General features: G+C 42.5%; 1 protein-coding gene across 2 annotated transcripts; it reads left to right on the forward strand.

The window, feature by feature from the left end:
* Positions 1 to 4,108: 4,108 nt before the first annotated feature.
* Positions 4,109 to 38,805, forward strand: AKR1D1 (aldo-keto reductase family 1 member D1). Of its 2 annotated transcripts, XM_054387137.1 has the most exons (9): positions 4,109 to 4,201; positions 20,183 to 20,350; positions 24,826 to 24,942; positions 29,153 to 29,230; positions 31,414 to 31,536; positions 33,269 to 33,378; positions 33,902 to 34,067; positions 34,851 to 34,933; positions 38,763 to 38,805. In XM_054387137.1, the coding sequence occupies exons 1-9, from the start codon at positions 4,109 to 4,111 to the stop codon at positions 38,803 to 38,805; spliced, it is 981 nt and encodes a 326-aa protein (XP_054243112.1). The 2 variants fall into 2 exon arrangements, with proteins under 2 accessions (XP_054243112.1, XP_054243113.1); XM_054387138.1 differs by lacking the exon at positions 31,414 to 31,536.
* The last annotated feature ends 33,284 nt before the right edge of the window (positions 38,806 to 72,089 follow it).

Genomic DNA, 72,089 nt, shown 5'->3' on the forward strand with positions numbered 1-72,089 from the left:
ATCCAAATTTACAGGACCCAGGAGAATACTGTTCTTAACATCTTCCCTTGTCCAAAGCAACAGCTTGCAACAGGGGGGGGGGGGGGGGGGAAAGAAAGAAAGAAAAAAAAAGAAAAAAAAAGAAGAGGCAACCCCCAAATCACAGAGTCACAGAATCATAGAATGGTAGAGGTTGGAAGGGATCTCTAGAGATGATCTAGTCCAGCTCCCCTGCTAATGCAGGTATGCTTGTGTCAGAGGAAACACGAAACCTAGAAGATGACAAGGCCAGTCCTCCTCAATCAACAACTCCTTCTTATTCCCATCTTTTATCCTCGAAGAACTGGGGAGGCTATATTTAAAGGATGCTATATTTAAAGGCCTCACACATTTTCTCCTGTTCCCAGGACACTCAGCAATTTGAGATAAAATGAGTAAAAGGGTGACCTCTTTACTTTGAAAGATTGCTGACAAATTTTGTTCAGGTAAGGAGGACGTTAAGTACTTTCTTTACATGAGATATCTGCAAGTTTTTAACAGCAAGAAACCTCAGATTTCTGGTCTACTTGTAAAAACTTAGATCAAACTTTTCTCTATATTTTTTGATCCATTTTGTTTGTGTGTGGATAAGGGGGATGGGTGGGGAAGGAAACGAAGTATAAGATGCTACCTTTCAAACCCCTGCTTTTCTCTTGTCTGAAATGACTGTGCCATCAATCCAGGAAATGCAAATGTACCTTATAGCCTTTGAAGGTGTTTTCGGGTGCTTCACAGGCTCTGCTAGAGACTGCAAACTTGTGTCAACAGGATGGCAGCTCTCATTACTTGCTAGTAAGGCCAGGCTGAAACCTCATTGTTTTTGTTTCCTAGAGAAAGAACTGAGATCACATCTGCGTTTTATAAAAGTTCCTGAATAGTTGCTGATCAACAACAACCAGCAGCCAAAGCTTCGCCTCTAGAAACTTGCATTGTTTTGCAGTTGGAGTTGCTAGATACTCTGTCCTCATAAAAAGTCTGCTTAAGTCATTTAAGCTCTGAAACCAAGAACTAAACTCTTCTGAACAGCCAGCTAGCAGAAACTTACGAACAAGAATTATATGCAACAGGCTCCAGGCTACATTTTTCAGCTTCCTTTGTTCTCTAAAGGATACTTCTCTGCAGCTCAAAACACACTAGTATTTGTAGCTTCTATGGAATAAAACTATTTCAGGTTACTAAATCACATGTAAATGGGAAAAATGAAAAAAGGGAGGGAAGGAAAGGCATTTTCTTATCTGTTTTCTGGGATTTAGTATAAGATCTGAAAAGGCTTTAAAACAGTGGGGTAGGGAACTAGAACTGCTATAGGGATTAAAAGGTTGCATGTGTAAAAAGTGTTCACATTGTTTGCTGTTGGTTAAGGCACAGGGGTGGGGAAAAGGACTTGTAAAACCCTCTGCCTCTTTCTTATTTCTCTGACAAGCACACTGGCTGAGTTTTATAAGGACTGGTCTAGCAGTGAATCTAGAAGAGAGGTGACTTTTGCCTGTTACTCCACAGCTGTCTGTCACCCCAGTCCTGCTGAGTGCCAGGGTCTTCTGCCTGTAGCAGGACCAGAGTGCCTGGGGCTGCCTGGTTTGCCTTTCTTTGCTTGACTGTTCCTAGGAGCAAGAGGTTTTCTCCAGCCCAAGCTCCCTTTTCTGTGAATTATGGCAAGTCTGTCAATCCTGCTTTCCCAGTTGTTTTTGAGGGCTATCATGTATCAGCATAGTATACTCCTGGCAGAATGGCTCCTTACACTTGCTCGCTTGCCCAGGACAGACACCACAGACACAGTTGCGCTTTGCTTAGCTTGAGATCACGCGCGGCTCAGGGCACACATTGCTCTGATGCCAAAGCACATGAGCAAGCTGGATATGCTCCGAGTCTGAAGCAAATGAGCAAACTGTGCTGTAAAACTCCCCATAAATTGCTGGATTGATCCCTGTAAAATACTGGATTGGGAGGAATTATGGAAAAGGGGGTTCTAGGGTAGACTTGGAATGTGAGAGATCAGGGGTGGAAATTAGCCACTAAGGCAACAGGGCCTCTATGGAATACTAGTATGGGGCTGGGAACAGGGATATCTGTGAATGCCCTTTGGCACAATAGACTCTTCTCTACTCACCCCATTTCCACCCCTTTCCATGCTTTTGCTCCTCTGTTGGAAATACTGCAGAACAAGGGCTATAGCTCACAGATGCTGCAGTCTATTCCACGTGCTAGCATCAACTTGTCCTCCTACAAACACACGAAGCATGCTTAGGCGTTGTTGGCATGGAGAGAGGAGATAAGAGCTTCTTCTGGAGCAAGAAAATGATAGCCAGTTACATGGGAATAACAGAGAGGCAAGGAGGATGTCATTGGGTCTTCTTCCTCCGAGTCACACGTAAATAACTGCACTGTCAGGTACCCACAGTTTACATTAACATGCAGATGAGATCTAGCAGTACCAGGCTGCCAACAGCAACCACAGCCAGGCTACAGTTTGCCCCAGATACCCCCTTTAAGATACCCAGTCATTTGACTGCCAGTTCTTTGCATTGTGTTGTCCAGGTAAAGCACAGGCTGTTGGGAAAGCCTTGGCCACTCTCAGCCTACCTCCCAAGAAGCATTTTACACCACAGAATGGTACCTTTGCCCAGCAGGATGTTCTTGCTCTCTAGTAATTTTTGGGCAGGGATCAAACAGCCTTGCACTTAGTCATAAGCCACTTGGCACATTCCTGCCAGTAAAAGTGGCAATTTTTCTGTCTTCACTGATACCTTTGCAGGTATCTGAGTTGCAACACTAAAAGCATCTTTGATAGGGTATTCTCCAGGTAGGTCCCAGCCTTAACAGCCACTAACCATTTCTCCATATGCAAATGAGTGCACACCTATTGGTTTCAAGAACCCTGCAAAGATAACTTATCAGGATGGATCAATTAACTCCTCTTGGAATTGCATAACCTGCTGAACTATTACCATCCACAGAAAGCTAAGTGGAGTGTTAGAGAAAATAAAATAATCTGCTAGGCAAAGGACATTGTAGTGGCTGAGGAATAATGTTCTCTGAAGGCTTAATTTCAGGTTGATCTAGAAAGACATGTAAAACCAAATGGGAAGAATTCATCATAGACACAGTTGCAAGGACACAAAGTAGCTGGCTGAGGACAGGGCACTTCTCTGTAGAGTAGGGTAAGGTGTAGCCTTGAGTATTTTATGAGGGTCAGAAAGGGTATCAAGAGCCATGGGTTTAATTTCATAATGGGCATTGTCCCCTTCTGGAATATCAGCAATTTCCACAGCAGAGCAGAACCAGAGTGTGAGGAACTTCAGCCCATTCACTATAATCTGGGACTTCTGCTGAGGCACAGGAATTATTCACCAGTCTCCTGTATGGGACTTTCTTCATTCCTTCTTGCCCCTGCAGCACTGTTTTTTAATCCATGCCTTTGGAAAGAAGTGGAAAGTGTCCCTGGAGGGTACAAAGTGTCCTTGGGAACCCTAAATTTTGAGTTTGGAAAAAAAGAGCTTTGCACATCTGTGGGAGAAGTTCCAAAACCTGCCACCCCAAAGCATGGGAAGCCCTGCTGTTGTTGGGGGAAGAAGGTCAGGGCAGACACCCTGGCAGGCAAGGGCTGGTGCCCTTGTCGGGAGCTTTGGACAAGACAGCACTTAGGGACCTTCCTGGCTGCGGGTAGGATCCCTCCCAGTCTCCCGGCCTGCAGGTGGCCCGCTGGCCCGCCTCCAGTTTCGCATGAGGGAGCCTTTGCCCTGCATGCAGCTTCTGCATCAGGACTCAGTAGGGACTGGCGCGGGTCCCCGGGGGTCTGCAGGGCTGAGGTGGGGCTCAGGGGTCTGGGGGTCCGCAAGGCTGGGGCGGAGCCCGGGGCGGGGCACAGCTGGGCGCGGTGCAGGGCCGCCACCGGCACACGTGGCTCGGCCCCCCAAAAAGGCACTCCCCGCCGGCAGGAGCGGGCAGTTCGTACCTCGGGCTCTGCAAAGGCACTGTCTGTCGATCCGTGAGTGGGTACCGGTACTCAGGGACCGCTGTTGGCTGAGGAGTCGGCGACTCCCGCCCCTACAGAGACAGCCCCGAGGTCGGAGCGGCCCTACCTGCCGCCAGTATGAACCTGACAGCCGAAAACCACCGTGTTCCGCTGAGCGACGGGAACAGCATCCCGCTGTTGGGGCTGGGCACTTACGCCGACCCCAAAAAAGTAAGTCCGAGGACGCCGGGGTGTTCCGCTCCGCTGGCGCGGACAGGTGGCGGCCACCGTCGCTGCAGGTCCACCAGCGAGGGCTACCCGTCTGCTCTCCCCTCCTTTCCTCCCGTCCCGGCTGTTTCTCCTTTCGCTGCTTTCCGTGTGCAAGCTGGGAAGCCCGAGCTCTCCCGCGAGCGGCGTGGGCAGTGCGCGGCACGCAGAGGGAAAGGTGAGGGGAAAGTGCCCCTCGGCCGCCTCGGCGGGGCATTGCCCCGCACCGCGCTTCGCCCAGCTCCGCGCTGATGGGCGCACGGGAAGGGAACGCGGGGGGCTGGGGTTCGAGGCAGTGCAACCCCATGGGGTCGCCGCCGCGGGCAGCGGCAAGGGATGAGACACCCTACCTGGAGTCCTCGGTCCCGAGAAGCCCAGAGTGGGGGGGACGGTGCCGACAGCACGGCCCCGCTACCCTCCTGTGCTGAGCGGTGAGGTGAGGGATTTCGGACCCTTTTGCAGCTGGCCCCGACACTTTCCGAGGAATGTTCCTGAAACAAAGACCCAAATTCCTGCATCCTGATTTTTGCGGCTGACACAGCTGACCGCCAGTGGCCAAACCATTTTCAAATACACTATATCCTTCGGGTTTGCGTGTCCCGAGCAGGCATCCCTTTTAAGTGTCGCTGGTTCCGTTGCAATGCATGCTGAGGAAGCACACCTGATGTTTCTTCTCACCGCGCGTCTGAAAGCTGCTGCCTTTCGCTCTCCTAAACTGCCTGAACTCCCAGTGGTTTATTTTTCCTGTTTGTTTGAAGAGTAGGGAGGAGAAAAGAGAACCCTTTTTGTGTAATAGTATCAGAGTTGAGATACAATGTTGTGCACACGACTTCACATACCACCAGGTATTTTAAAAGAACTTTTTGAAGGAAAACTTTTGATTAAAACAATTTAACAAGCATTAATATGTTTTATACTTATAACATTAACATATATACTATATTACTATAATATATATATAGATCATATTACTAGCAGCATCAAGTAAAATCTTCAATAAATGCTGCTGCAGGGAGTGCATAAGTGGCACACAAAGGATGTAAGAAATCTCCACGGCTGCAGATCTCCCTGGTTAACAATGCTGGTTTACGTGGGGAGAATCTGCAACTTCAGAGGCTGGGTACCGTCCCCCACATCGCCAGAGTTTCTGGAGATATTTTCAGCTAGTGCATTCTTTGAATAACCATTACTGAAACAAAACTGAGCTTTCTAACAGAAGTTCTAATGTAGCAAAGCAGAACATTGCATAATTCAGTGACAAAATAGCTCTCAGTGAACTTCAAGTGTCTCTTTCCAGACTTGTATATCATGCCCCCAACCCTCAGTTGCAATTTTACAGTAGTTTTAAGTTAAAAAAACATGAAGCTAGCAGCAGAAGGGATGCTCCTGCTTTGCTGTACTTACCCATCTGTAGCCCTGCACTGATGCTTTGGCATTAGCCAGGCTCAGGCAGGGAGCTCAGAGCAGCAAGCGACCTGCTGGAGCTGAGAGGGGAGGCAGATAAGATTCCCCTTTCAGAAGCGTTTTTTCAGCAATGTTGTAACCCTGAGAGTTCGCACTGCAGAAATTTAAATGTCCCAACATGAGCACACAGCAGTCCTGCTGTTTGTAACCAAGCCCTGCAAAGTCCTGCTGCCTCCTTTGCCCTCCCACAGGTCAAGGTGGAAGGTATGCATGGAGCTCATTCAGCAAAAATCAATCATTTTTAGGAAGGGTTGGTTTTCAGCTGTATCAGCCCTGAGTAGTGGTTTTCTGCTTGTCACATGTACCTCTTTCATTTTCTGATTACAAAAGTGGAGGGGCACACACATGCACACACACAACAGGACTGTGTAGGCAGGGCATTGATAAAACAACTACAACTGGAGCAAGTAAAGCTGCTGTGTAACTGCCTGTTCCTCCTCTGGTGTTTGTAGGAGTTTGATTTTCTGAGCTGCAGTTCTCTTTCTAGGTGCTAAACATGTTAGCAAGTTACAGGAGGGAGGATGAGGAGCTGAAGAGAGGTAGAGAAAACAGCACTGATAAGGAACTTGCAAAACAGCAGGAGACCAGGTGAAATGCCTATTTATCTGGAGGAGCTGGACTGAAGCTTTATGCTAGGATTAGGGCTGCATGTTCAAGTCAGGGAACTTGTCACAGAGGACAGCTGGGGAAACAGTAGCAGGGTGCTACAGGATTTGTTGCAGAATTGTTTGCAGATACTGGTTGGTGATGGGTTAGGTGTTTAAATAGATCACAGCTTAGTGCTTGCCCGTCTCAAACAAACTGCTTTGCTAATATGAGGACAGGGGACTTCTATCAACAACTTGCAGTGGCAGTTGTGCCTGGCACAACTTCCACCAGGATGCCTGGTGAGGTTTCCTGTTCCTCCTGCCTAGAGAGCTGAAAGGCTTTGTGGCAACTCGGGACCAGTTCAAGGTTTATCTTAAAGACTGAGGCTGTAAACTAGCACTAAGATGTTTCTCTCAAAATGCTTAGCTGAATTGTGGCTGAATTGCTTTAAAAGTAGCATCTGAGCCATCCATTTTCCAGTGGTGGGGGCAGGCAGCTGGTGGCAGCGACAGTGCCAGCCAGCGCACTATTTATGCTCATGAGTCAGATCTTCATAACTTCTAGTCATTTTGTGCTTTGATATAAAATACAGAGTAATTCCTTTGTCAGATTATTCATCTTGTTCTTGGAGGCTGATTTTTTTTCCCTCCAAAGGTTATTCATCCTGGCACCTCCCTGTCAGAGCAGTTTGTCCAAAATAAATCTGTTTTCTCAATATCATGCTGTAACCCAGTAGCTCATAATGAGCCCAGAGTGTTCTTCCTGAAGTGCAGGAATGTGCTTGCTGGTTAAACAAACCAGGCAGCTCTAGTTAGCCAGGAAACAGGGAAATCTGCCCTTTTTACAGTGACTTAGAAGAAATCAGAGGCAAAGGGCCATCTTTCATGTTTTGGGCTTTGTCTGGATAAACTGCGTGGCAGTGCCTTCAGAATTGAAACATGTCAGCAGCTTGTCTTGCTCATCCCAAATAACTTAATTGTTCTCTCAAAGACGATTTTGGCAGATAAGCCATGCTTCTCCAGTTGTGAAACTGAACAACAACAACAGCAGCAAAAATCTATTTAACAAAATTTGATCCCAGGTACAAGTTTACTGACTCAAAGTAAGTCACTCAACTGGACCAGAGCTGGACCACAGTGGAAAAGGTCTATTTGATAATCACATTGATTTTAATTGAGCACTCTTTCCACCTTGGTGTAAGAGAGCTTTTCTTCTGCTGTACACAGGATGACAAGAATTCAGCTAGTTCTTTGAGACTTAAAACACTGGTAGTGTAATTTTGGGGGTTTCTCTTTGCTCTGCTCTCCTAACATAGCAAAAAAATGTGATGAATCCATTTGCTATCAGCTCATCTGCTAACAGAATGAAACGAGTCTTCACTGGTCATAGAATTGGTGATAAATTTGGGTTGTTTATGAAGAACACTTAGAGATATTTTTTGCTGTTTTAATTGGTGTTTCCTACCCTTATTTTTAAGGGAGGGTAGTAACTGTATATCCAAAAAACTTGGTTGGCTTTTTGTTGCAGATTTCAATGTGTTGAAGTTGGTTTATATCCTCTTTCAGACAAGGAAGGAAATGTGTAAGTTGTGTTAGAGTCTTGTCTACCTCAATTAGGCTGTTTCTCCTAGCAAGGATGGACTTGAGCAAAACAGTGAAAGCCTGTCACTTCCCTAATTCTCTCTTCTCTTCCCCAAATATCCCTTCTCCTCATGGGTCTGGAAGGGAACCACAGTGGGGACTATCAAGGCCTTCCAGATGGCTTTAAAATTCGAGGCCAGTTCTGCCTCTGACTGGCTCTGTGGATCCTTTTGGCAAAGCCCTGCGTGTGCAGAAGGGGCCCTGCCAAGGTTCCAGCAGATGTGCCGTGTTCAGCTTTCCCTTCCTGAGGGCCCCCGAGCTGTTGACCCAATTCCCTAGAGTATTAAATAGATTGGAGGGGGAGAGTGGGGGAAGGGACAGGGAGAAGGGAGGAGAGGGCAGCCCCACAGGCAAGGTTGGAGGAGGACAGCTTCCTTGATGAGCCTGTGATGTGGCCCGGTGCCACAGCAGAGAAAAGATCAAACCCCCCACCATGATCTCACTATCTCCCGGCTTTGATGCTCAGTTCTCAGCACCACCCAACAAGTGCTTCTGGTACCCATCTGAAATGGATGGGGCATGAGGATGAACAAGCTCACAGGGGAAGGTGCTAAAAACACTCCTAAATCCTGGAAATTCTATACCTCATTAAAACTGCACTTACGCCTGCTTCACTTCATAACTCATCCCTGTCAACACAGTAAGATCATCAGCCCAGTGCCTTCACATGAATACTTGCTGTCTTCTTGGAAGGTCAAGGGGCCTTGGCCGCAGCTCCTCTCCTGCCTTCCTGTTTTGACCGAAGGAAGAGAGGTCTTGGAGAGAAGGTTGTAGCAACCTCACTATACACAAATGCTGTACATAAGATTTGGCAAAACGCTCAAGAATAGCACTGGGTGAGGGGTTTTGGCAAGCTGTGACTTTGCTAAAATTCAGGTTCTGAGGTAGCCAAATCCATTCGTAAATTGGAAGCAGTTTTGTGGAATAGTTTCAGGCAAAAAAAATGGCAAAGCATTTCATTTTGGGCACTGGCAGTACAAGCTGAGGAATCAAAGGATTATTAAAAAGCAGTTGGAGGTAAGAGTTGCCTTTCCCTGAAGAGCATACCAGTGAAGGAATCCACTCAAGTGGTGGGAAACCAGATTCAGTCCTCCTCTCTGCCTCCAGGGATTAATTTCATATCGCACAGCTCAGGGAAAAAATGCGATCATGGGGGTACATGATAGCTAGAAAGAGGCAGGAAGGAACACGTACAGCCTGGAGTAGGAGGAGCACCCTCCCCATGGGAAAGCGCGCTACCCACTAGCCCCATGGGAAAATGCGCTACCCACCAGCCCCACAGCTTTGGATACTGAAGAACTTGGTATGGCATCCAGCCAGGAGGAAGACTGACCTATTTCCCCAAATCCTTAACTGCCACGAAGTAACTCTTGTGAGCCCCAGACAGTCTGGGGTTTGTTTAAGAAGAAATTGCTGGTTTGAATTGGGGAGAGAAAAGTTCATCCAGGGCTTCCATATCCAATCTGCGTGACCAAGTTAAAAAATATCTGTTTTGGATAAGTAAAAACAGTGTTTTGGCACTCTGGATTACTTTTTACACCCAAGTTAGAAGCTGAACAGAGTAACTTTTCATTGTACAGGCTAACAGTCCCTAGAGCTGTTGTAGGATCCTTTATGCCAAAAAGTTCCTCACACAATGATGTGCATGCACAAATTGTTTTGGTTTATCTCTATGGTACAGGCTGCATCTCTGCTGTAGGCTACCTGTAAGTCAAAAGAGGAAATAAGTGACTTGTCCCGATCATGCAATCTGGACCTCTGAGCTGCAGTAAGCAGGGGATTATACTCAATTTATTTCTGTCTGTTTTTCTCCTGGCCACCACCATCTTTTGAAACACGATCAGCTGGAGATGGCAATGATTCCAGGTGACTTGTAGAGAAAGCCACCTAGCTTGATCCAAAGCTATGAAACGGATAGTTGTATGAAAACTCCCAGGGAAGAGTGACACCTGATATCTCTGGAAACAGAGTTGAAGCTTAAAGTTTTCTCCTTCTTGATTTCTTTCCTACAAATTTCTCCTCTGACTCAGACAACTATCTTCCTCCTGAGGTAAGCCTCCCACTCAGTTTCTAGATTTTTTTTCTTGAAAGAGATAAGAGAGGCAGTGGCAAGAGCAGGAAGTGCGCTGACATGCAAATGTCCTTACAGCCTTAGCTTACATCCCATGACACACTATTAAAATAGAGATATAAAGAAAATACCACAGTTCTTTACATTGTGAACAATTACACATGTGTTTGAACTCAGCAAGTACTGACTCTGAAGTTAACTCTGTAAGGAAGTGATCTTTATGAACCTACATGAAATCACCACAGATGTATGCCAGGGAGATATTTTGCCCCTTTTTTTTTTTCTCCCTAAAAAGGCTGTTGGGGAACCTGACTTGAGCAGAAGTGGGGGGTCTCTTGCTGGGATATTTGCCTATAGAGACTTATATTCATGCCCTTAAGAAGAGTACTTAAGAAGTGAAGAAAGTTCCCAAAACAAAATTGTTCTTTTAAAGTTGTTGGGCTTTATGTCCTGACCAGCACTTCTAAAGGACTTTGAGCTTTTTTACAGTGCCTTGTGGTAACCACAACTGGCTTTCTCAAGCCATTTGCTTTTAAAGCAGCAGTATTACCTCATGTGGTACTAATTCATCTTATCTTCAGGGAGGGCTTTGGAGCAGCAGAGCCATAGCTGGCCAACACACAGCAACACACGGTCTTTCGGGGCTGGGATTTTTGAGATGTTTGAGAGTCTGGCCTTATGTTCCCTTGGTCTCTGAGGATATCCTAAAGTCATGCTCCTAAATCAAGACCTGTACACTTGAGGCAAGGGCAGAAGGGAAAGAGATATGTTACTGCAGCCCAGGAAGAGACCCGGGCCTGCTATGACACATCCGGAGGGCACCGGTGCCTGCCGTTAGTTAAGACTTAGTTTAGTCTTCACACTGGAAGATGTTTATCCCAAGACTATGTACCTGTAGCCAGATCACTCACTGGCAAAGTCATGACTCAGTTTCACACTTGAAGGACTAAACCATACTCAGATGATTCTGTTTGCACAGACCACAGACATTATGCCTTTCCTGGTATCCTGGTGGTGCTCTTGTTGCTTAATTTCTCAGCTTTTACTTGTTATTCTTCAGCTAAGTCACAGTTGCTGGCAAGACTCAGTTGCCAAGAGTATATCAAGGCAAAATGTCTTGGTATTTGGTCCTCAGATGCCTTGAGGAGGTGCAGTAGTTGGCGCTACCTTTTAGCGAGCAGCAAAACAACATAGGTCTCGGGCAGGAGCACGTCTGCTTGCTAGAAACATGATCAAATCACCGCAAGTATGAAGATACAGGAAAAGGAGCCTGCACGTGGATTCAAGAAACTGCAAAAACTCTGGGCTGTATCTTAATGTATTAAATAATCCCTAATGTTTGCTACAGAGATGGCAAATATGCCAGAAGGTGAGGGGTGAACAGATGAACACTTAAGATACTGTTTTCACAGACAATTTTTACAGCAAATAGCTGAGTGTACAGAGTAGAAGAACACATTAAATCAAAAGGGTCTCAGACAAATTTTGCTTTTATCAAAGACTTTTGCCAAAAACTTAATGCTGCAATGGTGCATTTTAAAGTTCACTTTCAAACATGCTTTAATGGCATATTTACCACCTATTAAAAGCAGAGGTCATCCTTCTTACATCTGACTTTTCTCCTGTCTTCCCCCTGCTTGCAACCATTTCTTGACACCTCAACCCCTGCTAGATCCCTGTAATCTCATGTTCTGCAATGGAATATTTTTAGCTTGCATAAATGCAAGATTGCATCTTTCTCTCATTAAGAAATTTAAAATTAAGTCATCTAATTAGAAAAAAACAGGCAATCATAAAAGGTAGCTGCTCTTTGATGAAACGTGGCAGGCTCAAAAACCTCCTAGCTTTTTTCTAAGAATGGAAGTTCAACCATCAATATCAGATTTTAAAGTTGGATTTGACAAAATTACTTATTTTCTGTCAAGATGGAGATGCTTGTGTACAACTTTCTTGAGTTCACAAGCTTAGTTCTTATGACAAACCCCCTGGCTCTAAGACACTGTTGAATTTTCAAGAAATGCCTGTTTACCTCCACATCTTTTCTCTATTGAAATCTGTGATTCTTCATTTCTATGAATCCTGAAGCTTAATAAAAACCAAATTGATAGTGTGACTAATCTGTGCTTCGTGCCAACTGCTTCTGTGGTCTTTCCAGCTATGAACACAATTAGTGTCTAATCATGTGTGGCAGATTAAAAGCTGCATTTACTGAAACAGTCAACATGTAAAATTCCTGAGGAGGATAGGCCCAGCCTTGTAGATGAGGGTGAATGAAAGACTAACTTTCTACTTACAAAGTTCATCAGCCTACAGAGAACTTCTGAGCAAAACAACGAAAAATGTGCTAGTCTTGGAAAATGGTGAATTTCATTCAGAGGAGTAGATTGTTGTCAGAATGACTCTCCCCCAAAACCTAAGCTGCCTTAAATTATAAGCATTCAGAAAATTCTCTTATTGAAAAGACAGCATGTCTAACCTACATTGACATCTCAGCTGCTATAAGAAAACACGTCCAGACAGCTCCAGGACCAAGACACTTATGTCCCTGCAGAGCAGAGGACTTCCACTAGTAAAACTGTTGACAGTCAGATAATCACCTGGCCCAGTGCAGCAATGCCTGCCTAATCCAAGCTCTTACAGCCAAACTGGCACCACATCACTTGGCTCCTGAACACGGTACCGACACACGCAGACTTGGACAGCGTAAGAGAGCTCCAGAAAAAAAAATCTTCCCACAGCAAGGTGACATTTAGAAGATGACAACTTGGTCTGGGAGTCAGCACAGCTTTTGCATGGTGGATATCAGATGCCAACACGATCCACCAAGCTACATGTTTGGCTATGACACCAGATAGAATTGCATTTAATCATCCCAGGTCCAAAACTAATAGATGGTTAATCCTGATAAGCTTTTAGGACAGTGGCACTACCTAAACCCAGTCATGGATATTCTCATTTGAGAAGTAACCGAACAGAAAGCAGGTCTTTTCCATTCCATAGATGCATACAGCAATGACAAGCACTAACTGTTTCAACATATTCCTCTTCCAAAAACTACAAAGTTACCAATACAATAATATCAAGGCTAAACACTGACACCAAAAAATATTTGGTGGTTTTTTGTTTGTTGGTTTGTTTTTTTCTCTTCTCTTCTTGCTTTCCAACCAAGGTGGATTTTTGTTCAAGAGTCACAGAGAAAGTGCAAATAAAAGTTATGAAGATTGTTTTACAGAAGATGAGATGGAGAATCACTGGCATAGCTAGAGAGGGACAGAACCCCTGCAAGCAAGTAATCTGAGTTAACACAACTAAAAGATACACCTTTTGGCAAGAACATTTAGAGCCACAAATTTTCAGACAAGCCTCTTTTCAATATGTTCCTGACCATCTCCATACATTAAACATGGCTGTGCACTCCCCTATGTCTCTGACTCCCCATAGTTCTCTGAAGAACATAAGCTTGTTCTTACAGCTCATGTGGGAAGCTAACATCTGGCTTGTGTCTTTGGTTGACCTAGAAGGTCACATTTGTCAAAACTTAAAAACACTGTGCAGAAAATGCCTCTCTAGGCTTCATCAAAGCCAGCTTTCGTTGGTTTAGCTAACTAGGTGGTGGAATTCCCCAAATTTTACATCTGCCTTTGCAAACACTTCTTCGAACAGGCGCCAGAAACCTCTCCCCTTTAACTCTAGGGAATGAAGTAGAAGAACTACTGGCAACCTTTTTTATTTCCTCTGTTATTGCATGAGCTGGCGCTTAATCTACCCCATGTAACCTCACTCATCTCTGGAATCACATTTCTTATCTGAAGGGTATTTTGATAGCATCCAACCTCCCAGTTCGACTCACGCTTTCGAAGTTTGGCCAGTTGGCTACTGTGCTCTCCACCTCTTCAGGAAAGCATTCCAGTCCACCCTACTGGCACTGCAAGCATGGAACCTGGGTTAGTTTGCCTTAATTCTCTATCTGCCAGTGGAGAAACACGGCAGCCCTTTAGCCTAGGCTTGCATTAAGTAAATTTGCACCAAGTGAAAAGTTTCAGTGATTCTAGCATTGAGGATTCTGCAATCAGGTGGTAAAAATAACTCCATCAGCCTCTGCCAGCTAAAATAATAAGGCTTTCCTGAAGACCGCTTTGACTAAATGCTAAAATAACAATGTTGCAGGAATTCTAGAAATGCTTCATCTGCAGTTATGCAATATAATTTTTGTTGTACGGGCAATCAAACCTCATGCTCCATGCCACTGACAGGACATCAGGCTAGAGGAGAAAGGAGGCACTCCTTGTCCATGCTGATTCACAACATGACATGAGGCAGCAAGCATCACCATTCCTCGTATCTTCTCTAGTCACATTTGTCATTCCACACTAAGGCAATACACTGCACTGCATAAAGCAAAGCTCTGGGCCAGTATAGCAGCTGTGCTCTGCTTCTATCTCAGCTCTACCTGCTTTTGCAGAGATCCTTTTACAGGGCTTTTCTTCCTGGACGGTGGCTGCCAACGCTGCCAGGGGATGACAGCCAGAGCTTCCTGTGTACGAGAGGGAGGGATGTGCTGGTGGTTGCATTTTCCAAGAAAGAGGTGTACGGTACAGTTTCTCCCTTACAAGATTAAACAATTCTAAGAATGCACCCTTCTGTGGCTCATATCCTCAGCCTTTGTAAACTCAGCCTGTGCTTTCCTGTAATGCCTTCAGTATATATGTTTTCTATGCTCTGTTCCTAACACCTTAAGCCAGGTTATCCGGAAAACAGGCAAATGGAAATAAGCAACTGGATTTCTAGAAACTTGCATTAGAGTCTGTGTGTGAGTGCCGAGCTCTGGTAAAGGAGGCTCTGAGCCCAGGAATGTACCTATTTTCTCTTTCCTGTATTTAGCTGACTAAAATTCCTAAACAGCAGCTCCACATCTTAAATTATAGGTTAGGACTGGAGCGCTTAGCCCACAATTTGGATCTCTTCTCTAATTCAGCTGCAGCTAAATTAAGATTTTTTTCCAGGAGGTGTCCTATCTCTTCCAATGCCTCAAGTTTTTCCTCACAGAATCATTATTGCCAGCTAGATGCCATTACGCTACAGGTGAGGCACTCAGGAAGAAGATAAATGGCTCCTTTCTTGAAGTGCTGCTTCCTCAGCTTTCACATGCTGTTTAGACTGGTGCAACTCTGTGAAGCTGTGCATGTGAAACAGGGCAGAGGAGAATCAGGGAGCCTGAGTCAGACTGTTTTCATCTACTGTATGCACTAAGGCATTAATTACAATAGTGGTGTTAAGACGTGTATCAAAGCAGTGCCTGTGGCAGCCGTTCACAAGGTTTTGCAAGATTACAGTTTGACACTAACTTGTCCTGTTAGCTTTGTCTTTGGAGGTAACCAGAATCCCTTTATAAATTAGAAAGCTGATGGAAATTGCCAACAAGAAAAAGTATGCTATAAAAAAAAGCAAAGGAACTGGAGGGCAGCTGAAATGTGACACTAAATAACAGTAATGATTAGAATAACCACTAACACTGCTAAGCAAATACTATTCTACTTGAGAGGGAACAGTAAAATTCATGAGTATGCTCATACAAAAGTTATTATCCTGTGGCTCCATCAAAAGCAATCATGATCAGAACTGAAGCTGTACTTTTTCTGTGATAGGGAGAATCATTTTTGAGAAAATGGGATGTGATGGAAGGCATCTGGAATAAACGTTAAAAAAAAATAGTAGTCCAGGGTCTCAGAGGAAACAGAGCAGACCTTTTTAGACAGGCAGAACTGATGAAAGATTGCTTTTTCACACTCATAAAATGTGGTAACTGGCTAATTGACTACTTCATCTATGGAGAAGGGGCCAAACTGCTGCTTCCTTCCTTTTGGTAAAGGTGCAAACCTGAATCTGCTCCCCAGCTCCTTCTGCTGTATTTATTTACCATGGAGCCTGAAGGAAATGGATATTGGTTTGATCTATCATGCATGATGGTAAATCAGCAGGTTTACAAGCTATTGATCGATAGAGGGAATAATTGTGTGTTGTTTCCTTAAACTTTGTGATCTTAAAAATATCGTAGATGCTATTGAAGGAAATCCTAGTGATTCAATAAGTGGCTCTAGTTAACCAAACGGTTTTTCTTTTATGATAAAACATGTGATAAGTTTCATATCTTTTGTGGTACAAGTTATTGACCCACTGTAAGAGCACTGAAGATAAAAATCTGACTTACAGTGTAGAGGTGGTCATAAAATTCTATGTCTAAAACAACAGTCCTTGATCAAAGTAGCATATTTACAGGGCACACAGATTATAAGCTGAAATATCATTACAGCTAAGGATAAAGCATACCTCTTATCTACACTTAAATAAAAAGTAATAAAGAAGCAAAGATTTGTCTTAAGGCCAAAAAGTCCTGAATTACTACTGACAAGCACAAAGGTTTACATCATGGAGACACTTCAGTCCTTCTTCTGGCATTTGTGCCAATGTACACTAGGGAGTAGAGGAGGAAGTATGGAGGAGGAAGAGGAGGTCTGGTTTTCCTGGTAAAAGTGGTTGCAGCCTGGGAGGGGGGAGGGGGGGAGGGCACTGCTCCATCAGCTGCTGTGATTGAGGTGTCAGCCCTTATACAACACCATGAAACATAAGAGCAATCATATGACAAACTTGCATCTGCAAGTAAAAGCTGGTTTTCAGGTGGTAATCTCTGATCTGGTCACTACTAGTTAAAGACTTTATTTCCATAAAAGAGATTAAAATACCTCAGGCTGAGTAGCAGGGTAGAGAGGAAAGATTTAGGTTTGTGTCTTCTCTGATGGAAAGATGGAAGATTAGTGGTGACCTGAGTCATCCTGCTTTAGTACGGTCTGTCAAGAAACTGGAATAAGATATGGCGCTCAAGGCAGCAGTTCTAAAAAGTGGCAAAACCACAACATGACTAGTCTGTGCAGCTCATCATGACTGCAGCAGCAGTTTACCACTGCCCATTACTGCAAGATTTGGAAGGATTACATATGTGAAATGCTAGAAATGATAGTTTCTCCATTAGAATGAAAATAAATATATTGTGTAAAGTTTCCAGACTTGCAGATATCTCAGTCCTTCAGATGGATGATTCAACAGAGGCAGGATTTTCCTAAAACTGTTCCCTAGGTTGTCTTACTTTTTTAAATAAAGCATCTTAGACCAGAATCTGTCAGAACAAATATACCACATCAGATGAAATGACCTAGTGCAATGAAAACATTCAAATTTAATGTAAACCCATCTCTGGCCATTGCTAATCAAGACCTGATCCAAAGAAAGCTTTCTCAAGCCCCCAGCCTCCTCAAGATTAATCCTTGAGATGAAGGAGTCTTTCACAAGACTATTTGTACAGATGTGTATAAGTCCCATGCAAAAGATTAAGAAGTACATAGAAGTTGAGTTCTAATATGAAAGTTAACCAATTCAGCCAAAGGCAGTTGCAGTAACTGCAAACTTCCTCATTTTCTTCTGTCCCACACTCTTCCCAAGTCTGCAATTATGCTGTTGCCTTATATATGAGAGACTACCCTTCTACACCTGTTCCTTCTACGTTTGACCACAAAGGCCCTGGTGTTCGAGAAAAGATGTGACTCAATAATCAGCATTTCCTTGTGTTGTGGCATTTAGCTTACAGCTTCAAGGAGTTACATTTGTGCAATTTTTCAAGAGTGCAAAGAGAAGAGGAAATCCTAGAATCAGGCCCATGCCCCATTCATCAATAAAAGAGGAAAAAGAAAACCAAACCAAACAATCCAAAGCCAACAAATACACACCTTTAAAAAAAAAAAAAAACAACAACAACAAACCACAAACCAGCAAAACAAAACACCCTCTAATAAGGTAAAGCATCACCATACTCTAAAATGTTCTGCTTTCATACACTTGAATGCTAAAATTCAAACATTCTGAAGTCTAAAAATCATACTATTTGAAAAATCATGTTTCATAGAAAGAACACTGATAGCACTTTTGAAAAAAAAAAATCATAACTAGTCATCACTTAGACTGGAGGGCATGAGACCTTTCAACTGGGCTCTGTTGCTCTGTGCTAATCAGCCTGAGCTTTGTAACTGAGGTCTGAGGTTACTGTCACCAGTAACTGCAGAGTTGTAGTGCTCATCCCAGATCTTTTTGCCTGCTGCCTTCCTCAGATCCTTCTCTGCAGGTTCAGGCAGGGAAAAAGCAGAGAACATGTTGGAGGTTGCCACCGTGCTAAGCCTTATGCTTCTGTAGCGCTGCCCAACATGCTCAGAGAGAAAACTAGCCATTGACCATGCCTGAAAGGTTGTTAGCTGCTGTGATCTTCATTACATCCAACTAATAACTAAGAAAGGGCCCTGGCAGGGGCTGACCATGCCCTTGGGAGGCTCCTGCAATGAAAGCGGCAAAGCATTCAAACAAGTGTTTCATTGTCTCTATCAATTAAGCAGACAATATTGCATCATCAGTACTGTACATGACAAATTGTGCCATTTTGCCTCTCAGCCCTCACTCACATCTGTAATAAATAAGGGCAAGCATAAGTGGCTTTGCGTTTAAGTAACATTTAGGCACTGCATGCTGGAGCAGAAAGACCCCTCAGAGCATGGACAGAAATTGGTCCAGCTGTGCTCAGTAGCAGCCAGGCCAGGTGGGATACTGAGAAGCAGAGCAAACAGGCCAGGATAAGGTCCCATTGCCCCAGAATAATCTGCCACCCACCCACAGCTCTGTGACTGAAAGACAGAGAGGTTGGCCTTCATGTTTTCATTGGAACTTCATAGATCTTTCTTCCATGAACACAGAAGGGAAGACCAATGTCCTTAGTTACTGCAGCATCCCATGACAGCTATGAGTTTCCTACCTTCTAGTTCAGCAGGTGGTGGAAGAGCAGCTGCTTATTTTATGACAAACTCCTGGGCAGCCAAATCACTGGCTGTTGTAAAAGGACAGCTTAGAGGGAGAGAAGGGTCATGGATTGCTGTGATGAAAAGGAATTCCTCCTAGTACCACCTATTGCCAGTCCTGCTTCTTGTCTTTTGTCTGCACCAACAAAACCAACAAATTTCATATCTTTCCTCCATACTCTGCCTGCATTCCAGATGTCTCTGGTACCTGTTTTCTTCAAAGGAGAGGCAGCATGGTCTTGGCCCTTCACTTGAAGGTAGCAAAATTCACATCTCAGCATTTGCTGTTGGCTGACAGCAACACAGCAGAGCAGGTTGAGTCACCCTATTCCAATTTTCCTTTAAGTGAATCTGACATCCCTGTCACAACAGAACAATGCCTGTGAAAAAGGTGGGGCAATAGCATTGCCACATGTTGGTGAGAGCTCTTGGTCACCACAGCTTGGAGGTGCCTTTATCATGCATAGAATGGCAACAATAAGATGCTTCCAGTACTGTTTCTGTGATCAGTCAAATAAATTCAGTATCTAGTCTTACATTTTTTCACTTGGCTTGACCTATGTGTATTTTGCCTACCACACTGGCTAATGGAAAATGTGACTGTTCTGAAAGAACAAGCTTACTCTGAATTTCAGCAAAGATGAGTAAAGGCAAGTGCAGCACACAGTATTTAAATACCACTTAGCCTTATTAAGAGGGTTTTTGGCTCATCTTATACTGAAGAAGCAAGTGCATACTGGTTCTTAGCTACATGGTAAACCAGCTATCCAGAACTAGGAAAACCAGTAGACAGTCCTGAGCTATCACCCTTAGGATTGTGATACTACCAATGGTAAGCTGATCCGAGAAAAAAGAAATCAAATTCAAATTCCTGCTCTGCTGAAAGCTGTGCCAGACCATGAGGCATTCAAACAGCCTCTGATCAGCTAAAAGGCTTTCTTCCACTTGAGTAAGGGATTTTATCAAATGTCTCCTGTAGGAAAGATCATACTCTCCAGATAAGTAATTGTGAATTTTCATAGCAAATACATTCAGTTCTACTTTCCGAGGACAGCACATAGAGAGGTTTTTGCTTTTCTCCTTTTTCTAGTGTAATTCCACATTCACAACAGTTTGGGAAAGAAGTTTGTAGCATATTTTTATTCAGAAGTCAAAACAGATGTCTGGGGAGGTAAGGGACGGTTAGACTGGAGGAAATCCAGTATGAATCTTGCACATATCTCAGGTACTCTATAGAATTGCAGGAGAGGTGAGCAGGAGGCTAAAACTATTCTTTTTCTCTTCCCATTAGACTCCCAAAGGTTCCTGTTTGGAGTCAGTGAAGATTGCCATTGATGCTGGTTACCGCCATATTGATGGTGCCTTCGTCTATTACAATGAGCATGAAGTGGGACAAGCCATCCGGGAGAAGATTGCTGAAGGAAAGATCAAGCGAGAAGACATTTTTTACTGTGGAAAGGTGAGAAGCTGAGCTCAGATCATTTATGCCAAATCCAGGATCTCTGTGAATGGCCTTTCTTTAAAATGCTGGTGGCTAATGTCTAGCATGCTTCCAGATCCAGCATCCTTTGTTTTCCTTTCCCAGCATTACCATAACGCTGCAGAGCTCTTTGAGCAATTGATTTGCTGTTAAGCACTCCGTTGTTCTCAGTTCAAAGCTCTGTTAGCAATAGGAACAATGCAACATCCATTCCTCCTAGTATTATAGGTACCTGTAGGCTTAGATCATTGCTAAACTCATCAGTGCTTCCTAAGCTGTTGCTGGCTCACGTGTTGAGCTGGCACACGCGTTTGTATAGTCACAAACGGATCCCAGCCTGGACAATGATCCTGCAGATGATTTATTTTCTGTTAGAACAATTCTCTGTACAGGTTGCTGTGAGATTGCACAACAAAAGAGGTGAGAGCAAGCACGTTCATGCAAGTGTGTGTGTATGGGAGAACAGCAAGTGCTTACATTGGTACCACTGCCAGAAAATTACTCACCAAGCTACACCCTTAGTTACTGTATCACCTGTCATTAAAAAGTTCTAGGATGATGAATCAACTTACTTGGATAGAAGATGTTGTTACACTTCTGCTTTAGAGTAACAAGGCCTGAGTTAATGCTTTGAAGTCTTACCTGTCAGACTTCATTCTGTCCTAGAAGAATGAAATCCCCTGAACAATGAAACATCTGAAAAATGTGTTACAATTACCATGGTTATATCCCAGGTAAAAGAAGAAAAGAACAATTCAGAATAAAAGAAGAAAGCACAATTCAGAATAAAAATCAGATGGCCCCAGAAAATTTGTGGTGTCTGTCCAGTTTCTAATGGAGTTCATGGCCTCAAGTTGCCCCTCCTTCACTGCTTCTTTGAACATATCAGTCTAATATTTTCCCTTTTTCCTTTCCCAAATAAGACGTAATCCACAAAAGTTACTCAACAGCATTGGAAATAAATACCAGAGTTCCTAGAGTGAAAGATCTCATGGGATAAAAGTCCTCTTTTTACTGTGAACAGTTTAGTTAAGCTCTGTGATATGGGAAATTGAGCCTTGGATTTAGCAGTCTACAGACCAGGTGGGTTTTCAACAACTATAGACCAATTCCAAGTACAGCACTTTCTAGTCTGTAAAGTATGCAACTCTTTTCCAAGTTCCTTGCTTGGTCATACTGGTAAGAACTTTGTCATCCTGTAGAAAGTTTCATGTCCTCAAATTTTCCACCTTTATCAGGGTAGTCTCTCAGTATCTCATATGCCAAATACGTTGATTTGAATCAGTTCAAATATTTAGTTTCAACCATTTATAGTTTCATTACTGCAAATCACTAACAATATTTTGAATCAAAACCACAAAGCTGTGCCAAAAAGGTTAGAACCAGATGTCCTAACAATTCTGAGTCATTTAACATTCTCAGCTGCTTCCCCTGTATTTTACATTCCCATATAACCCACAGGTTCTGTGAAATGCTCCTCTCAGTAATATTTCCTGATTTCCTTTATTTATTAAGCCTTTCTATATTCAGTTGTCTGATCTAATCACTAGATGATTTTCCTAGCTGGTAATCATTACTTAAAATTTGAGCTGTCTGTGAAACTACGTTGGATTTCTCGATTGGTAAGTTCAGTTGCTCCCTGACCCATAGGTTCTGCAAGCCAAAGGGCTGCAAAGCACAGTACCATGAAGAGTCAATGCCTGTGGTTCCAGCCTGCCTTGTGAATGGGAGTTTGTACTTGTATGGATTTATCATTCTGTTGTATCCTGTTTGTGTTTGACAAAACATAAGATGCTCAGGGTGACAGCTGAGCACTTTGTAGTCTTTAAAGAGTTCAAAGGCAGAAGTGGAAAATATTCCACAACCAATTCAATTCATCACAATCCAAGATTTTCAAAGATTTCAGTGAACTTTTTCACAACAACGCTAAACTGCACAGGAGAAGTGGGACTGGATGTCCCTTGCCTTATGAACTTTTTGATCTTTAGCTTTGTGTACCTCACAATCTTACATATAATTTGAACAACAGGCAAAGATCAAGACACGAATAGATATATGAGCTATTGATTGGTAACTGACTGATGTGACTGTTGCATCTTCTGGGAGACACGGTAGATATGGTAGACCATTCTTGGAAGCAGTCTGCACAACAAGAGTTGGGCTTGTTGGAAGCAGTCTGCACAACAAGAGTTGGGCTTGTTTTTGGTCTCACTGACATCAGAAGTACTGGAAATTCCCCAAACCCTTCAGACTCAAGCCCCTCTTTATTTCAGAGTTCTTTATTTAAGCAAAGACGATGCAAACTGAATGCTGGTCCCTTAACAGGGACTGACAAGAACAGCCACACTGAGTGGCAGCATTACTGGAATAGTGACTTGGTGCAATTCAGCTGCATCTGCCAGCTGAAATCATCAGCACTTGCACTTGGCTCTTGCTGTTGGCTGGCTGATGAGACAGAGCAGCTCAGCATCCAGAAATTTTAGAGGTTTTATATCAACTGCCAACATCTCACTTGGCTTATATAGCAAGACCTTTTTGGTCTCCTCTTTCATCCCAGGATATTTCTTTCATTAAATTAGAAGTAACATTTCCAGGAAACGTGGTGTCCTGAAATGCCAAAGCCAGCTGGCAACTTTGACTGCTTAAATGTCTGCTTGGGTTCTGCTTAGGTAGATAATACAACTTGCACAAATCATGAAAACAGTTATGAAACTCTTAAGTTTCCATGGCATCTATGTATTACCATAGTATAAATGCTTGCTTTTTCTTAAGATTGTCTCTTTAGAAGCTCTACAGGTTTTTGAATGGAAATATATTCACTGCTAAGTACTGAGACCAATAGCACTGAGCTAGAAAGGGCACTCAGAAAAACTGCTTCTAAACTATCCACATATTTCATGTTACTACATTTCTAAAGCACAATATAAAACTAAATATAAAGAGTATACAGACTCATTTCCTTACCTGTTTTTAAGTCCAAAATAACATCGCATTTTACATGTAAAATGCTTCACCAAAAAAACCCAACCAAAAAAAAAAAACAAAAACAAACAAAAAAACCCAAACCAACGACAATGAAAACCCAGGCCAAAGGATATCAAGTTCAACAGCTTAAAACTTTGAGAGCAGGACCTTAGTTGCAGAACCTTAAAATAGTTCCACTACTGTAGTACACCTCAGCCTGTATAATCACCATCTAGCAATCTTAACTGCTTCCTGCCTGACAATATGCTGCTGAGGAAGTCCTAGTACCCATTTCCAGATGCCAAACACTGTTTTGGTTTGTCAGCCTAGGGCAGGGTCACATGGGCTGCTCTCAGTGCAATTGAGCTTCAAAATAACATGTCCTTGCCTCTGCTGGCAGAAGTGAGCAGATAGTTACTCCCCAAGAAAACCCTCTGCTTTTATAAACCCAAACATCTAAAATACTTTAAAACTTACCCAGACGGTCTTTTGACATCTATAATCATTATTGGCATGCAGTGACTGCCAGCTTTGGTGGCAGAGCTGGCTAGAGAGTGACCACACCAACAAACAGCAAGATTCTCAGCCCATAGAAATGTCAAAAATCTTAACAGGACTCCACCTGTCAGTTCTGTGCATTGAAAAAAAAGACGAAATCACCCAGCTTACTGTGTGCAAACAAAAAGCTCTTTAAACCCCCTATTCTGTGTTAATTCTGTTATTTTGTTGATTTTAACTGCAGCAATTGGTTTACAAAGAGCTCTTGGTTACTAATTACCATGTCATGGTTTTATTCTTGCAAGAGATTTGCATCAGCAGCACAGAGACAGTACTTAAAGCTAATCAACTAAGCACACTCCATAGCAACCTCCAGGCATAACCCTGCAAGGAAGCAGCTGTGATTAAAGAGGTTGAAAGGGTTGTGCTTTAACTAGTCACACCTACTTTACAGTAACTAAATAACAATGTATTTTTCAGGTAAATTAAAACTTCCCTGGGTAAGGCAGTCACTCAGACGCCATGACCACAGGAGAATACCAAAAGATTGTCTTTGTGCTTGTCTCTTCAATACCTAACTCACAAAATCTCAGCTTCTGCCTTCAAGCATAAAACTGACCACAGATTTCTTGTGGGAACAAAGTTTTCCAGTGAAAGCATATGTTTGGAAAGCTTAGAAAACAAAATGAATCTGCCTAAGTTCATTGAGCAAGAGTTTGCAATACACTAAACTCAGAAGAACCTGTCTTTCAACAGACAAATACATGATGTCTTTACTTGGACAATCCTGGGTGAGGATTCCTGTCTTAACCTCCATGTCTGCCTTCGGCAGAGGACAGAATAAGGCTCCTCACCGCAGCGTAGACCACAATGTCTTTGCACTGCACATAACTAGCTCTGTCAGAAGGACAAGTGTGTGTGGGTGGGTCAGCTGGAGGATGACCATTGTTCTTCCTGGCACCCAAAAAAAGAACCTGTGCTTGCCTCCCCAGCTGTGGAATACCTGCCATCCCCCGGAACTGGTGCGTCCCACTCTGGAGAAAACCCTGAAGATCCTGCAGCTGGACTATGTTGACCTCTACATTATTGAGCTGCCAATGGCTTTCAAGGTAAAGAGAAATATAGCCCAAGGAAAAGCCCACGATTGGATTGAGCCAAGGTCTTCATCTAGCATCTTCCACATCACTTTCATTCCATGGTGAAAATAGAACTTTAGCCAGATAATGTTTGATATTTACTGCATGCATACATTTCTGTTTACTACCCATGGCAAGAGAGGATTACAGGTGTTGTGAGAACAGTAACTGACAACTGTAGCATAGGGTCTTTCTGCAGAAAGGACAGGTCTCCTAAACTGAACACTTCCTATGCTGAAGAGTTACTGCTGCTGAAGCAGCATGTCTTAATCCTCTCTGAGCCATGAGGAGGGAGTGACTGGAGGAAAGTAGTTATATAATGGAGAGAAGGGCTAGGGGCAAAGTTTGGAGGGGAAGACAGAAAGGGGAAAAGCCACCTTACTCTGTCCCCAAAACCAAATACCCTCAGTAGTATTAAAGACATCACACAAATTGCAGTTATGATCTTAATCTCCTTAATTCCAGTCTTCTCTTAGGCAACATCAGTAGATCACAGCTGGTCCCAAACATGGGTTGTCCAGCTCTCACTCTCAAATGTCTAAAAAGTGAAAGCCTGATAGTCCTTCATACTGCTTGGCAATTTGCTGCCAAAACCTTTGAATGTAAGGAGCTCACATCAGAGTTGCATGCCTCCCTTGCAGCCAGCTCTTGCAAGTTCCCAAACTTTCTAGTTGCACACCTGTTTGTACCTTGGTTTACAGTTTTCCTCTGCAAGTAGACGCAAATTAAATAATAGTGAAATGAGAAGAATGAAATTCAAAATTATGTAACTGGTTATGAACAAACTAAATTCTTTTTCATAGAGAAAATAAGGTCAGGAAATTAGCTGGCTAATTGTTTCTTTTGGATGTTTAAGCTCTAAGATGGCCTCTTCTTGCAAGAAGGTAGTTCTTTAGTTATTAAAATTATGCTTTATTATGGACTCCAAACTGCCATAAACATCAGATAGGAAGCAATTTACCAGTGAAGCAATCACCTTAGATCTGCAATTCATTTTTCCCCAAGGAAGCCATATCCCGTTAAGACCTACATAGGAGTAACTGGATTCACATATTAAAACTTTTTTTTCTGTGGTCCCATGTATGAAATCTTTTTGGGTACACTTTTGAAAATTTCCCACCGCTTGCAATTTCCTGTTTCCCTTTGCTTGTGTTTGTATTCTCTAGTAGTTCATTCTCCCACATAGTGAAGGTCATTGTCTCACAATATAGACAGCTGGCTTTAAAGTAATGTACATCTGATTCCCTGAGGCCTGTATCAACAATCTGAGTTGTAACAGGAGTAGCAGTCCTGGGGATTTATTCATGCCCCCCTTGAGAGGGAAAAAAGAAAAAACAAAAACAAAACCAAAAAACACTGGGTTCTGTATGAAAATATAAATTTTTCCTGTGTCCAATACAGAAAGAAAAAAACCTGTCCTTTTGCAATGGTGACAGGTTTCTTTTCTTTTCTCCCTCTCTCACAAATGCACTTATCCTGCATGTGATGCTTGCCTTTGATCAGGAGTGTGCAGGTGGAATGCTAAAAAAATCTCTAGTCTGCAAATGCTGGTGCTTTCTGATAGCCTTCTAGCAAAAACAGTCTCTGCTTGAAAACAGTGAAGTACTTGAGACAAAACTTACAGTCCCACTCTCTTTTGTAAAGACTTTAACACAGTTCTCCACAATATCCTTCTCTCTATGCTGGAGAGATATGGATGGGTGGACTGTCTGGGGGATAAGGAATTAATTGGATGATTGCATACAAAGGGTAGTGGTCAACAGCTCAATGACCAGATGGAGACAGGTGACAAGTGGTGTCCCTCAAGCGTCTGTATTGGGACCAGTGCAGTTCAATATCTTTATTAATGATATTGACACTGAGATTGAGGGCTCCCTCAGCAAGTTTGCAGATGATACCAAGCTGAATGGTGCAGCTGGTAAGTCTGAAGGACAGGATACCATGGAGAGGTGGGCTGAGGAGAATCTCATGAGGTTCAGTACGGTAAAGTGCAAGATCCTGCACCTAGGTTGAAGCAACCCTCAATATCAATACAGACTCAGGGATGATGAAATTGAGAGCAGCCATGAAGAAAAGGATTTGGGGGTGCTGGTGGATGAGAAGCTGGACATGAACCAACAATGTGCACTTGCAACTCAGAAGGCAAATCACATCCTGGGCTGCATCAAAAGAATTGTGGCCAGCAGTTTGAGAGAAGTGATTCTGTCAACTCTGCTCTGGTGAAATCTCACCTGGAATAGTGTGTCCAGTTCTAGGGCCCCCAACATGAAAGAGGCATAGACCTGCTGGAGTGGGTCCAGAAGAGGGCCACCAAGGTCATCAGAGGGCTGGAGCACCTTTCCTATGAAAACAGGCTGAAAGAATTTGGGCTGTTCAGCATGGAGAAGATAAGGCTCTGGGGAGATCGTATAGCTACATTTCAGTGTCTAAAGGAACCTACAGGAAGGCTGGGGAAGGACTGTTTAGAAGGGCATGTAGTGATAGGATGGGATGGGGGGAATGGTTTTAAATTGAACAGTATAGATTTAGGTTAGACGTAAGGGGAAAGTTCTTTACAGTGTGAGTGGTAAAATACTGGAACAGGTTGCCCAGGGATGTGGTTGAAGCCCTGTCCCAGCAGGGGGGTTGAACAAGATGACCTTTGAGGATCCCTTCCAACCTGATGCAATCATCTGTGAAACCAGTAAGAAACATGCCCCTGCAGAGCTCAGTGCTGCAGGTTGTTATAAAGGCTTTCAGGCAGAGTAAAGGAATCTGATTTCAGAGACTGAAAACAGTGATAGAAAGAGAGGAAAATGGGGAAATGATAAATTAGTGAATGTAATTGCTGTCTATTGATTACTATATAAAAGCAACCTTGAACAGAAGTCAGTGAGTTAGGAGTGGATCAGAGTAAAAAGGTCCTGAATTCAGACTTGTCCCCTGAACTCATAGAAGTCTAACTGCTATGTTTTGAGCTTGCAGTACTTGGAGAGTTTACTGGGATATCATCAGGCTGAATGGTTTGTTCCAAAATACCCTGGAATGGTTTTGTAAATAGAAGTTCTCCACCTCAAGTTATGTTGGCAAACAGTTTGTCTCCTAAAAGAATAATGTACCCAGCAGCCACCTACCTCCTTATAGTCAAGTTGTTTTGCTGGGGGTTTTGTTATTGTTGTTGTTCAAGACACAGCAACAAAGGCAGCAAGTCATCTTTGTGGAATTCATGAAGGAAAATCAGAACATTTGGAGGGGACATGATTATGCCTGTAACATAGACCTTGGCCTCTGAAATCTGAGGCTGTTTTCCTTAGGCTCACTTTTCCCATGAAATGCCTTGAATTTGAACTTCTTGGCTGAACTGGAGGGCCAGTTACTGATCATATTAGTCACAGCTGTATGTTCCCAAGGAGTTACCATGTCAACATCTTGTACCCAGGCCTTTTTAATGTAGCAGTTTGCAGTCAGATCAAATTTCAAACATCACTGAAAAAAAGTTGATGTTGCAATCAGACAAAGGGGAGGGAGGTGTTAATTCATTGCCTGCAACAGCAGAAAAATGACCAGCAAATAAGAGAAAGCTGTGCTCATGACTGACTAGATTATAACTAATCCCTGAAGTCTTGTTTAAGTGGTATAGAGATAGGAAGAAAGAGTTCCTAGTGCCCAAAGAAAGGTGGAAATGCATTTCAGAGGTTCAAGGTCTGAACTACAGCTATGCACAGCCATTCACTACCAGTAAGCAGCTCTTGGAAATGGTCCCTCCAAATATTGGGATCTGGACTGAGCTGGTACTCTTCTCAAGATGCCTAGGTCACAAGCAGGATCAGGGGAAAGACTGGGAAGAAAGAAGTGAAAACGTAGAAGATAATACAGGTTGCTACTCTAACCCAGCCCTTCAGAAGGAGGCTGATCCTTGGGATGCCATAACATAAAGGTTGAAAGTTTACTGTAAAAAATAAGGCCATCCGGGAACTCCCGAGAGTGCACTCATGACAGTTCGAAAGAGTGTCCAAGGATGATCCAGCAGTGGAGGATGTGGCAAGCCCAGCATGAATGACCTGTTGAACTTCTGGTGTTAAGAAAGATTTTTAAATTTTTTGGTGTTTGCTAGTAGAAACAGACTGTAGAAACATCTTTGCTCTGAGGAGTGTTTGGTTTTTTTTTTTTCTTTAAAGTACAAAAGTATGGTTTTACTTTTCAGCCTGGAGATGCAATCTACCCAAGAGATGAAAATGGAAAAATGATCTACCATGAGACAGACTTATGTGCCACTTGGGAGGTAAGCAAACACAACATCCATCCATATAAGCTTTAAAAACACAGATTCTCATTTTCTGTTTTACTTCTGGCCTTCATAAGCAGAGCTGAGGCGTACTGATAGGGCAAATGGATCAAATTCTACTAGTCCATGGACAAACTTTACTTCTGTCCCTAAGGATGTTGCTTCTTGCCATCACTTAATTATTTTTATAATGAAATAAAACATTGTTGAAATATCTGATATCCACATTCATTGTTTCAGAGAGCACACTCTACACTTGCTAGTTGATGTATCTGTAGGTTTTTACCAATCTCTCCTCTTTATTAGGTCTTTACAGCAGGAGAAAGTTGGAGCCCTAAGAAGTGACTAGATCCTCCCTAAAAACAAAACAACAAAATCCAAAACCCAAACCTTTTCACCTTCAAGAAAACCAGAATTTTCCCTAAGGCTCACCATAAAAAAAAACCAAACAAGCAAAACACCAAAAAGAAAAGAAACACCCAAAAAAAAAAAAAATCCCACCAAAACTCTGATTAACTCTTGTTAATCAGAACAGATTAACTCACTTCTAAATTTAATGATCAGGTGCAAATGCAAGGTTTTTCTGCTAAGAAAATTTAGAGGGAAGTAGCATTTGCTAAATGTGTATGTGATGCATTCTGATGGTATAGCTAGATATCTCCTTAAGCCTAGTGCTACCTGGCTTCATAAACTGAGGCAAGGCAGCAAATGAGATTAGCAATATCCTCACATTCCTGCCTTTTGAGGTCTGGGACACACTTTAATTTATGGCCAGCGCTGGTCAGCTCTCCTTCTGCATCAGGTCTGCTACGAAAGCATCACTAATTCAGCCTAGCTCATACCAAGGAGACAGCAATGGGCTACTACATGCTCCATTTCGGCTAGCACTGTTCCATACCTGGGTAGCCATGTCTGAATTTAGATCCAGTTGTGGTGCAGCAGATAAAGATGGAGAATGGGTGACATTCTGAATCAGCTCAAAGTGCGAGAGAGATCAAGGTGGGCGTGGGCTATCTCCTGACAGCTGAGCCATCCAAGCTGGGTCTCGGGGAAATCTAGGGACTTCCACATTAGCTGTTTATGTTGTCCTTATCTTTGTCTGAGGCAGTTCAGTCCTCTTTCACAGGCTAGTTGCTCAAATGTTGAAAGCAACAGCTGTCTGAACGCAATTATGGTTTCATATTCAAGCTTATTGTAAACAATATATTGTAGCAGATCAGCTCAGAGGTGAAGAGAAAAATAGGTGGTGGTGAGTGCCTGCAAATAATAACATCAATCTAAATAAAACTGGCTAAACTCAAACCAGATAATTTCACTCTCTTGATGTGGTGCTAGCAGGCAAAACGGCTCCAGATAACTATATTTACTGACTTGTCACTAAGTGATATAAAGCATACGAGGCCAACTAGAGGTCATCAAATACATGGTGCCTCTTACCTCCCTGCTTTCAGCTCCTGAGAGACAGAAAGGGATAACAAAGTTGTCAGAAAGGACATCCAGCTCCACAGTGGGGTCTGCTCTGCCTCAAACAGTCACTGAATCATTTGTTGCAGAGTTTCTGGAAGTAAAGGGGAAGACTTTAAGAAAGGACCCTCTTTCTCCTTAACAAGGCAGGGCATGTATTCATATCCAAGGCTTTCTCAGCTATTAGGATTTGTCTGAAGTACAGAAGATCCAGAGTTCCTCTCTCCTTTTTTTTTTTTCCACTTTATGCTGTACTGAAGTTTTGCTGTTCTTGCAATGTGCCTTCACAGATATTTAGAGGATTTCATGGGATAGAGACCTCATAGGAAAAACTCTTGTACATTCAACAGGAATAAATTGAATTATCAGGAAAACAATCTGTTTTGTTCTCTTTCTCTTCTTGAGCTTTGAGGCAGTCTTAAATCAGCATAAAGTAAACGAAACTCTTTAAAAGCAGATGTCTGGCACTTAAGTATCTATACCTCAGATGAACGTTTCTGCTCTCCAGATAAATTCTAGCCTCACAGGAGGTATAAACCACTAAGATTTGGTCTGGAAAGCGAGCCTACACAAGAACGGAGTTCAGAATCGAGCTGTTAGCTCTGCTGCAACAAAGATTGTCTGCAATCTCAAGAACGGACTATCTTCCACCTATCTCTAAAAACATGCTCCAAGAAATCAAGTCAACATGTTGGGCTCCACCACTTTCTTTGCAGGCTATGGAAAAATGTAAAGATGCAGGCTTGGCAAAGTCTATTGGAGTATCCAATTTCAACCGCAGGCAGCTGGAGATGATCCTGAACAAGCCAGGACTTAAGTACAAACCCGTCAGCAACCAGGTATGACTGCAAGCCGAGGGCAATGCCTGCCATGGTGCCACCACCATGTAGGGAATTCAGAAGCAAATGCGGCCTAAACCGCCACTTGCCTCAAGGTGATGTACGCTTTGCCACAGGTGCTGCCCTCCACACTGTCACTTGAAAATATTGCTTATCCTACCTAAGCTAAAGATAAATATTTGAAGGTGATGGAACAATCATTCTCCTCATTTCCTGCTCCAGGACTAAAAAACTGGTGCCTCTGTGCCAAAGCTCCACTAGCAAGGTTGAATGCCAAGCCAATGCAGATCTTAAACCTCTGCCAAGTACCCTACTTCAAGTCAAAAAAATTCCTGAGACAAACCACTCAGAGTTAATCAATCTTCGGTGAAGCCATATTTACCTTAGCTGACACCAGATCAAAACAACTCATAAGTGTCAGGAATCCCAAGTTGCTCTAAGCTTCCAAAGTTTAAAAGCCGTTAGAAGCAACTCCTAAATTTTCTGTATTTGCCCTCTTGTGCCTTTCCTATAAGACATCAGTAAGAGTTAGAGGAAAAAAAAATACGTTAAAGAGGAGGCCTTGTTGAAGCAACCAACCTGATCTGAACGTGCCAGTGAAGATGATAGGCATGTCCGAGTTAAATTACAGTAGTAGAGCTCAGAGAAGGTAGTAAATGGCAGTGACCCATCTGGATGCCCAATACCTTTGGCTCTGATATTTGGCAGCCCACTGCATTTCCTAGAAATCATTGGGAAGCTCTTCTGACTCATCTGGCACAAACAAATATCCACGCTAGCAGTATCAGAGAAGAGGCCAGAGACCAACTGGGACCAGCTTCCCACCATTAGCACATTGCCAAAAAGCAGGGATTGACATGTGGCAGGGCAGGGAGGTTGGCCATAGCCTTCTGTCTGGCCTGCAGGGAAAGGCAGCCTGTAAGAGGAGGAAATTCCAGCACCCTTCACTGGTATTAACATGCCCAGCTGGTGCAAAATCCAATTGCCATCTCTGGCATACCTATATGACCAGACTTAGCCTTGCTGCTGCTTCCTGAGATCAAGGAAAACTGGGCAGAAGATTAAGTCCATCTTAGGGAAGGTAGCCAGCAAGCATAGGTGTACCAGCCAGCTTCAGACTGCCTGCAAACAGTGGGTGCTCTGTCACCTTGTAGACATCCCTTTCCTAGAGACTGAGAATGCAGCCTGAAAACCCCTATTTGTAAGGGAACAGTATTTACAATGTGGGAAAGTAAAGCATGTACCAAGGTCATGACTGTTAGGGAGTTATCTCACCTTTTGCATATCTCTCTGCACCTTTCTATGTGAGACAGCTTATGCCAACACTTCCCCCAAAAGCAACATCAGATTAGCCATCTTGAAAGCAAGGGGCAGAAAAACAAAGATCTAACCACCATGAGATAGGCTGCCTTCTCAGCTTTCTTCTCTAATGAGCTTCCCTCACGTCCATCCCCCAACACTTATTGCCACCTTTCTACTGGAGGCAAATAAAACATACCACCAGCCAAACTGTAATCACAATAGTTGGCCTGCTGTCCAGCAAATAAATAAATAAATCTATCACCCAGCAATATACAATTAGAAACTAACCACAGATTGAGTTTTCCCATTCCTTAGCTTATTCCTTTCCTGAAAGCATCACCTGGTTTGTAGCTCTCATAAATACTGGGACACTGTCTGCTTCTGTATCTGAGCTTTTCAGTTAATCATTATTTCTCCATTACACTTGTAGGTCGAATGCCATCCTTATTTCACTCAACCCAAACTCTTAGAATTTTGCAGACAACATGACATTGTTATTGTTGGGTACAGCCCACTAGGAACTTCAAGGGATGAAACATGGTAAGTCCCCCTCTTACTTTCTAATAGGACAGCATCAAGGAAAACCATAATAGTTCTCCCCTGCTGCCTCTCTGTGCAAAACGCCTTTGCTTCCATTTTTCAAGGTAGTTTTGAACTTCAGTGTCTAAATATTACTGTTGTGAATGTGAACTTGCAATACCCCTCACATTAAAAAAAAACAAAAAACCAACAAGGTGTCTATATAGGAGGCTGTCTTAGGTCTCCTTTTACAGAAAGCAAGTATCTGTAACTGGGAACGTGAAGGCTTAGGTGAGGAAGTAGAAACTAAGTCAATCATAGGACATCCCACAGAAATTTGTCTTTGATAATGAACCAACCTAAATGCCAAAGTTTTTCTCCCTTATTTCACTCTACATGTCAAAAAGGCACAGTGTTCTATCCCCAAACAAGTAGATACCTCTATGCATTGACATTAAATATAAGGAGAGTGTGTGTGTGTGTGTGTGTGTGTGTTTGCGTGTGTGTGTGTCTTCATGTTTTCTCTTTTCCAATTTTCTTCTAGGGTAAATGTATCCTCCCCTCCGTTACTGAAGGATCCCGTGCTGAATGCCATTGGGAAAAAGTACAATAAGACAGCTGCACAGATTGCTCTGCGTTTCAACGTCCAGCGGGGGGTGGTGGTCATCCCAAAAAGCTTTAATGCACAACGCATCAGAGAGAATTTCCAGGTAAATTTGTATTCCAATGGTGCATGGATGAATCCACTTACATTGGCTTAGCACCTATAGGAGGTGATTTTCCCCATGTCTCTCTGTAGACATAAAGTTTGACCAATGTCAGTCTTTGCCACGTTTGATGTTTGTTGTCCCTATCACTTAACGGTACCATGATATAACAATAATATAACAAAGTAGAGAAGACATTTTGGTGCCCTTTTGTCCTCTGGAGAAGCTGAAATTCCAGCTGACAGTATATCCCAGAGCACTGGTTGCTGCAATGAGGAGCACAAATGAGTATTTTAGTGGGTCAGCAGCCCAAGATTGCTGGCTGTAAGTGTTCAGGAATGACTGACTTGTTCTGCCCAGTCTTCAAGGTATGGGGCACCTTTGTTAGGGAAAGATTACTGCATACCAGTGTGCCAGAAAGGCTCATAACCACACCACCAGAAAGCGTTTGTCTTGATTACTACACACAAATAAGATGAAGGATTTGTTCCCACGTCCCTTGCAGCACTCAGTACCCACATTGCTCCCCACTTTCATTGTCACTGTATTCCTTTCAAAGCTGGTGTCCTAGTAATTGCCAGACTACTTCCTTTATCTTGAAAAGTAATATGAACAAATGGGACTGCACTTATTCATGGCCCTAAGACTTTCCTATAAATGTAAGCAAGTATGGATTTGTAAGGGAGATTGGGGAGGAAGGGAGACTGTACTTCTAAAATCTGGAACACGGGAATGTTGATTATGACAAAAAAATACTAACTTATTCCTAACATCTCCTTCCATTAGATCTTTGACTTCTCCCTCACTGAGAAAGAGATGAAAGAAATTGAAGCCCTGAACAAAAATGTTCGTTATGTGGAACTGCTAATGTAAGTTGAGAAGGAATCCTAGAGCTTCACAAAGTATTCTTGTCTTTTCAGAGGATTTAAAAACAAAAACCAACTAACCAAACAAGCCAAAAACCTCACAACCCACCCAGCCCCCCTCCAAAAACCTCACCAAAAGCAACCCCCCAAAAAACCTCCCCCAAACAACAAATGACACACACTCACACAAAACTTGCTTTTAATATTAAATTTTGTATAAATGTCCCTATTTTAAAGTAAGTCTTATGAGAGGTTTTTAATGCAGCCTGAATATGTTCCTGGACCCACTGCAGAAATAAGTGTCAGCTCAGATGTCAAAAGCCTTCCTGGTCAAAAGTGACTGATGGCTATTCCACCTCTGCTCCATCTCCTTAATGCTTTCTGCATGTGTTGCAACAACAGTCTCATCCACTCATGAGCTGCTGCTGAAATACAGCTAGGAGCAGTTTCTTGTCTTTCCCCTACATATCACCTTCATTTCCAGTGCCCAGAAAGCCATGTTGCTGCTTGAGTACAACAGTTTATGGACTGTCAACTTAGCATTTCCAGAGGTAACCTGTCCCAAACTGCCATATGTAAGGCTGAGAATTCAGACCACTGCTACATGAAACCATAGGGTTAATCTAGGGAGAGCTTTGCTCCTCACATACTGCTTCGGTCAGTACATCAAAATCTGCCTTCCTAACTTCCTCAGGAAAGAGGATACATCTTAATGACCACACATGGTCAAAAACTTTGTTTTGACCCCTTCTGACACTGCCTTCTTCAGTAATCTCACTCTCCTGCTCTCATGTTGAGTTGTACCTCCTCATGTGAAAGGCAGAAAACCACACAGCCTAGCTGCTACACCTTGTTAATTATCTGTTCTAAGGGCCAGCAAGGCTTGATCTTGTGATTGCCTGTGATCTAAACCTTACCACTCAGTGTAGTTCTACTTTGCTTGAAGGCTGCACTACCCCAGAAGACTCAGGCTGACCCAACATTTCTTCTTCCAGAGGCTGAGGCCATTTGTTTTCACTTCAGTTCAAGAGCATTTACAGTTTATGGCCAAACTTTACGCTTTCTCCTTTTCAGGGCACTCAATGTTATAGACAAATGCTAGACATTAGTTGCCACGCAGTTATCTTGTTACCTTGGATTATTTGTGTCTTGCCAAACTGTAGTGTGCTCAAGGACTAAAAATCACAAAAAGCAGGGTAATAGCATCAGCAGCACTCTAAAATGTTGACCATTGCTCAAAAGACTGGAGAATATTGCAAAGGAACAAATAAACCACTTACTGTGCTGCACAAATATGATAGGAAATATGAACTAAGTTAAAAGCATCATAATGGATTTCACTTTTCACATCTAACTCAGCCAAGTGCTCTGAAGCTTTAGTTTCTTTAAACTTGAAGTAGCCTTCCATCAATTAGCAGTAGTTAATTCCAGAAAGTTTCTCACAACTGATGTAACAGATCCTTATGTGTTTTGGTGTTTGAAATCGGGATATTTTTTTTTTTTTTTTTGCATACCTAAGCTGAGCCATAACATCATTTAAACTTCTAGTGATTATATAAGAAAAATGTAACCTTGGTGCAAATTCAAGAGCCTTTTCCAGAAGAAAAGTTAAAGCATGCAAGTGCCCACAAGAGAAGAACTTTCTAAGCCATCAATCCAAAAAGTAATAAACTAAATGCTTTGCTCTATTAGACTAAATTTGGTCAGAGGAGATCACTGAGGATAAGGAAAACAGGATGTGTAGGATTTTGGCTCTATTTTCACAGCAGTGCCATGTTTGGGGAAAATGCCTAAATGCAGTCTGACCTTAATTGAGAAAGATGCTTCTTGGAAAAGGGATGTTGCAATGTAAGGAGCAAATAAACATTTATCTGCCTACTATGTGTTCTCACATTGAAGTGTCTGAAACTGACACTGCAACAGATGAGTTACCAGCCTAAAGAGATTTCTTACTTCATCCATCCATATGTATCTGAAAAAGCCAATCCGTTGTGCACAAAGATTTCTGGTTAGTCAACTTTGTGCAAAATCTTCAACTGCTATGATACAAATGCCAGTGGGAATAGAAGAATCTAGCTTTACCCTGGCTCTTCCAGTTATCAGCTGCCACAGGTGCTGCATGCAAATCTATTGTTCCGATGGTGGGAGTAAGCCCATACAAATAGCAGGATACTGCAGTCAGTGGAATGGGTTAGCAGGTTAAGCATCTGAGCAGGAAATCAGAGTTTTGTAAAAATGAGTACTTTAGTAAATCTCAGTCTGAAATGGACTCTTCTCACCTAGAAGGCTAGAAGTATGGTGCTGGGCAAGATTTACATTAATCTGTTTGCTTGATTTATCTTGTACTTCTAATATCTGCGATAGATATTCCTAATTATAAGTCATTCCAAGCTGCTTTGACTCCTGGGTGAATCATTTTCACTCAGAGGACTCAAATCTTTGAGCATGTGAGAACTGATTAGCAAGCGTGGTCCAGAGATGGAAAGTAGAGATTATGATACTGGCAACTCAGACATTCTCAAATTATAATGAAACCAAACAAGCCCAAGTGTTGTGGCTCAGGGTTTGTTTGGGTTTTCTTGGTTGAGTATTTTGGGTTTTTTTCTTTTTTGTTTTTTTTGGTTTTTTTTTTTTTTTGAACCAACTCAATCTGTTAACGTGTAAACACTTCAGCTTGGCTGAATATTGAAATGAAATGTTTTGACACAACCAATTCAAAATGTTTGATGCCTTCCAGTTAGTCAGCTTCAATATTGTGAAATGTATCCTTCCCAAACTGGAACAATTCACAGCTGGGATAAATGCCAGTATTTGTTATGCCCTGCTGAAAGGCAAGGCAGCCATCAGCCGTGGTGCACCTGAGAATGCTCTACAGAAATTTCTGATTTTGCTAATGGAAAGTGTCTATCAAGTGAGGGCTTCTGGTTTAGCATCATCTCAAACGAACAAGAAAATCCACTTTAAAAAAAAGAAAGAAAAAAACAAAGGAAACAAAACTGAAAACAAAATTCCACAACTGCCCCTTTCTCAAGTCCACCAAAAATGGGCAGTTACTTTTCATCTGCAGTTGACTATGGGAATTTTCTTCTTGCCTTTTATAGTGGTCCTGGATCATGCTTCTTCCCTGAGCATGCAGTATTTAAAATGAAGCCTGAAGCATCTCTACCTTTGGTAGCATGCAGCCATGAAAATCCATTTCTTCCCTGAATTAGGGGCACCCCAAAGCTTCTCTCTAAATTCTCTGCCACTGGTCCTATTAACCTGTTAGAGCATCTGCATCTAGGCTAAATTAGAGAACAGCCAGACATGGTTTAGACGCAGGAGCCGCTTGGAGAAAGCACCATCCCAGACTCATGCCAGCTCCAAGTGCATAAACCAAAGTAGTACAATCTGGTGTCTCCTCTTATCCTTCAAATATAGCCCTTATTTCTGAGTGTCTTTCTAGACATCCAGACTTGTCTTGTCTTCCCCTTCCAAATACACACATAAGAGAAGTCGTCTCCCTTCCCTAGAACACTTCTACCAGCCTGAGTTAAATAGCGAGAAAGCTGATATCCAGTTTTGTCAGTTTTTCCCCTCTGTCCTTAAGGTAGATGGTCCGAAGGACTGAAAAATGATCCTTCTCTGTTCTCTTTCTGAATAAGCAGGTTTGCTTCCAGCTCTGCAGGGAAGATATTTCAGACCAGGCAGCCTCTGAATAAGCAGTAGAGCCTTCCTTAAAGACCACCTATACATTTCAATGAAAAGGTTTGCTAGGCACAGGACAGCTGTGATGTGATGTGCTACCTACTTCACCCAAGAAGCTGACTTGTTCAATCTGCCCTATCCACAGGTGGCGTGACCATCCAGAGTATCCCTTCAGCGATGAGTACTGAAAACAAGGTGTGTCTGCACAGGTTCCTAACTCGGTGCATTATGCTTCAATGAAAGAGACCCAACATTTGGTGCTTTGACTCCTTGGAAGACTGTTCAAATCAGCATTAAAAACAAGACATTTACTTCCTCTTGTCAGTCTTTTATTGCTACTGAAATGCAAATCTATTTAACCTGTTGAATCTCTGATTTTGACTTAGGAAGCTCTAACTCTTGAGAATCGAAACTTCAAAACTGACAGCTGATAAAAGTGACAATTTTACTTAAAAATAGGCTTACTAGTTCAAGCTAAATAATTTTCACACTGTGGCGCATTCCTCACTGAATTTGAAACACGTAGTTCTGCTTCAGTAGATGTGAAGCAGTATCATTTTGTTTCACAGCTCAAGTGAGAGAAAGTTAGGAGTGGGGAACTAATTGGATTTGAGAGAGGTGTATACACATATATGTGTATTGATAGCTAGATAGATATATGGATATTCACTGCTTCATGCAGTGAAGCCTGTTTCACTCTGACCAAAATATTCTTCATGTGTGTTCATGAGCTGCATTCCATAGGTACACCACAGCTGGCTCCACATGTACCTAGTTCAAGCCCTAAAGCGTTTTAAGTGTGTTCATGTCCTCCCAACACCTCAGCTGAGGACCTCAGCGAAACACAGGAGAATGTATGACTCAAGTGCATCTGTGTTTAACCAGCTATACAAAGATGGCTTTGCAAAATCATTGCTTATGCAACCTGTAGCCATCCTGGGCCTAGCACAGTGTCCTGGAAATGGCATTAATGCACCAGCTAAACTGTTTAGCCTCATCTCATGAGATTAAAAATCCCTTAAACTTCTTCCATGCTCCAGAAACTGATAATAATTTAAGAAAATTTCTGTCACTTAAAAATTCTTACAGCCTTTCATATAAACTCCAGACCAAGAGAATACTGAATTTGGAAGCTAAGTTTTAAAAGAGGAGAAAGTTTGGCTTCAGTTTTTGCTGTTTCTTTTTTGTTGCTGTTGGAATATTTTGGTTATTGGTTAGTTGTGTTTATTTCTGCAGTTTTTGTTTGTGTGTTGGGTTTTTTTGTTTGCTTATTTTTATTGTTGTTGCACTGCATTTTTTGTTTATTTAGTCTGTGGGTTTTGTTTGGTTTTATCTGTTTGTTGTGTTGAGGTTTTCTTAAGTACCCCTTTCAACTGTGCTTTGAGACTGCAGAATACTGGCAGGTCCAAGAATGAATAGGAATCATACAGAAGCAGCTGGACCAAAACCTAGACACTTCCTTCAATCTCTCCTCAGCATTCTGAAACATGGGGGCAGAAGCATGGACACCAGAGTACAGAAATCTAACTCATAGAGCATCAGTTTCTTTTTCAGACCACTTGTTTGCTCAGCAAGCCTTGTAGCTTATAGGTGTGTCATAGAATGGCTTGAGTTGGAAGGGACCTTAAACATCACCTAGTTCAAACTGTGAGCAGGAACACCTCCTACTAAACTAGGTCGCTCAAAGTCTTATCTAGCCTGGTCTTAACTACCAGGGCTGAGGCATCCACAACTGTGGGCAACTCATACCAGTGTCTCACCACCCTCATAGTGAACAGCTTCTTCCTAATGCCTAATCTTAATCTAAATCTAAATCTAGTTTAAAAACACTGCCCCTTGTCCTATCAACACATGCCCTTGTAAATAGTTACTCTTCAGCTACTCTGTAGGCCTCCTTCAGGCAATGGAAGGCCACTACAACATCTCCATGGAGCCTTCTCTTCTCCAGGCTGAAGAAACCAAACTCCCTCAGCCTGTGCTCACAGGAGAGGTGCTGCAACCCTCTGATCATCTTTGTGGCCCTCAGCCAACAAAGCCATGTCCAGAGCTTGACACAGTACTCCAAGTGGGATCTCATGGGAACAGAGGGGTGGAATCACCTCCTCTGACCTGCTGGCCATGTATCTTTTGATGCAGCTTTTTGGGCTGCCAGCACACATTGCCAGCTCACATTAAACCCTTCATCAACACCCAAGTCCTTCTCTGCAGGGCTGTTCTCAGTGCACTCAGCACCCAGCCTGTATCTGCACTTGGGATTGCCCTGACCAAGGTGCAGGACCTTGCACTTGACTTTGCTGAACTTCATGAGTTTGGCATGGGCCCACCTCTCCAGCCTGTCAAGATCCCTTTGGATAGCATCTCTTCCCTCCAGCTTGGTGTCATCAGCAAACTCGAGGATGCACTCAATCCCACTGGCCATGTCACAAACTAAGATGTCAAACAGCACCAGTCCCAGTCCCAATCCCTGAGGGACTCCACTCAGCCTATACCCACATCTGCAGAAGGCTATTTTCCCTCCTTTCTGTCCCCAAGCACTCCAGTTTCCTGCCACAGAGAAGGTACACTAGAGAGGTATTTCAGAAGAAACTAAACCATACACAAAGAGAGTACTTCATGTATTAAAACATGCATGCTACCATTGGAGATAAGTCACACAAACTTCAGCCTATAGTATTTGCTCTTATTTATTATCCCTGGAGTGACAGGAAGAGGAAAATGCCCAAAAGGAAAATGCCTGATACTTCTGTTGGGTCAGAGTGTGCAGAGCTGAGGCAAAGAGGTACAAGGGTGACCATTTCACAGGAAGATAAAGCAAGGCTCTCAAATGGGTCTAGTGCCTACACATCCCTCGATCAGCTCTGTAGGTACCACTAGGGGAGTCAGGCCCCTTCATCAGGAGTGACCTTCACATAGCTTTATAAGTGGATTTATGAATGTCATGTCAATAAAAGAGCATTCTCTTTGCTGGAAGTTACCCAAGGGCGATTCACATTTTATTCTATTACCCATTGAGATCAGAGTGGGGGGGAAGAAAAAAAAAAAAAAAAAAAAAAAAGGGTGTGGGAGGTTAGAAATCTGCTGTTGTAGGTCTAAGAACAATCCTGAGGTCAGCTGAAGCCCTGGTCCCAGGAGTGACGAAAATTCCTATTGCAGCCCTGCTTTGCCCCTTTGCAAACAGCTGAAGTTCTGGCTGAAAACCTGAATATAATCCAGGCCTAAATTCAAGTGCCAGAGAGGAGCACAGTTACCCCCATATCCAGCATGTTATTCCAGTTGCTTCATAAGTACAAGCCTTAAATAGAGCTATCAGGGCTCAACTGCTTAACAGTAGCACTATACAAATTTTTGCACTGTAACTTGACCAGGTGCAAGTCTCCATCCATGGCCAATGTTCAGACTGGGTTTGGCAAAGCTCTTGTTTTCTACACTGCAAATGTTAACTAATGCTCAGCTTCAGTGCTCACACCAGCCCCTTCACAACTATCTGGTCTTTCCAGACATCTCTCCAGAGGTTAGGCACCACCTGAGGTTCTAATAAATTAGGTGACCTTGTACATGTGAGTAAGACGATATGCTGAAGCCTCTTTAACAGGAAATACCCTATAATCAAGTCTTCAATCTGTACTGAGTTAACAGGCAGGACAGATGGTGAGAGTTCCTTCTGCACAAGTCATGCCAGAAATTCCCCTTTCCCCCCCAACTCTAATTTTAATAGAATCCTACTGTTCCTTTGCATTGCCTCATTGGAACCTGATGAAAAAAAGATTCCGCCTCTTCCCAGGGGCAAATGCTCCCATACTTGTTTTCATCAGTTATGAAACTGCTACTGATGTCTAGCCTGGATTTTTTCCCTGCTTTGCTCAGTTTCAGATCATTGCTCCCCGTTGTTCTCCATACTGCCCTACAAAGAGACAGGTTTAGAAGAGGGAAAATAAACAGACCTGCAGCTGGGCACTTGGGAAACACATTCCACCAGCAACTGCACAGGCAGAAAACCCCCAAACCCTGGCCCCACATACAATCTGCTCACATCTAGCAAATTGGAGAGGCTTATTGAACTCACTGCCTCAGTGTGTGAAACGTGTTGCTTGGAAGCACCACACACAGCCCTGCTCCAAGTGGAAGGGTCAGGCACGGTCAGAAGGGGCTCTGGCACCTCCTGCTCTGATAGCAGCCACACATGACAAGAATAGACCCAAATGTGTACTGGGAAAACTCACTTTTACCATAAGAAACTTGAGTAGTTTCTGACTCTTCCTGTGTCTGCAAAGTGAAAAGAAAACCAGACCAAACAACTTTTCTTCACCTATGCACAAGTGACCTTATGGCAAATAGAAGAATAAATAATATAGTGTTTTAGATTCTTTTTGCAGCCCAAGTGTTGCTCTGGTCTGCCCAGCAGAAAATCAGGCAGTACACTCACACTCACAGCAATCAAGCAGTTGCCACAGCTGTACACCAACCACAGGTTTACCTTCCTGCTGGAGGAAGAGTTCTTCCCTGTTGTTACACAAGGTTAGGGCAGAGCATAGGGCTTTGGAGCTGCAGCAGCTGGGCCCTTCCTTGGGCACATGCATGCTCACATTTAATAGGTAAAGCAACAAGGAAGCACTGTCAAGCAGTTATCATTGAAACTCACTAACATTACCCTCGTCCTGCACTACGTGGTGAGCTGAATTTGTTTCCCCATGGAGAAGCAGAGCTTCATCTTCCTCAAGACTAAATGTCTGGGACAGGTCTCTGTTTCAGAAGGGACATGTATCCAGTTTTCCCTGATGCTGTGCAGGGGCCTGCCAAAGGAAAATAGAGACAAAGTGGGATGGGCCCCGTGTTCATTTTACAGCCTTGCATTAAAGAATGTCCTTTGGATTTATAGTGCACGTTTTTGTGCCACAAAGCTGTCAAGAGTTTTTACAAGGGCAAGTGTCCATAACAAGCCACCAGCAGAATTAAGACAGCTTTGGATGGATAGAACAGGACATAGTATCCCCCATAGTTTTCATCTCTTGCCTGCCATTAAGGCCTAGGTGCCACAAAGCTGGGTAGTCTGCAGCAAAAATAAGATCTGTTTTCTCCTGGTCAAAGGGTAATAATAACCAAGGACAGAAAGAATTTTGCAAACAGTAAGAGAGGTTTGGAGGCCATAAACAACAAAGCCTTTTGTTACATAGAGCAGGGTCTTCGCCTAACAAGACTTCCTCTCTTCATTCCTTTTTTGAATCAGCAAACCCCAAAAGCTACTCACCTGCAGACTGGCAGGATATGTAATCATTGGCACAGCCTTGAAACATGCAAAAAAAAAAAAATCAACAGCAGAGAGGCTGCTATTTTCCTTGAGTAATTAAGATAATTTCATAACCAGCATCACAGTTGATGCTTTGATTTAGTTTATGCATCATTTCATCATGGAAGAAAAGCCAGTGTTGCAGGAATTCTTAGAGGAGAAGAAATCACATGCCTGGGACAGCCAAGACACCTATCAGATCTCTGCTGCAAGCACAGAGGACAAACTCAGATCTCTTGTACAGTAAGTCCAATTCATAGTTTCAAGATACCACATTTCTCACTGTGAATAGCACCAAAGTCTTGTTGCCATCTACCAAACTGAAACACTTTGAAATAAGTCAGTTTAGGTTTTGTAGATAATTTCCTTATTTTCTGGGGGAGAAGAAGGGAGGGAGCTGCTGTTTCCAGACATATTTTGCCCAGCTCTCAAAGGGACAAAATTCACACATCTGCTGAGGTGGAGAAGAAAGTCTGTAGGACAGTGAAATGTTAGAATGAGATGCAACATGCTTATTTCACTTGTGACCTAAACTGTAAACACATTTGCCTTTAGGGGTGGGATAAAAAGCATGCAGTTGGGTACCAGTACATGTTTAATACTAATTGATTCTTAGCAGTGCCATATTTCCAACATCCTGCTACCCTGGAGCAAAACCCCTAACTTGTAATAAAGAGAGTGTGAAAACCAAAAGAGTTAATTTTAAATTTTTCAGTGCCAGACAGGCTCCTAAGGGAACTTTAACTCAACATGCATGAGCAATACTCACAACAGGACAACATATTGTAAATAAAATGCAAAGCAGAATCAAATGGAAAAAGAGGAGGGAGAGATGATCTGGAAAGAAAGACTACACATTAGTGTGTGAATACATACATAAGCACACAGAGGGGCAATATTCAATGAAGCTGCTCAGGTTTTGCTCTGTAGACTGAAAAGCTACTTGGATTGAAGCCTCAGATCGGTCCAAAGTCAAAGTCATTGAACTTAGTGAAGGCAAAATCCTGCACCAGGAAATGCAAGTTAAATGAGAGCTCATGATCACCCAGAACATATCTTCGAAGAACCTGATGCACAACAAGGAAAGGCTGTGCTGAGGACACTGGATAGGACCCCACTAACATTTCAGCACATACAAATCAGGAATAACTGTTGTCTCAGGGTTTATACCAGTACAGATGCACAAAATAGCAGCCCCACACCCTCAGTGCAAGGAAACTCATCCAGTTTCCTGTTCCCCCCAGTTAGCCTGACCAGTGTTCTGCTCTCAGGTTAGAGAAGACCCTGAGGATAACTTGCAAAAGCTACCCTGTCTTTCTGATCTTTTAGAAAAATTGCTTTGTGCCTCCTGATGCCACATCTTAACTTCCACTTAAGAGGGCAACACCCAGAGCTCCTCATGTGTAAAATGGGAGGTTTCCCAGCATGCTGACCCCACCAGTCCACATGTTCAACATTGACGTCCACAGGCAATCCAGAATAGCCCGAACCAGCTATTTGGCAACCAACTTTGCACCATTCTTCTCTGCTTTTCCTCAGTGGTGGGACTGAACTCCTGCGTTGCTTTTCTATAGGATGAGGAGAAGACTGCCTTTACATTTTCTTGTACTTGAGGAACTTCAAAGAGGAATCTCCAGCATTTGGAAAGGCCCTTCTAATTCATGGGTTAGAAATCCACACCCTCATTCAACAACGTAATGCTGCCTCCCTGATCTGCTATGAGGTACAGTCCTCTCAATATACAGAAGAAACAAGAAAGCAGGAAAGTAAGTAGTAGTATTTAGAAATATCTATGTAATTCAGGATTTCTAGTAATTTTTTTCTAGTCATGGCATTCAGAGCACACGAGCAGTCATGAATTCCCTTGGCAATCTACACTTCTCCAGGCCTGAGACTACCAAATTACTTGGCTCATGCCCCTGTGTTCACAAAATTAATCTGTTGGGTGTGCAAGAGTTTGAGGCAATAAAAGTGCTATAAGAGAGGGAGAAGGACATTTTAACTCTCCCCTTCCCTCAGCAGCTAGAGCACTGAGAAGTTCTGCAGCAAGTCAGGTTCAAATCTTTATGGAGGTTTAAATCTACATGTCTCACATTATCCAGTTACCAAGCTGTACAGCATTCTGGAATTGATCTTGCTCCATCCACCCCACTGAACTTTTCAACCCTGCATGAGAAATTCATCAGAGCAAAAGGGGGAAGGACTTGGTAGCAGTAGGACATGATGCACTTTCTTGAGAAGGAGGACATTTGAAGTCCAGACCTCATTCTGGTCACTGTTGACTGGAAAAAGATTTCCACAGAACAAGGATGAAAACTTTCTCCCCTTTTACTATGGCTCATTCCTCTGTTATGCAAAACACTCTGTTATTTCTCTTGGACACAACACCAATTATATTATCACAGATGACTGTCTGGGTTGGAAAGGATGATGGAAATACCCCTTCCAACACAGTATGTCTAAATGTGAATTTCACTGCATTTCTAGCGTTTTTTTCTATAGTGAGGACAAAGAGAGATTCTAGAGATCCAGCTGGATTACAACATTGATTTGCACCTCCCTTACACCCAAGTTCTCCATTAGTCCACAGATGTTACTGACCATATCCCTGCCACCTGAAAACCTTATTTCTTTGATCTTCTTTGCAGCTAAATACATCCATCCAGGTTCTCTGCTCTCTCTAATGCTCCATTTTGCCACATCTTTAAAAAACTAATTCAATCCAACTTGACTTCTGTGAGGGTCTCCCTCACCCACTGCCACTCCCTGCAAAGACCTCTTGGACACAACCCCCTCTTCTAGTTTCTTCCCATCCACTGAGGAAAGAGGCATTGACATGGCTGACTTCCAGGAAAAAGTCACTCATGTAAAGCTGTTTTCCAGCTCTGGTAAAACTTAGCATTTAAAAGAGTATAGGGTATGAAGGATGTTTTTCCTGTGGGATTTATGATGGAAATGTGGATACACTGTGCTAGACCATGAGAATTACAACCCAAAACTGGTTCAGAGAGAGAAAACACAAGGAAAAGACATCTCATGCCTTTTGGTAGCTTTGACCTTGTAAAGGACTATGAACTTTGCATGGAACAAGGGCCTGATGTGCCCTACAAAAATACAGCCTTGGGCAGAGTCAAGACTGCAAAATGGCAAAAATTGTGGTAGGGAAGCCCAGAAAGCCATCTGACAGGTTATGGAATTTCAATTAACTTGCACATTTATAGCCTATATCATGGTACAGGAATGAGGAAATACTTAAAGAAATCAAAGAGCATAATGCTGATCAAGATATGACTATGCCAGGCCACTCTCTGGAATTCATGGCTACAGCCATTAAAGGGCCAAGCAAGGGTGTTGGGGTTTGAATCAAACAATGGCCAGTGTGTAACACCTCTGTGTCAGATACAGCCCAGCTAGCTGAACGAGAATGTGATGGGAAGAGGAAAGCTTCCTCATCTCGCTCTGCTTGCTGCACACAGGATTGTATGACTGAGGACCCCAAAGAAATTTGTCTGGTGCCAGGCCCATGTACCGCTCAGGGCCTAATACTTTCGAGTTGCATTTAATAAAAGTGCCTCTTTTGAAAAAAGTAACTGCAGTGCTCCAAGAGTAGGACCAGCAAACAGGAGTGTTTGGAGCTTTTCAGGCAGGATGCTGCACATGTTTACAATGGCAGGCTCACACAGACATGCTCACACAGGAGCTGGAAATCCTGCTGCCTGTTTCCACAAGGAGATGCCAGAATGAGGCACATCAGCTTCCAAAGGCACCCAGACCACCTCGTCTGCCACTGCTGCACATACAGCACTTTGCTAGCACTAAGGAATCACCAGTGGCACAACAGCCTCATCCCAACACTTGCACCACAGTTACAGCCCCCCCAGGCAACATCACTGGGGTCCAGCAAATAAAATAAAATACTTATGCCCTTTATATTAGCTTAGCACCAGGTTGATATTAGCCATAGTTTAATTGCTAAATTGTTTCACACCCACTTTGTTTTGTAGCTTTACACTTTCTGCTCACTTCTCATAGGCAGGCCTGAAGCAAAACCAAAAAAGCATTTTCCCCTGTACACTCACCTAGTCCTTCTTCAGTTCCTCAGAAATCACTGCAGTATTCCTCTTGCAGATCCATCCTCTGATCAGGGACGAGGCAGCTTTCTGACTCCCCCGCAGGAGCTCAGCAACCCAAGTTACTACAACAGATTTACTTCACCTGACACTTTCTTGCCTCTTCTCTCTACCTCCTTACCCCTGCAAGTATAAATGTCTTACCTGAGCAAGGAAGAGGGGCAGTAACACCAGCAGCCCTCCACAGCAACAACTTGAACTAGCAACCAGGAAAATAAACAGACCACCCTGACCCTCACATCTAAGAGATCTGGAAGCTATGGTGAGCTTACGTGCTGCTAATTAAAGGTCACAGGTGCAGCTAACCTCAGTTAGCCCATCCTGAGAGGGGGAAGAGGTAGGAGAAAAGCCCACAAACAAATCTCTCTGCTATGTTCTTGGTGTCATCTAGGGCTCAGGCTGCAAGTTAAACCACCTAACCTGGGAAAATAAGTTTGTGTATGACTTCTAACTACTCTGTCTTTCTCCTACATATGCAATTTATCTCTATTGTTTCTGGATCATTAGTCTGTAGATCTGCATCAGTCTTCTGACTAGAGTGTTCACAGCAGAGCAAATCAATGCAGGCATTGCTGTGAAATTACTCTCTCCCTCTGGATTTTCCTGTATTTCCTGAGCTGAGGAAGCCAAAGCCTGTAGTAGCTGCAATGAGTGTACTTTGGTCATCGGCTGTCTCACTGGGCAGCTTTGCAGGAAAGCAACCTGTGCACATCTACACTGCTGCCTGCATGTGGGAGCAACTTGTGCTCATGAGATGCATTTAGCCCTGATGCCTGGTCAGGGGCCTGGATGTGCCCCTGCAGCACCAGAAGACAGTAGGTGAATCCATGTCTGTAAGGGTAGCACAATGTAGGCATGCCTCATGTACACTCTCTGCTTCTTGGATGTTTGTATTTGTGATTTCATTAGATTTTGAAGATTAAAGCAGGCAGGTAAAAAAAGGTAAAAAGAGAATTTTTAGATAAATAACATTTAACACTCCACATTTCTCCTGTGTGAGTCCAGGGGGCTTGAATCCATGCTCTGCATTAGGCCATTCAGAGTTTTGACAGTCACCATATCTAATGTGGGAGAACAACAGATGAAAGGAAATCTGTTACAACCTGGCTTGATTTGCAGGGTGAATGCCTTGGATGGTGCAGTACTAACCACTGCAACACCAACTTTTGGTCCTACAGTGTTTGTGACTCTAAGGTTGCATCTGCTGGTCTGGTGGGCAGCAGGACCTCAGAGAGCATGCCAGTGGCACAGGTCAGAAGAAAGATTAGAGAGGGGATGTAAGCCTCAGTCTAATTACAGAGAGAATGAAACACTAATGTTTTGGTTGTAGGAAGGCTCCTGTTTCCAGTGAACTTCTCTCCTGGAGGAAAACCGTGGAGGTTTTCCTTCTGAAAAAGGTCAATCGGAAACTCAATGAGAAGACCAAAAGGAATTTCCACCACCCTTTAACTGACTCTTCCAGTCAATAAGCCAAGCAGTAAGCAAGGTCTTGGTTTTCATCTCTTTGACACAAAAATATTTGCTCCCCTTGACATTTCTGAAGGAAGTATCCTACCCCAAGATTTCAGGAGATCTGCTGGACCTTTCACAGCTCTTTCAGGTTATGTGGTCAGTCTAGAGAAATCATGACAATCTTTGCTTGAGACTTTCATTTTTTTCTTTTTTTTTTTTTTAAGTGATCACCATTAAAAACTAGTTACTGAGTGTGATGATGGTGTAAACCTTCTGTGAATAAACTAGCTCAAATAATTTCTCTGACCAAGCTCTGAGACAAACACTTTTCAGGTTCTGCCCACAGTTAGTTGTAGAATAAAATTCACTGTTTTAATAAAACTTTCCTCTGCCAAAAAAGGTGTGGGGGTTGTTGTTATGTTATTACAACTCCACACAAGAATCTTTTCCTCCAACACAAAGCTGTTCCTCTAGAAGTATTTCAGCTTTACAATAAAGTTGTAAAACTTTATTTCTTTCTGTATGTTCTTAGATTTGCTATTCTGTTTACCACTTTATTTATCCACATTTCTGTGAGTTTGTGTTGGCTTTTAATATAAGGAAGCATTATATTAGCACAGTGTAGAGTACTGGCACCTTGATACTTACCTCAAGCAGTGTCACAGAATTTTAACTAATGCTCAGTATAATTCTAGCATGTTTAAAAAAGCATAACTGCAAGTCCATGAATCCTTCTGTGTAACAAACATGCCTAACAGCCTAAAGTAAGCAGTTTTCTTTCTGTTCAAGTGATCAAATGGAACAAAAGACAGCTAGCCATAACACATCAAGTCTTACTTACTAACTCCTCTTCCTGTTCCCAGCTATATGCACAAATGGATCCCTGACTTTACCAGAGTGATTCATTTTACCAGTGTCAGAAGAGCAAAACACTGTTAATGCTCCTGCAAGGCTGCAGCTGATGTTGTGCCCTGCCCGCATCGACCTCCACCACCCTGCAGATGTCTACATCCTCTTGAAGCCACTTCTGTGCCATTGCACTCACAGGGCCCCATGCATCAATCTTAGGTCCATTAGCAAGCAGAGACTCTTGGATCAGTATGACAGAGAGTTTTTGCCTTTATGAGACCTTGCTATTCAATGCAAGCTTTTGGCCAGTCTGTGTGTGGCCAGCAGGATACATTTGAGCATGAGTGGCAGAGATGTGCTCCCAGCAACAGATAACGTGGCCCTCTGACTATTCTGGGGAGGTTAGAAAGGTGAGGTATGAATTCGTGATCCACCCAAACTCTTTGAAAACCACAGTTTCAGGAGATGCCCAGGGTCCCTGTAATTTTTGAGGGTTTCTTTTGCTTGTGCATGAGATCTTAGATAGATGATATTTCAGGTGCTATATTTTCCCTCCAGGTAGAGGGTGGCAGTGTTTTATGTAACAGTCAGGGAATCTTGTTTTAGAGGAAGTGTTTAAAAATTGGTTTAGAAGTGATTTATATAGATAAATCAGGAAGAGGAAGAAACAGCTAACCAATGTTTTGTGATCTGTAGGCAAAAATATGGAAAAGAATTAGACAAGACCACAGAAGTCCATCCAACCACAGGATGAAGCAACCATGCTATTGTGACATCTATTCTTAGACATTTTCCTAAATGGGATCCTGATTTTCCCCAGTATACTGTAGCAGGGCTGAATTGTCTTATTGGTACAATGTGGTTTACCTGTTTAATTAAAACCTCCCCTTGCTGTTTTTCACAGTCTCTGCCTCTTGTTCTGCCCAACAGTGTCTCAGGTTCCTGGCAGGCTGCCTTCACTCTCTCCTATTCCCATCAAATAACAGATGACAATTGAAGGTCTGAGTCTTTTACTACAGTAAAAATATAGAATATGTGTTCTACCCAGAACTTTTAACTAAAGCTCGCTGGCAAAGGGGGTGGATCTCAATGACTTGTCCATTTCCTTCCAGCACCACATTTTGGTACTGACTGGCAGTAGACACAATTTCCATTTCATGTTGTCTAAGTACTTGAGAAAGCTATGTTCCCACAACATGCAAATTGCCACCTCAGATCAGGTAAAGTAGTTTAACAAACATAGTAAGAGAATAACTATGGGAAAATCTGTCCATTGGAGAAATTTTATTCTAAATGGGTATTCTAATCAGGTACTGGGCTGGGTCATGCCTTAAAATGGTGAGGTAGTTATAGTGAAAGGTAGCTGATGAATACAAGTGGGGAAAATGCTGGTTTCAATTAGCCAAAAAGAAAAAAATAGGACAAGATGTCAGCCTTTTGCAAATAAAAAAGAAAGGACATTCCTTATGGAAAAATTATTTCAAAATAAACCAATCCAAACCATTGTAGCTTTCCCCAACTTGCTTTGTTTGCTTTAGTTTAAGGCAGTCTGGATTTGCAGAGCATATGCTTCATCACCTGCCTAAGCTGTCTGTCCTTTCTCTCCTCTTTTTCCTCTTTAGTTCGGTCCACCTGCACAGAGTTTCCAAGCATCCTGCTTCTTCATGTCATTAGCACTATGGACATAGTTTGTAGAGGATGTCCTAGAGAGAAAGATTCCAAAGATATTTAACAAAATGTTCTATAGAGCCTTTTCTCCAGCTCAGGAGCTTCACAATTCATCCCGTATTTGCTGCCAGAAGCTTTATGCACCACAGGTAAACCTCATGCAGACCAAAGATAAGAAATTCTATTAAACCATTTAATTTGTTCTTCACAAACTGACTGTCATGCTTATTTAAATTCAATGTGTGTGCGAGTGTTCCTCTTTTCTGATCAAGTCCTTTAGTCCTGCAACAAGGTCAGCATTCATTTACATGTCACAGTCACTTTACAGAGGCAAGGAGGCTTTGACAGCGCAGGCAACTCTCACTGGTTTTGGTGGTTCCTCATTAGTGCAAGATGGCTGTATCTCCCAGTCTAGAGTGCCTTTCCCTCCAGAGCATTCATCTGGGTCAAAGAAATGATCCCACTTCATAGGCTGGGAACTGTACCCCAGAGAGAACCTGGGCAAACACATAGGTCCCCACATTTGTGCCAAGCTTCCCCAGCTCCCACTGTCATGACTGCATCTAACCATTCACATGAGCTCTACATCCTGCTGAAGTCCTGCTCACACAGTTCAGCAGTCTGAAACTGGCATGGGACCAGAGCAGCAATGTTCATTGCTTGTTATGGAGGGAAGGGTAAGAAAAAAGAAAAACTTTTTTTTTCCTTCTGACAATCTCCTACTGCTTTTTCAGTGAAGTGTTAACCAAGAAACTCCTGGATACACCTTTCCCTTCGATTCTTAAATTGTCATTATTTACTTGAAGAACATAGTTGTAGATGGGCAGTGAGTTTTCAGAGTTTTGTAGCTGGCATAGCAACAAAACATACACAGTTGTATGTCCACATGGTGGGTGGAGGACATAATGCTGACTACTGCTGGGTTGCCTCATCCCTCCTGTTCTGACACCTTGATTTTCACTGCAGCTAGTTTTGTTCTTTGTAAACATTGACATTTTCCATGCTGGAGAACTGCTTCCCTGTATTTATTGTTATTTAACAACATTAATATCCAAGGAACATTATAACATTTATTCCATGAGGAAAACTATGCTTTATAGCAGCACATCAAGTCTGGCAGAGCAGCAGTTTTCAGGGCAAGGACACATCTTTTGCTAATCCCAGGAAAACCTGCCCAGTTTGGTCAGTTTATAAGTCTTTGCAAAATTACACTTCATGAATGTGGTGTTGAAATGCCTTTAGACTTCTCAGCAGTTGAGCTCCCCTATGGTTTCTTTGTGTTTCTCAGGCATTTGAATGGCCAGTCCTTGGGACTGCAGCTTGCAGTCTTCACTACCTTCACTTCTGGCTTCCCTTGCTAACTTATTCAAGAAGTCACTTTTTGTATCTTGACAATTTCTTTAATCTTCTGATTTTCATGCATGTGTAATCTACTACAGGTAGGCTGTCTTGCAGCAACAGTCTGAATTGATTTAAACCTCTTAAAGGACCTTAGTAGACGCAAGAGGACCATGAAGCATTAGCACACAATCTATTTGCTTGTAAGGCATCTTTGCCAGAGCCAGAATTCAATTTATGCATATACATCAACTTTTTCAATACCTCCCAGGAATGATTACTGTCATCATTTTACATTTCAGTGTACATATGAAATAAACCATGTTGCAATTGGATTCAAAAGGTGGAATCCTGTTTTGAAAAGTCTAAATTAAAGTTAATGGGGTTTGGCACTTTTAGGAAGAGAAAAGGGGGGAAAAAAGATTAATTGAAAAAGTTGTGATGTAGCAGTCTCATAAATATATTTTTGCAAAACATGAAGAACATGAATTCTTCCATGTTCTCATAGAATTTAGCCTAATTAAGTGTGATTTTGTTTAGTAGCTTTCAACGATACACATACACGCATATAATACATATACACATATATGTACACATAAGAAAACAAAGTCAACGGCTCTATATGTTCCAGATTATTTTTTGTGATTTTATCTAGGGCTATTTGAAATTTGTAATTATTGCTTCCTAGCTTTCATTTAGAAGCATATTCTGGTACAGTTGCAAGGAACTGCTGGAGCTGTATGCCGAGATGCTTGCATTAACAGCCATGTAGGCAGGGATGAGCAATACCCTGCAATCCTACCTGCCTTCCTCCACGTGCAAGAAGTGCAGTCTCGTGCTTTACTCATTAACTACCCAATGACAAAATGCTAAATCATCACCCCTTAATAAATCAATGTCCAAAATTTCTGTAATAATTACTTTCCTGATGGTCAGGGAGTACTGCCAAAATCAATAAACAACTCTTCTGCAGTAAAATTTGTCAGCACTGCTATGAGCCATAGGAGTGCATTATCAGGTGTTTTCTATAGTTGCATTTGCTTTTTTATTTTTTTTAATTATCAACTGAAAATTGACCTTTCAATTGGGTGTGAAATTGATGTTCCTTTTCAGAGACAGCTACCTGTCTGAGATCACAAGGCACTCCCTAGACCCCATAAGCCTAGATATGCTGGTAGGAAGGAGGCATCTTTGCACAGCAGTCATCCACCAAGTCAGTGCAACAGTGCAAAACAGTGCAACTGTAACTTCTGTCGGTGACCACATACCTGACTTCTCCAAGATAAGCACACATCTGGAGTGAGCCTTGACTGTGTCAGCTATCAGGTCCACAGAAGATACTGCAGGAAAACACTATGGCTGCCATGGTATGCCTTCTGTTTCATTCATCTGCCACCTTTGCAGCTTACACTCCACTTTTGCACCTAGACTTTGAGGCTTAGGATTCTTCTGTAGTGTCTGAACCCCAGTCGGTGACATTATGGGTTCAATGCTCCCCATTATTCCTGCTACTGCAGCTCATTGGAGAGCAGCCCTGTGGAAAGGGACCTGGAGGTCTTGGTGGAAAACAAGCTCAGCATGACTGAACAGTGTGCTACAGTGACAAAGAAAGTCAGAGGGATGGTGGAATGCATCAACAAGAGCATTATCAGCAAAAATATGTTCAGTTTTGGTCCCCGCTATACAAAAAAGATGCAGTCAGTATGCTAAGTGTCCAGAGAAGGGCCACAAGAATGAGCAGAAGATTGGAAGACCTGCCACATGAGAAAAGGCTGAGAGAACTGGGTTTGTTCAGCCTTGGAAAGAGAAGGCTCAGGGGAGGCCTTATTACCACGTACCAGTGCATGAAGGACAGTGGAGACTCCTTTTTTACGAGGAGTCATATGGAAAGAACAAGAGGTCATGGGTACAAATGACTCTTCAGGAGATTCTGATTGGACTCCAGAAGAAATTGTTTCACAATGAAAACAGTTAGATGTTGGGAAAATCTCCCAAGGGAAGTAGCAGATTCTCCTACATTGGACAGTTTTTTAAGACTCAGCTTGACAGGATGCTGGGCCATCTCATTTAAACTACACTATTACCTAGAAAGGATGGACCAGACGATCCTTGAGGTCCCTTCCAACCTGGCATTCTGTGACTCTGTGAATTGACAGGACAAAACAAGAAATAGCCTCGACCTGCAGCAGGGGAGGTTTAGATTTGGACATTAAAAAAAACTTTCTTCGTTGAAAGCCTATTCTATTCTGTGACTATGTAACAGTGAATCTATTGCTGCACATAAGTAAAGTCTTCTGGGAGTTAGCCTTAGTTTAATTCACACAGATATATCTCACTGCACTTCATGCCTAGTCACACCCATTTAAAATGTACTTCGTGTCACTCTTAACGTGACTTAGTGTTTCATTAGTGTCATTGATGAGGGAGAGACCTTTGGAATAGAAGTCATCAACAACGTCTCTGTGTGGCATAACTAACACAACCAAATCAATATGATTTTCCCCTAATCAGCAATTTGTAACAGACCATGTTATTCTGACTCCAGCTGAGCCATAAATGAAGAGTTTTATTTCAATGGATTTGAGTTTTTCTAGATCAGCTGGACTGATTTTCAAACTGTTCTTTAACAGCATAGATTGCAGTTTTTTTCCAGAAAAAAAAAAAAAAGAAAAAAGAAAAGGCGGGGGGGGTGGGAGGGGAGGCTGAATCAGAATAACTTTTCCAATTACTGCAAGAACAGCTACTATTAAAGGTTTTGCTTTGGAGAAGGAAATAGCTTGTGGTTTGGTAGAGCAGACATTTTTTGTGGCACACAGTCAGCACCACGTCCTCTGCTAAGAAGCCAGTCGACTTTAGTCCTTGGCGTTGGCGGGGCAGCGACAGCCACTGAGGCGAGCGCGCCTGTGGCCACCCTCTGGTTCCCCTGCTGCTTCAGCGCGTCTCTAAAAATGAGTCCTCACATACTTGTTTTTCAGAGAACAGCAAGGGGCTTGTTTCACAACAGCTTTTGCTGTATTTTACTTATGTTTCTTTCTCTTGCTCCCTTCAAGGAAGAAAACACATGAATCAAATCTTTGTCAGAATGGCAGTCTACACAGTTTAACTCTCACTGCTCCAGAGACACGCACTGGCAAAACACCCCTCAGGGACAGAGTATACGTTGTCACCCATGCAGTCATGGAAAACATAGAATCTCACCTATATATGCTAACATATGCCTTTACTGATTTCCAGTCTCAAAATCGTACTTGACCAAATCTAAATCCTAAACTCGAAGTGTCTGTGTGTGGGAACTGAAAATTATTAACTACAGTGTATGTTATGGGTGGTTTGCTTATGCTTTACTGCTTAGAGTGCTGGCTGCTGACAAACAACTGCTGCTGTTGCCAGCAGCAGCTCCGTCACACATAGCAATATGAGTCAACTTCAGTGTCTCAGATACACAAACTTCAGCTTTTCCACCTGAACTGTTTAGGTCCTCGAGTTTCTGCAAAGTGATACTGCACAGGTCTATTTTCAGGAATATGGTACCAAGAAAATATTGACATATATCTAATTACTTAACTGCTGTCTTGAATTAACAGAAGAATGACAGAGCAGACAAGCGTCCTCATCCACTTAATACCTGAGTCACTACACATCACTATTAATGGGTGCCAACCAGCCTAGGTCTGTGGCAATGTACAACATGATGTAGCATCATCATAAATTATTAGTGACATAAGTTTGAGAGAAAAAAAATCCACTAGAAATAACAAATTCATGCTTAAGAAAATGCACTGATGAACTGCAGAAAGAAAGAAACCAGAACACTATCTGTGAACACAAACATCAGAAACTTTGCAGTGGACTGCTTTCAATAGATATTGCCACAGAGATGTATTAGAAAAGAGGTTGACCATTGGATACTGGCACTGTTGTTTTAAAAAATGGTTGAAACATTTGGAGTTATAAAAATAAACTTACAAGAATACCATTTCATAAAGCACCAGACTTTTATACTGTCTTTTCTTTGGTTTATCTTTATTTTACTCCAAATGGGATGGAATCAATAATAAACTTGTTTGGGTTTCACAGTGTTCCAACAACTGGAGTGATCAAATACCAAACTCTGCATTTCAAACACTGCCTGGCGACTTTTAACCCAGATCCCATGTGTTCCCTCCTTTGAGCTACTGATAACACAGCTGCTGCTAGGGTGAATGACAGAGTGGGTGATGCCAGGTGACTGGGAGGAGTCAAACACCTCACCCAAGTGTACCAGCCTTCTGCACATCTGACTGAGGCTGCAGAGCTTTTGCACACATGAAGAAAACCTCATATAAGAACCCCTAGCAGCTGCCATATTGTTGTGAGAGCTTAAAATACGTTGTTATTCAAGAACAAATTCCACGACCCTGAGGAAAACCCTGAAATTGTGGATGACCTGCAAACCTCAGAACCTATTGAAGGATTTCTCTGGGTTCAAGTCTGAAGATTGGCTGTGGTATCAAGACACACTGCAGGAAAGAAGTGTATATAAAACATCTAAAATTAAGAGTACAACTGCTGATAGTTGTGGACAGGCACCAAAACATTTTGTTTAAAACAGCTCAAGAAAACTTTAGTGCCTTAACAGAAGCAGATGCCAAATGCTATAATGGGAGTGAATTGCCTGGATGTATAGCAATGTTGTGCAAGATAGATCAGTTTATAAATGTACAGTTTGTGATGAAATATTTGCTGGTTTCAAGTTCCAATAAGAATACAGAACACTGGATTTTCTGTTCTGAGGGAATGGGGATGTTTGGTGGAGCTGAGGTCCTACTGACCAGAGGGCACCCAGTACTCCAGCAGGCACCACCTTCTGACAGCATTTCCTTTCCTCCTGCATGGTAGGACAGGAGCTGGGAAGATGAATTAATGACCAAAGCCAAACAGATCTCCCAGAGCACCAAATTCCAAGCTTCCCCTATTTGGTGGTGCTGCCAAAGATTGTGACAACACTAATGCTAACATTGAAAGAGTGGCATGCATTTGATTTCTAAAGCCTTCTGAGGAAGAGCAGCACATGAGGACTCCAATTCTGAAAGGAAGCTGTTTACATTGGAAAGCTGAATTTCTGGCCTTTTTTGTTTGTTTGTTTGTATGTTTGTTTGTTTTTTGCATAAGAGTTCTCTGCCTGTTTGTCTGATTTCAGAGCAGGGCTATTTTGAAATTATTATTGCCTGTTTTGCCTTAATCATTATCTTCTTCTGCAAGACACACTGCTGCAGGGCAGTCCCTTGATGTACTCTCTGCTCCTGCTTCCAGGATTGCAGACCCACTGCTGTGGAGAGGCTGGGGAGACAAAGGGGGACTTGCACAGAAGGAAAGACTGGGGCAGATGCTTTCTGTCTGCTGACATGCATACCAGGGGTACAGACCATACAACAATGTAGGGGAACAAGCAGCCACCCTCAGTCCGAGGGATTGCTTCCTTTCAGACAGTGAGACCAGCAACATGGTCCAGCAGGAAGCATTTGGAGCATGTTTCCTGTGAGGGAGATATGGGTAGGAGCTAATGTACAACTGACCCTAGCAGGCAGGAGAGTCGAGGTCCATCTGTCACATGGCTGAGCATGAATGGGCAGCCTTGCTTGCACCTGGACAGCCTTGCTTGCAGCACTCAAGTTTTCTCCAGAAATCTGTTGCTACCTGTTGCTATGGAAAGGGATGGTAGCAAAGAGAGCTCCTCTTATCTGTGAAAGAGAGCAATGGATCAGCTAAGAACCTTACTGATGTGACTACATTGTGAGGAGTGCTGTTTAACGGTTACAAATGCAAACTTCTTCTCCCACCATTCTCTGGGAAAAATGAGGGAGCAAAAGAGGTACCTTGGGTGGAAACTACACCTTGGACAATATCAAGTTGCTAGCAGAAACTTTCCATTTCCAAAACCAGGCTAAGTAAATGCCACAGTCTCCTTAATCATGTTAAGGTGTTCATTCATTTCTTCAAGGTTTTAAAAGCAAATAGGTTACCCTTTATGTTTCATCTTATCCCTAAATTTTAAGATTTAACTTAAGTTCTCATGTACTCTCAAGTTCATTCACACAGAACTCTAAAATCCTAACACTGTATCAGAAAACACTTTTGTTTTGTTTTTTTTTTTTTCCTAATGAAACTGCACATCAAAAATGCTCAGGTTTCATTTGGGTAAAAGAAAAAATTGCATCAATATGTGCTTACATTCAGATCATGAATATCTATATATAAGTTTGTTTAAAGCTGTTCAGGAAGAAGAGTGCCTATCACTGGGTACAACTTTTAGAATCCATCCAGTAAAATTAATATTTTTAATGGTCAGGATAGAGGGAAATTAAAACCATGGTGGGTGGGAGGAAGAGAGAGAAGTAAGAAAGTGTCCGATTTTTTTAAATCAGAGAGGAGCTAAAAGGAGAAGCACTGTGCTGAAATGCTAAAATTCAAAAGATGCCCCTGAAAAATACACCAGGTGCACTACAGGTTAGACTTTCAAAAACACAACATTAATGTCTTGTTTACTTTTAAAGGACATTGTGACTAGAAACACTATCAGGTAGTAAAGCGTGCCTGGTATAGCCATCAAGCATGAACTACTGAGTTTTCAATACCCTTCGGAGATACCAACTATCTGATGGAGCATTGCCACTGTTGCTTAGTAGCTGAAACAAATGGTAAATGAAGTAGCCAGAGCCCACATTAAGAAACCCAAAGCAAACATAGCCATTAGCTCAATAAAAGTATAGTGAACTGGGAATCTTTGTTAATTCATTCAGTAAGGGGGCATTCGTTAACTTCTTTGCCAGCAGCATAAGTAAATAAGATCCAGCTGAGAGTGACCCAAGCCACAGGACTTGTTCTCACTTTGTAAAAGAAAAGCAATTTTTTAGGCAAAGGATATGCTAAAAGGAACTGAGTATTTTAAAATGCTACTAAAAAAAAAAAAAGAAAAAAAACCCAACCAAACAAACAAACAGTTAAAAGATCTGCTAAGCTGGAGAAAAGACATTGGGTTTTTCTTGCATTTTGAGCACAGACCTCTCCTCTGCTATTATTAGGGCTCAGTTTGAGGCAGGAGCAGAAAACCAGATGGTAATCCCCAGTCTCAGTAAAGGGTTTGCACATCCTAGCCTGTGCCTTGTGAACACGAGGCCTAAAGTGGAGGCACAGAAAGGCTTTTATGGACAGATGGAGTTGCTGCTGTTTAAGGACAGATGCTTGTGTATATCATTTATTAAGGTCTGAATGTTGTTAAAAGTTTGGTTACAAGAATGGGGGGGGGGGGAAGAAAAAAAAAATCAGGTGATTGATTTCTTCAGCTAAAAGGTATTTCATCCTGTCACAGTTAAAGGATTTCTCATGCTTATGTAGGCTACTATGAAATGGAAGTGGTTTCAGAATTTATTCAAATAAAATTTGTTTGTAATTAATTCATAAATTCAGTGTTTTTGCAATACATTCAAATGCCATTTGAAAAAAAAAAAATTAGTGTGTGTTTAAATATCCTTTCCTTTCCTCTGATAACAAACATGGTGTAGTAAAAGCTGTGTAAAGAACACATATTTGTCACCTGCATGAGAAATAAAGAAGATAGAAAAGCAATTCACAAAAGCAATTTTCACTATGAACAGAGAGGCTTACTGGAACAAATGCACAAAGAAATCAAAATTAAATGTACAAAAGAAAATTGAACATGATTAGATCCCAGGTATATTAAGGAGATTTCAGCTTTATGCAGACCCTGCAGTCCTTCCTGTGCAATGGTCCGTTGAATCCTAGCCTCTGCTCCAGGACATTCAAGGATTTCTGAGCAAAGAACCACTCTGAACAACAGTAGAGGCTGAGGGGTACACTTCAAAGAACTATATTGCTTTGGTGTGTTTATATTTTGAAGCCTGCTGCATTTGAAGGAGACTCATTTTCCAAAGTCTAAAGCAGTGACACTTAAATTGTCTTGCTAAACTTAGGTGCTTGTTTTTACAGTCTCTGCACCTCCTGAGAAATAGGTACTGTTTTGTCCTCATATTACAGTACATCCACTAGAGTTATCTGGTGGCAAATCACATTTGTATGAAACAGCCATGGTGATATATAAATGAATGTGATTGATGTACCTTGGTCCTCAGAGTCCACCCCACATTCAGCTGCTGTCAAAACGCTTTCATGGGGACCAGATGTAAGTACTAAGTGTCAGGTAGCATAAATGCTTCAAGAAAGTTTTTTTTCCCCTATTCAGTTTAGTCTTCAAAAAACTCGATTTCTGGTTTCCTGAAAACCAGGGAGGCTTGTTGAAACTCTAAAATTTGCTGATGTGGAATTCAGATTTACAGATCCAGCCTTTATCTTCAAAGAACCTTCCACACTGGTGGTATCAGTGATGACTATCTCAACAGCTACATTTTGATAATGGCAAATGAAAAGTTGAGTAATGCACACAAGACAGTACATCGAATTGCTACTGTTCATGTAGGTGGAATCCTGACAAAGGCTTTGACCTTTAGCAATTCATCTGAGCCAGCTTTCTGTGACAAACCCAATATTTGAGCCAGCTTTCTAACCTCCTGGCAATTTTGAGGGTGCAGAGAGTGTCAGTCCTTCCTGTATTATGTCCATGGATTTGAATTGTGCTTTACTATCCACAAAACTCAATTGCTAGAGCTTAATTTTACCCTGAACAGTTAACTCCCTCCAAGAGAAAAAGAGGGACTGATGCTGTAATTTTGTTTTAAGCAACAGAGTAGTTAAAAATGAATCTTAATGAAATCAGGAAGGAATAATTTTAAATTATCTTAACCTCTCTATGGCTGCCACCTCGCTCTATCAGATGATGGGAGAATTGTTGATTGTGTGGCTTTGGGGTTGAGGTGTGCTTTACAAAAAGAAATTGAAACAATTTGAAGAGTGAGAAGTGAATTCTGAAATGCATGGGAAGACCGCTGGTTTTCTTCCTCATTCTACCTTGTTTTGTAGTTCCTTAACTCTCTTTAAGTATTTCAGAAGAGTTTCAAAGGGAATTTTAGTTAGTTTTAGCTAGTTTAAGGTATTTTTGAACTCCCAAGCCACTTGGCACCAAAGAAGTGACACCATGCCCATGGTACAATCTCAGCCGTGGTCAGGACATGCTAGCAACCACTCTGCTAGAGGTTTTTCCCTAAAATAAATATTTGATTAATGCTCAAAATGAGGCCTGCTATCAGGAATTCATACCTAGTTAAAAAGACTATGAGGCAGTTTGGGTTGAGTTGTCCACACATTTCACAGGATCTTTCTCTCACTCAGTTGGCAGCCTAGGTGCCGCAGGAGGTCTGCCATGCCACCTGTCCAGCCTCTGCTCCTGGGGGCAGCATGTCTCCTTGGCCATCCTAGCAGACATAAATTTACTCCTGACCATGGAAGGAGCACACAGCCTGTTCCAAGCACTACTGCTTTTCTCAAGGAGAGCAGCTGTCAAGGATCTTAGTGTCTTTCCTTATACACATGTCCAGCTCAAGCCTCACAGTCACCTCATTCTTCCTCATGGTGCCACACCTGCAGAGCCAACCACAGGAACATCATGGATGACCAGTCAGCTGCCCACAAAGTCCTCCCTTCCTGGGTAACCTGTGGTCCCAGCTTTCCTGCTCTTTGGCCCTATGGCCCAGGTTCTGCTGCCAGCAGCCAGAGTAAGGTGGTGGCATTTACTGCTGCCTCTCTGACTGGGGAGGTTTGTCCCAGGCCACCACTTGGGGATCCAGCCTGGCTTCCATCCATGAAGAGCTTCCTCTTAAATGGGGCTTGACCATGGCATGTAGGCAGCCTTTTTCTTTTGGCTGCCAGCTGACTCATCCTTGGACACATCCCTGATTCAGTGCTAATTAATGTTGCACACTACTTCCAGAACACCTTATCATTACCAGTACTAAAGTGGAGCATTTCCTATGAATCCTATCTAGACCTGCAGGAACCAAAAGCCATGATTTCCCATGAGAGTTATAAATCCTGTGAAAAGCAGTGAAAATAGCTCCATTATCACACTCATCTCCCTGTGTATAGGGAAACAGTGAGTTCATTTGTGGGGCAGGTAATCAGTTTGAGCCACATGGGGCTTTCCAGGTGGCTAGACAATAGCTTATCTACTTGTCAGACACCAAATCCTCTTGCAGTAAATACACTGCAGCTAGCTGTGCCATCCATGGTCAGTAAGTATTCCCCAGCACCAGCCAAAGTCTACCTCCTTTACCTTCACTCCTGCACCTCAACAGACAGAAGACACCATCTTCATCACAGAATAACTGAATCATAACGTAAGAGTAAATTTATGGTAATGCTCTGGGGTGCTTTCTCTTTGGGACCTGACCATCTGAAGGAACAATGTGCTCTAATGGTGTGGTACTCCTCTCATGAGAGCTTGAACAGTCTTATCACCAACTGGAAGAGTTGTCTAGTAAATATAACCCCTTTCAATGCATCTTTTTCTTCTCGCTTTCATGGAAAGCCCTGTTTAACCATGATTAATGAGATCCATAGCCACTAGGTCCACAAAGTTCCTGATGAGCTCATTTGTTTGCTTATGAAAATCCTTTAAGTTTTGATCAAATCCTCCAACTCCCCACAGAAAGATAAGATGGTGGAAATAAATCAAACAGAACAGTTCAGTTGAGGGGTTAATTTACTTATAGAATTTCCTACACATAATTGCAGAACGATCCCTCATCCCCCTCAGTCAGAGCACACAGAACCAGGGCACTTTTTAATCATCCAGAAAAGTGCCAGGCAGCAGCAGGGCAACTTAAAACAGCCACCAGTCTACAGGGTAGGAAAGGGGCTGGCTGTGCCAGCAGACACTTCTCACAAAGCCTATTTACCTCACTGCTACAAGCACTGGCTCTGCAGACCTTTATGGGCCTGATGGAATGCTCCTCGACCTGATGGGGCCAGAGCTCCTCTCAAGACATGCCTCAGTGTATGGGCTGGGACCAGAGCAGAGTTTAAGGGAGCTGTTTCCAGATGGTCCACGGAAAAGACCAATCCTGAGGCAAGCACAAGAGAGCTTGGTCTTCCCTCACTTAAAGCAAAACAGAGCAACAGCTGCCTGCAATTCTCACACTCCAGTTTAACAACCAAATGTGCCAGAGCTGCCCTCAGCATGGGAGGGCCATGCACACAGCAGACTGCTGCACACCTATGTGGCAGCACCCTTTAGAAATCCACTACAATATTCTGGTGTGAATCCAAGGAATGTTTCACACTCATCCTTCAGGTTTTGGAAGGAAGGTTGTGTAATCACCTTAAAGTGAGATCCCATCTGAGCCTGAAGTCCAGGAGGGCACAGACAGCTCAAAGTAGTAACTTAGCTCTTTCTAGAAGAGCAGGAAATTGCTCTTGTTTTGAGTTGTGGTATGACTGGACTGCAGTGTAGCCTGTGGCATCTACTTGTTCTCTCAGAGGGGTTATGCAAAGATGAATCCCTCCACTAGCTATCCACTGTGTTGTCTACTCTGGCTTTAGCACATGATCAATGGTCAAGGCAGACTGAGGAAGACCAGTGAGTCATTTGCTTCTTTGTTATCCAGGAATATTTTTTTCCATCTGAACTGTAGCCCTCCTGATTCTTATTGCAAGATAACCAAATGGGACCAGCAGAAAGATTAGGGAACATGATGTAACAGTCCTTTAGGATATGATCTAAAAGCCTTTTCTTGCCACAAAACTCAAAGCAGCCAAACCACAGGACAAAAACAGCTCAGAGCCCATTGTCTATTTTTCTTACACTGACAAGATGCTGATGATCTTCACTCCATGGAAAAACAACTCCAAAGAGTCACCCCTCAAACATGCTCTTTATATTCCATTTTCCTCATTTTCTGTATTCATTTCCCCAAGTATGTCCTAAACAACATCTACTTATGTACCATATTTTACATGGAATCAATTAGTTTTATAAATTAATCACAATGCCCATTTAAATCTACATTACACTTGCATTCAAATCATCATCACATTGTCTGGTTGTATTACTTATTGCAATTTAACTGCCACCAGTCTGTTTAGGATGAAAACAACTCTCATGCAGGATCCAGCCATCCTATAAGTTACTTGTAACATTACTCATGTAACTGAAACAGAGCTGCAGTATAGCTGAACATCAGATTTAAGGTTCTTACATGCAATATTCAGTTCATTAAATTGTACCTTAAAGTGCTATTTTCAGACAAGATACTGTTACCTTTAACATCATCTTTAGCAGGGTGAGCATGTGTGCTCCAAGATACAGGCTGGGTAAATCTGGTGCTTCTCAAAGATGACAAACAGGGAAGGATCTTTTCAATTATCTACACAGCTGTCCATAAGTCTGCTTGAAATCCCAGTTCTGGTTGAAGGGTGAAGGCAGACTTTGTTTCTGTGAACAAAGTCTCCAATAAGAACTTGAGCTACAAACATGCTGTGTGGTGTCTGTGCTGGATGGACTGTGCTGATGAGAATAACCGGCACATCTGGCAAAGTCGTTTCCTAGGAACCAGAAAAAAATAGTGGATAAGAAAATGCATAAATCCAAGCAACAAACATCTGCTGTTGACACTCTGACAGCCAAACCCTCAACAAGCACTTTCTTCTCTTTCTGGCCCAGGTAGCTCCAACCATGTCCTTGGCAAGCTGTTTCCACAAGTTTATTTTAAGGCATCAAGAGATGAGGTGGATCTTGAGGCTTTCAGTGCTGCTTTTTGTTGCTTTACTGGTTAGAAAAGGTCTAAGGAGGTAGGATCAGTCCCACACATTATGAATCACTGTTCTTTCCCCTGCACCCTGGAAACAACTCAGGAATTTTGATACAGGTCCAGCTGATGCACTTGTACCTTTTCCATATATTATCCCATGAATCCCATAGATTCTTCAGTTAAAATTCTGCTTGCAGACAAGAGGCATGTGAGACAGACTTATCCTGTGAAACTAGAACCACTCATCCACCTCCTGCCCTGGGCTTCTCCTTTCCCTGTGCTCCTTCTGCCTAAAGAAAAACATATCAGAGGTTTAGCGTATGCATACACACCCATGCACAAGCACCTCTTATCTTTAGAGGTCAGCTGCCTTCTCCACCCAAGTCCCAGCCAGATCCGAAATATTATAGATGGGGAAAAAAAAAAAACAAACACAAACAAAACTAATCCACCAAAATAAAACAAAAATTACACAGCCACACAATCTGTATCTCAGTAGGTGTTGAGACACAGGCATGCTGCACACATTGCAGCATTGCCTGGGTCTTCCCAGCAAATCTGTGTGCCTGACCAAATCATAGGCAGCAGTGTTTGAAATCAGAAGAGGCAAATGAGCTGAGCTAAGACCCTTGACTCAAGGCTTCCTCTCCCACACTTGTCTGGACAAAGCCTTCTACCTGAAATCAACTGGCTGGTGGTGGTAGCCTGCATGCCATGAGAAGGCAAGCATGCCAGCACCCACAGCTACTCTCTGTTCAGCATTGCCATTGCAAAAATCCCTTAACAGAGAAAGAGGGTATGTGGCTGGAGAAAAAGAAAAACAACCTCTTCCTTTTGTGGTGTTAGATCGAATCTCAGCAGACTGTGGCCTGACACTGAAATTCTGAGTCAGACAGTTGTAAATGAAGGCATGGCTGAAGGAGTGGCTTGATCCTTAGCTTCAAAAAGAGTTTTTTTTTTTTTTCTTTTCTGTTCACACCAGTATCAGGAAGGCCAGGATAACTGATGTGAGCGAGATAGTATTCCCTAGTCATGCTTCTTCCTTTCCTAGCCTCCATCATAAGGAAAGTGTCTTAGACCTTCCTCCTTGCAGAACCAGCAGAAGAAACAAGGGAATTGTTAGCTGGGGCTAAAAGAAATCTCTACATCATCACAAATGCAAAAATCCCACTTCAGATATTAAAAAAAATCCCACCCAACTTTGCTAGTATATGTATGTTATGTGTTTCAGAAATACAAGATTGTCTTAGCGAGGGAGAAAAGATGTAAAGCAAAGAGCTGCTACTCACATCTCATACAGCAATAAAGACACCAGGTCATGGACCAAACAGTGCTCTCTCATGTACCCTCTGCAGCCCTGAGCTCTAAACTCTAACTCTCTATATAGCATAGTTCAGGTTTTGGTCTCAGACATCATTTTTTTTTTCTGGTAAAACATTGACTGACCACAGTAAGCTGACCACACTTCCTCAAATTCACTATATCTGTTCTCAGAGAAGAAATGGAGTAGTCACTTGTTTAGGTGTATTGAAATATCTCCAGGTTCTCTGTCTGTCAGAGGGGCAAAATTCATTTAGCTGGTTATATCCAACCCCTCACTAGCCTTCAGATGAAACCTGTCTGCTAATTTCTTATGCTTTGTTCAGTCACAGCCAAGTTTGACACAAGGAAACATGTAAAGCTAATATTACACCTACAAAACAAAGAGATCACTCCATCAGAATTCTGACTAAATGTTTTTGCTGAGTTGGTGGGAAGTGTTTATGCCAACTGGAACGACTGTTTTTTGTTGGGGTTTTGTTCTTCTTTTTTTTTGGAGGAACATTCCGTTTTGGTGTTTATGTTTTTCCTTTCTTCCTTGGAAAACTTCAGATCTAGACTGGCATCTCTGGTTACTACACACAAGCCCAAGTGACCCTATCCTGTGCTCGATTTGTGAAATCATAGGGGCAGGCACCCAAAACAGGGAGCCTTAGAGCCTTAGGTTCAATTCAAGCATAGGATTAAGTACAGGTCTCCCATATGCTGGGGAAACAGTCCACCCACTCCTCTGGCTGTGGGTAGCCAACCTCTCAGATTTCATGAAAAACATAAAATTCTGGCCTTCTCCATTTTGAATGAGAACATTGCAGCTGTGAGAAGCCAAACAGTAAAGAAAACATTTCCCCAAACTGTGTTGTTCTACCAACAGGGAGGGTATGTACAATTTCAGCTTACAAGGCCTGAGTTTGTTGTTTCTTCTCCTTAAAAAGATCATAAAATCTTTTCTGGTAGTTTTTTAAAGGGCATATGTAAAGTCAGGCTTACAAAACAAGATTTCTATGCACCTGGATTTCTAAAACCCAGGTTTACAAAAGCAATCTTTATAATAAAAATATCTTAATGACTGGATATTCCTAATCAAAATATGTTCCTTACAAATCCCAGGTCTAATTCCATAGGGCCCTAACCTTTTTGCTACCCCCCCCTCCCATTTCTGGATTTGGTTCTTTTTCCACCACAAATCAGAAAATCAGAGAGGTCTGCTCCCAAGGAATGTGCCTGAGCCCATGAGGGCTGGGATACAGGGTGTTGGAGAGGGAGGTGGTTTGCTCTTGCCAAGGGGGAACCACCCACACTCTGTGGGGACAGGATGAGGGCCCAGCCATTATCTGAACAGCTCTGCTGCCACTGGGAGAATGAAGTAAAGTAGATACAAACAACTGGAAATGCTGCCAAAGTGGTGGGCTCTGAGTGCTCCAGTGCCTGAGGATGCTGTAATCCTTCATTGTCTGCTGAAATAGGTTCTTGATTTGCCTGGATTTGCTATCAGCCCAGATGACTTCTACTCACTGGAAAAGAAGCAAACACAGACCAGTGTGTTACAGTGCTTTCAGTTACACCTCCATGGTCCCTGAGAACATCTGCAGTGCTCAGCAAGCTAAAACAAAGCTGTGCAAACACACTGGGGCTTCAGAATAGGTGTCCAGCTGGAAAAGAGCAGGTGAAATCGTTGTTCTAGATGAAGTGCATTCTTTTATTTCTTGCTCACTAACTCATCTTTACACACAAGCTCTAATACTACAGTAATGAGTCATCAAAGCAGCTTTACTTATAATCATCATGGCTGCTGATGCTTCAAAAGCACACAAGACCTGAATCTCATTATAAGCAATGCTAAATGAGCTGATGGTCCCTATAATGCATATTATTTGATTTAGAATTCTAAAGCATGACTGAGTTTTAAAGGAGAAACAGTCCTGTGTAAATGAGCTGATGGCCCCTCTAGCACACATGAGGAGAAACAGTCCTGTGTAAATGAGCTGATAGCCCCTCTAGCACACATGCTTTGATTTGAAATTCTAGAGCGTGACTGGGTTTTAAAGGAGAAACAGTCCTGTGAACAGGAATCACTGAGGCTCAACCTGTTGATGGTCAGCTGTCATCTAGGTCAAACCAAAAGCACAAGGGATAAAACAACATTTCTGTGCACTGGCCATTTAGATGTACAATGCTATGGTGTGAATGAACAGTACTGTGTCCCCTGCAAAGCTCTTCTGCACAGCATTTTTTGCCCCTCTTGCAGCTGTACATTTTGGAGTTACATGTTTGCAAGCTGAGAACTAAAAAAAAAAAAACAAAACAAAACAAAAAAAAAACCAAACCCAAACCACCCACCCACAAAACAGTTCCTGGACACGGACATGCACTTTCAATTTGCTCAATGCAAGTCACAACAGACCATAACTTTTCCTAAAGTAGTGAGTAGATGTGAACAGATATATACCTCATATCCTCTTGCAGGCAGTGATGAATGGTCCCAGTCTAAAGAAAGCATAACATACATGAACAGAATCCAACTGCCTGTTAAAAAAAAAAAAAGAGAGATATTGACATGAGATGATCTGCTCCTGTTTCAGAGACTGCCTCAGTAAACCTTCTGCTCTCATATTATTTGTAAACTCTTCCCTCTTACTAATGCAAGCTACCAGTGTCAAATGCCCATGTGTGATGGTTTGAAACTGTCTTTTTAATTTTTCTTCTCAAAGTTCAAGCAGAGAAAACTAAAGAATGTAAATAAGTCACTATTGGGTGTAAGAAAGCAAAATAATGATTGTTCTGAATGCTTCCATTGGATAGATAGAAATGTTTAAGAACCACTACTCAAAACAAAGTAGGGGCAGTCGAAGTGGGGAATTCGCTTGCTTGCTGGGCTGTCTGGCTGCTGCCTCTTCTTCTCTTCTGGCTGAAGATAACACACTGACCTTGGTGAGCTAAGGTAACAGCCTCTCTGCTTTTAACTAACTCTGCTTTCTGCCAGGGGGGTTTGGGGGGGATGCCCCTTGGGAAAGGTCCCCTTTGGGGGGGAAGCAAATGGAGCTTGGTTGTGCTTTTCTGTTGATTGTATATATTTGTGAATGTCGTGAATTTTGTATATTTGTACATATTCATTGCATTTCATCATAGATTGTAGATTTTGCTTGTAAATACAGCCTTCATTTGCTTCTAGACTGAGCTAGCCTGGTTATTGTCGGTAGGGGGGGGAATTTCAGCTCACACTGACACACCATAGTGATGGCTTGCTGCAAGATGCAGCACATAATGCTTTCAAGAAAGTGTTACTTTTTCCTTCCTCGCTTGGCTACATGCTTATAAACATGCCTACAAATATCACATCCTAGTCCTTCCTGAAGAAAGTACAAACAGCTCTTCAAGCATGATCCCTGTATTACCTCTCCTTACCACCACCAGGTCATACAGGCTGCTTCTGGCAGCAAGCTGTCAAAAAAAAATATTTAAAAAAATGCAGTGGCACAAACAGTTCACAGCATGCCTGTGGAGACCCAAACAAATTATTAACGATGGCCCTACCTTGCAATTCAACCTGCTCAGAGAAGAATCAGAGAAGGAAAACCACACCAAAACTATGTCCAGTTATCAGCATTTACCTTTTGCTCCAAGCAGAAGGTTCACTTTCTTCCCTTTTCTCTTATCTGCCCTGACCGCTACAACATTGTTCTGACAATACTGCACAATTAACCTGGCTGAGGTTTCTGCTCTTCCAGTCCCACTTTTCCTCCTGCTCCAAACCACAACATCCACAAATCAGGATGTCAGCCTTATTCCCTGAGCTTTCCAGCTCACTAGCAGATTGTGTGGCTAACCAAAAGTATTTTCCCCAGGCTATATGGCTGTGCACACCTGAGCTGGACCTACTGTTTCACGTTGTTACCATTATCAGCCTTGACAGAAGTATATAAAACATCATCCTGGAAATGGTTTCTACCATTATGGCACAGTTTTCCTAACTCCATCAGATTTATTTGAACACCCCCAGCCATGTAACTTCTCACCAGCAGAAATTAGGAAACTGTCCTGGCAGTCTCCAGGCAGCTGGGATTCCTCCCCTTGCAGCATGCCTACCACAGTGACAGCCTGCCAAAGCTATCAAACCCACTGCCTAGCCTACCTGCACAAATCCTACATTAGCAGATAAATGAGTCATCCTGAGGCAGGAGAGGACTCAATAAACATTATTTTCTTCAGGCAGGAAAATCACAGTTTCCTACTGCAGCTCATTGCAGTGCTAAGACTTCTTCAGTTTTTTTATCACAGGCTGAAGATTAAGATTTTTCTGAACCATTTATTGAAGCAGAAGACAAATGCGCTGCATGTAAGAAAGGAGATTTTTGCCATCTGGGAATGGTGCCCAGGAGAGCAGATGCTGTTGTGCAACACAGTGGGGTTAGCATCTCTCATACTGCTTCTGCACCCAGCCTCTCCTCTGTTCCCTGCCATTCCTGTTCCAGGCATTTTGATGTCAGTAAGAAGGGATCTGCATAGACACTGCAGGTTGAAGAGGCTGATTGAGCAGCTGATTACTACTGTCACCTAATTTCATATTTCCCTCCCTTCACATGAATTCTGTCTCCAAAAGCCACTGAGGCTTAGGGGTTGTGAGCTGGCTTCCACCCAGCACAAGCTTCTGTTGTGGTGCTGAAAGAAGAGACTCTCTCCTCCCTGACCTCATGGAGACAGCACGGAGCAAACACAGGCATTCGAAGTGCTGTCTG

This window comes from Indicator indicator, chromosome 14 (assembly GCF_027791375.1).
Source record: "Indicator indicator isolate 239-I01 chromosome 14, UM_Iind_1.1, whole genome shotgun sequence".
Classification (NCBI taxonomy): domain Eukaryota; kingdom Metazoa; phylum Chordata; class Aves; order Piciformes; family Indicatoridae; genus Indicator; species Indicator indicator.

Bases quoted from the DNA above. Each gene is read 5' to 3' on its own strand.
- AKR1D1 (XM_054387137.1), top strand. From the start codon at position 4,109: ATGAACCTGACAGCCGAAAACCACCGTGTTCCGCTGAGCGACGGGAAC. The intron at 4,202-20,182 runs GTAAGTCCGAGG...TCTTCCCATTAG, and splicing joins CTTACGCCGACCCCAAAAAA to ACTCCCAAAGGTTCCTGTTT. The intron at 33,379-33,901 runs GTAAGTCCCCCT...ATTTTCTTCTAG, and splicing joins ACTTCAAGGGATGAAACATG to GGTAAATGTATCCTCCCCTC.